Source organism: Stegodyphus dumicola, chromosome X2, assembly GCF_044657685.1.
Source record: "Stegodyphus dumicola isolate Sdum_Otavi_A_Nest chromosome X2, ASM4465768v1".
NCBI classification, from domain to species: Eukaryota; Metazoa; Arthropoda; class Arachnida; order Araneae; family Eresidae; genus Stegodyphus; species Stegodyphus dumicola.
Window position 1 is genome coordinate 150034109 of NC_140781.1, and position 72089 is coordinate 150106197.

Here is a 72089-nt window from a genome sequence, read left to right on the forward strand (position 1 = left end):
TTTCAGAAATATTAACTTGTATTGCTATACACGGTAAATCAGACTAATAAGATGTAGTTAATTATTCCAAAACTGCTGCAGGGGGGTGAAATAAAATTTCCTCCTGCAGATCGTACTGATAAAGCTTCTCGAGTTAAACTCAACAGCAATTTCCATCCAAAGCGAATTATAGACGCAAATTTTTATATTTATCGAAGCTCATTTTAGTAAGAAGTATATTTGTACTTTAAAAAGCTATAATAAGATTTAATATAATAAGAAATAATAGAATTATAATTAATTTGATTCTAATTAGACAGAGTAGATGTCAAAAAATGCTTAATTTTATTGTGAGGTAACTAAACAGTTTTAAATGTAAGTATTGTAAATCACAAACATACTGAGTGGGCAATTCAATATTTTTGGTTTTAAATTATTTAGAAATTATTAAAATATTAACATAATTTTGAAATTCATCTTTCTTTGTTTCATAATACAACTTTAAAGGTAAATAAATACATAAAATTCATATTTATGTTGTATATAATAAAGATATTGAATTAAATGCATAAAAGCTGTAAATACATAATTTATTTTGGACATGAAATTAAACTGCAAATTTTTTTTTTTTTTTTTTCATTTTTCTGGCCCTTCATTTTTGTTCGGCAATTAAAATATTCCCAAATTCCATTTTCCGTGGCTGTAAATTGGCAAATATATCAATAATTTTGTCAATTGCTATTTCTTTGGTATAATGAATGTGCATTAATGCCAAAGAATTTCTGTGCTCTTCCGTTATAGTAGTTCTATTATAATTTTCTAACCTTTTCAAAGCACTTGCAGAACGTTCACATTCGCAAGATGTTATCGGCAGTGTAGCTTCTATGTGCAAAAGCACATCAATATTTGGTAAAAATATTTTATTTGAAGCTTTTAAAGCCAAAACTGGCGTGTTTGGGAGCTTTGCTTTGGGAATAGACATAAAATGCTGTTGCCAACGTTTCGTCTCTTCGATTAGAAATTCCGGAGAGGGTAAATCACCTTTATATATCACCTTCAACTTATTTACCACAATTTCATGTACACGATCAGCACAAACTGATGGCTGTATGCCAAACAGGGAAGATGCAGTCTTTTCTAAATTTGAAAATTGAGATTTTAAATGGAAAATGAGACGGTCAAGTAAAGGGATTGCTAAAGTAGTTTTATAATAATGAAACACAGAATCACAACGAGCATTATTTCGATAGACTTGTTTTCGAATGATGCGTAGCAGTTTTCTACATCTAATTTTTTACATATTTGCCCATCATGATCAAATATACTCTCAAAACTCCAGGTCATCCCTGAAGTTTAACTGTAATTCCTTGTAAATGAGATAGATAATTATATGCTGTGGTGTATATTGCAATGAAAGTAAATGAAATGATTGAATACAGCAGAACCATAGCGTCTGGCTTACATTGCGCACGCCATTGATTATACACATAAGCATCTAGTTTGGATGAGCACACAATGTGCTCTAGGGCTTCAGTTACATCGGAAAAAAACTTTAATAAAAATGCTGGTACGCCTTATACTGCATGATCCATCTTAATCGGCAAAGGTCTAATATTATTTTCGCCGACCTAAATCATATGAGGAAACTCGACTATATGGGTTTAATGTAACCAAAAATGAAAATTTATTAGCCACCAAAACGTAAGACACTATACGGTAATAGACTTATATTAAAACTTAGCCATTTAATAATGTAACACAGAAGAACAAATATATTCATAACAGAATAAGAATAATACTGAAAACACCGTTCAAAACTTAGCGTATGATAGATTGAATTCACAATTTTTTCTCAACATAAGTAAGAATATTTTTAATTTAAAACAAAAATTTGAATTTAAATAAAGATGGGTTTCAGGCAGTGCTTTATCTGCGAGATAAGAGTTAACGACCGCTAAGCTACAAGAAAGCGATTTTGGGCTTTTTATATTACTGAGGGATTTACAGTTTTTCTGTTATCATTCTTCATTTAAACGGTTTATTGGAATTTATTATTTGAATATAAAATTTAATTATTCAACTATTTTATCTGTGTGAAATTTGAACGCGTTAAATATCGTGAGCCTTTTTTTAAACGACAATCTTTTATTGCAGACAATTTTGAACTGCTAAGCAAATAGTCGCCGTTCTCAGATTTCTGAGATTCAGATCGGTATTTACCGATCACTTTTATAGATGGTCTTCTAAGGAAGATGGTCATCATAAGAGGATTCCTTGTATTTAATTTGTTTCTAAAACAGAAAAGGGAACATATATTTTCCCCTTGATAAATAATATTCGAATATGTGGATATAGAGCTGGAAATAATAATATCTCACAAAAAATGATTGCCTTTTGTTACTTTTTATTAATTTACTTTTATGTCATTGGGATTATCATTTAAGTATAAAATTACTTTTAAACTTTTATTTTAATTCTGAGTTTATGGATTAGAATTTTATGAAAGCTTCACGAAAACTTTAGATATGATCGATCACATTCAAACCTTTTCATAATTTCATAAGCAATAAGGCAAACTGCATATCGATTCGGTCTTTTTAATTGACAGAAGTACAGGTTAACTTATTTAAAGCTGATTCTTCAATGTAAAAAAGAGTTAGAAAGAGGCCTTTGTACTTTTTCTCCTGTCACTAATTCAATGATTCTCACATTTCTTACAATTTTTAATAGAACATAAGAGATTAAACAATTCAGTTCTTGGATATAGGATCAAGGAATATGTCACAGCATATGGATAAGTACCTTTAGGATAAAAAAGGACATTTTCTTTTTACATTTCTATAAAATCGGTGAAGTTGAGATATTATTAGCAAATTTTAATCTAGTCATTCCTTTGTGATTAGTGTTGCTCTTCGAAGAAAAACTTCAAATGAGAATTAAAATAACTGTCCCCTCATTAATATCATACATTAAAGAGATAATTTTGTTATGAAAATTATTTCTTCTAACTGTGCAGCTTGGAAGCATTAACTATCGATATGATATCTCTGAATAGTATAGTTAAATAAAATTAAGATTATTCCAAATGAAACTAATGTTTCTGGTACCATTCATAAATGCAAGTAATTAAAAATTGAAAAATTTTACTACTTAACAAAATTTTCAGTTTAGATAAATACATTTAAATACACAATAGCACATACCGCATGAATTTTGAATGCATTAAAAATTATTTTATTTATTATAATTATACCTATTATTATAATGGCTATAATTATGTAATAATCAGAATTTTCAAATGAGAGGGAAAAATTGGTTGCCTTTTTTCACGAAAGAAATGCTTCCGGTAGAGTCCACTTCGTTAGAAAATGTACATGTTTTTGGAGAAAAGAACCTCATTTTTTTTTTTTACACCTTTTTCTAATTCATGCTTCCTTTTTTCAAAGGCATCCCATATTAAGTGATTTATATTAACCCAATACAAGTTAAAGGATTATTTCTAGTAACACAACACATAGCAAAATTTGTAAGAAAAACAAACAGTAACTTTCGAAGACTTTAGATCAAATCCGTTACTTTTCACTTTATCATGATCAAATCGACCGGATCCCTCATAGTTTATCCCAAAGGGCTAATTAAACCTTCTTTAGTGATTTCCGCAATTAAGTAAAATGCCTCGGTTTATTCGTCGATACACCTTTGTTCTTAAACAGAGGAAGAGAAAAAAAAAGCAGCTTTAAGAATTTTGCAAAAGTAGATGTTCTACACTATAGAATTATAAAATTAATAAATATCATTTAAAAATTTTAGACCATGAATCTAAATTATTATGTGATGTAAATCAGGGTTTCTTAAACTTTTTTCAGTTGCGACCCCTTCTTATCACTGAGATTTTTTCTCGATCTCCAGGACCCCATAATATTTACGAAAATTTTGTGCGACCCCATAAGCAAATCCGCTTATCCGCAAATCCGACACACGCGTGTGTGAAAGTGTCATTTTTTTTTTTTTTTCATTTGTACTGTAATATACGAATGCAGTTTTAGGTCATTAACTTTAATTTCTAATTTTAAGACATAGAACAGTGTGAAAGTTTTAAATAAGTAACAGACGAAATGACAGCGTCACGTGCAAAGCAAGTAAAATGAACGTTTCTGTTATAAAAAGAATGAGTCAAAACGTTTTCCTTTTTTCTTTGTCTGTATTGCCTTATCTTTATTTATTTTCAGATACATTACGTAAAAATATTTGGTAATTGTAAAATTATTATAATAAGTTAAAGAAATATCAAAACTGCTAAATTGTTTAGCCACCCCCTGCTGCAGGTCCCGCGACCTCCATGGGGGGTAGCGGCGCACAGTTTAAGAAACGCTAATGTAAATGAACCAGGAATAAATGAACAATATTTTCGCATTTCCTGGCGAGGATAACGATGATACCCTTTAATATTAATATTGATTTTTTTTTAAATTTTTCTGTTTTGCATTATGATCAAAAAGTAAGATGCTTTTTTTTTTTTTTTCTTTTTTTTTTCTTTTTTTTTCTTTTTTTTTTTATATAAACATGTTAAAACTATAGTGTAAAACATCGATTTTTGAAAAAAAAAAAAAAAAAAAAAAAAAAAACCATTTCAATAAAGTTATTTCCCTCGGAAAGGGATGTAGTCGATTCGTGGTTTCGGCATGATGTCGATCTTACAATTACATCAAATTTTTATCATTATAATTAGTATTTCATATATGCTGGCTACTGCTTGTTTAAATCAGTACGGAAAAAGCATACAAAGGTTATCTGTCTATGGAAAGGGATGCCATTACATTCATGGAGGACTTTCAAAGGGAAACTTGTTTGTTTACCTTACACACAAGGAAAACCATAAACACTCGTCCAGCTAGTTCCCTGATATTATAACCTATGTCGAACTAACACCGTTCATCAATCTTATATGTTCTGCCCACTAATGGGCTATATGCTTTTTTAATTCCATTTAAATTCTCTTAAATTCGCTCTCTTCCTTCCCTCTTTTGTGCAATATTTAGATAATAAGTAGCAAATCTCAAAGTTAAATACCCCAACTAATTTTTTTAAATACTTATTTCCTTTTAAATATTATGCTAGGATGATTTTTCCTGATCTTACTTCTAAATGGAAAATCTTAGACTTTCCGTTCATTTTTTGTCAATCACATGAAATTTTGGGAAGCTGGAAAGCAATATTTTAAACACTTGAGTCTTATCTATTGAAGATTAATTAGGACTTTTTTAAAATATAGGTAGCGAGGGGGGCAAGGGGGTGTGATGCCCCGGGCGCCTCTCGCAAGGGGATGCCAAATGGTGTCCTAACAAGATTTTCTGGAAAATTTAAGTTTTTATTTTGATCGATTTCTGGAAAATGTATTTAAAATCAATAATCATTGTAATATAATTAATTATTTATTTCCTTGCATTGCCTGATAAAATGTGTAATAAAATGTTTGCAGTACATCAACAAATATCTCCGTATACAAAACATTCTTTCTGACCACTTTATTTCTCTAAAATAGAGATATATTTTTACTTTTTTAAACGAAATGCACGTATAGCTCCCGCTTTTTATTTTAAAGCGATAACACGACCTTGTTCCGAATTTTCCAAACATATCCATTTTCCCAAAACCGATTCCATAGTCTGGAAATCGGCATTTTGGAAAATGCTACAATGGATTGCGTTTGACTCTCCGGTAAACGACTGATGGCCTTCCTAGCTACCGATTCAACTAAGTCATTTTATTGAAACATCGTATATTCATTGCTACAAAGCATTCGACACGTGTCAATTGTTTTTAATCTCCTACTACAAAAGGAATGCTGCAGGTTATCTAAAACGCATAGTTTTCGAGGTCACAGGCTAAATTTGCATATTCCCAACTTTGTAAGCATTATAATTTTCCTTTATAATCTCTTCTATTTCCTTTTCTTAAAAAGGTTGTCGATTATATGGTTATTTCATACCGAACCACAATATCCCCTAATTGTTTTGAGCAGTGAATATGTCAGTAAGATGTTCTAAAACTCCATTACAGATCTATAGAGAAAACGTTTTTCCAAACCTAAGAGTCGCACTTCAAATACTCCTATTTCATTATCAAATGCTAGCTATGAACGTTCGTTCAGCAAATTAAAATAAATTTTGACATATTTACAATCAACGATGGGACAAGATCCCCTAAGTCATCTGGCACTTTTAAATGTGGAAAGAGAAGAATTTAAAAGGATCGACTTTGATGAAGTAATTGATAAATTTGCTTCATCCAAGGCAAGAAAAATGTATACATAGTAATTAATTGTATTAATGTATTATAATATTATATTATTATTAATAAATATATCTACTTATCTATAATATAAACTTTTAATTGTTTAAAAATTGTACTTTTATAAAAGCAATTATATGTAATTGTATTTTTAAAAACAATATGTAAAATAAATAATACTTTTTAACTAATTCTAGATCATCGTATGTCTGATTTTTCCGCCCACACAGATACATTTCCGAATCCAATGCTAGTGTAGTTAGGTAGTGATTATTCTTAATATATTTTAGAGTATTTTATGGCAGATTCAGCATTTCAACATTGTTTGCATTATTTTTTTTATTACGAATATATTCTATACATTATATTACTATAAGTGTTTTTTTCTGGGGGGGGAAGCACCAAAAAGGTATTTTGCTCCGGGCGCCAGTTATGCTTGCTACGCCACTGATAGGTAGTGGTGAAGTGGGAAGGTGCCCGGGCGCCCAGGGGACCCCCCTGGCTACGCGCCTGGTACGGTTTTTCATTCAGGACAACACACAGGTTTTAAACACTTTGAATGGAATATTCAGAACTACGGTTTTAAATCTTTTATTAAAAATCCACATATATCTACAAATCATAGCTCGGAAGAAAGTTGCGCTAAAGTAACATTGCGTTACAGTCATTTCCAGATGCTGTTCAAGCTTTCTTCAGTAATCTAAGTAAGACCTTCTCTTAATGATAATATTAATGTTGTGAGTAACAACATGAGGTTTGAAAATAAAAGTAAAAAATAGGAATTTGAAATACTTGATTTAAATTCCGATTGCGGTGTTGAGAATATCATCATATAGTGAACAGTTAATTATGATGTTTCCAAATTATTGGATATATAGAGATGGAAATACCTTTTGAGTATTGCCATCGTAGAGCGAAGGCAATACTCAATATCAGTATCGTTCACAACGCTTAATTTTCTATCCAGATTAATTCCACTTTCCAAACGCAGAGCGTTTGTGAGAGACATTTCTCAGGTCGCAATGCCATGAAACGAATAAGCGATTATCTTCATATGGGAAGAATATTTTAATGCTCATAGAGCCAAGCAAATAACCTTGTTCATTGTGCTGTTTCAAAGAGTTTAAAATTGTAAGTTGTTTGAGAACAGTGTTTTCCATCTAAAATATTTCCGAACATTAGATGCTGGTTTTCAGAAATGTACGGTATCCATGCAGCATGGATGATTGGTTTATTTGATAATGGCAAAGCACACTAGGGCTATCTGTCTAAGGAGAGGGATCTCCTTAGACAGACACTAAGGGATCCTTCGTGGAGGAAAAAGTAAAGTGCCGCATGGAACACATTTGTTCAACTAAATAATAAGTCTAATGGACTACAGATCAGTGCCTAAATTGCTCCGGTACTCAATTTTTAAGATAATTTACAATTCTAGCCGGAGCGCACCGGAGCCCTAAATAAGAAAGCTGCGGCACTTCATTTATGTAATTGAATAATAATTTCAGTAGAAATTTTATCTCGAAAATTTTATTATTTATTTAAAATTATATTTATTATTTTTAGCAATAAAATTATATTAGCAAATGAAAAAGAGAAAAGACCCCCCAAAAAATGAACAAATAAAAAAAAAAAAAAAAAAAAAAAAAAATCTGAAAGGTTTCAGATTTTAAATTACGTCCAAAGGGGCTTTTTTTAACGTTTTGTGTGTTACCTTTATTTATTAAATATCATGTTCTTTGCACTTAAACCATAAAATTCAGTTCAATAGCAATGTCGCAAAATAATTTTAAAATGAGCATACCTTTAGAATTTCCGATACACAGTTTCGCGCGCTGGAGATAAAAAGGTTCCCCCCCCCCCTCCGTAAAGTGTTGCCATTGCTCGCTTTGAAATCCTTGAGTTTGTTAATCAAAAATTCGTTAAAGTTTTACAAATATGAAATCGATAATAAAACAGATTTCAAATTTGGTCTTCCACATGCCCATATTCGTAGGAGGATTACCTCAGTCAAAATTCGATGGCTCTATGTACCGTTGTTTTATTACAATGCGAGAAATATACATACATTTATGCAGATTTTTCATTATTCAATTTCTTCAAATATAATGCAGGACTCTAACATTTGGTGGCAACAGTTTGAAAAGCGAAACGTACATTTATAGTGATTCAACGCAAAATCGCAAAACGAAAACAATAGTCCTTCGGGGAGAAAGCTCCTTTGGACTAAAAATCGCTTATTAAATTTTAATTTATCCCTTTACATTTAATTTAATTTTAATTATTTAATTACTTTAATCTTTAATTAGTTGATTATTTCGATAAATTATAATTAATTAATTATATAATAATTATTGATTAAATAACAATTTGTAACATTAATTAAACAGCTATTAATTAATTTGATGATTATCAACTATTTAATTTAAAAATTATTAATGAGTTTAATAGTCATTTTATTTATTTATTTACTCTAGTTCCTCTTTGCTGATGGTTTTCTACAGGGCTCCGACACTTCTAATTTTAGAAATTAAACCTTGCTACAGATGCTAGGTTTCATGCAATGTCTCAGAATAAGCAATGCATTTTGCTTTTGTATAGCAGGTGTTTGAAACAAATCGCAAAATATACTGGTGGGCATCGCAGTTCCTACATCGCGAAGGAAAGTAGTTTATAGAATCATATTTGTTTTAAAAAGTATATCATAATCGAAGGATGAAATGATTAAAATTTCAGGTAATTTGGAGATGCAGAATTCAGTGCCCTAATTAGCGGCTTTCTTCAGTAATATCAGCTGTTACACGATTGGACATGGGTACAGGTGTAGGTAGAAGTAGGCGGGATACCAAAAATTCATCATTGGTGGTACATGTCTAGTTCCACCGTACTAAATGCGCAATTCTATCCAATTTTCAGAATGAACACCTCAGGAGTGTTCCGAGGATCTCTCGCCCCTTTTCCGTTACTATCAACCTCTCGAGAGGGTTTTCGGCTTGCAGTGCATTTTGAATCCCCTTTGCCGCACAGACACTATACTCTTACGAACATCCACGTCCTCTCCGGGATTTGAACTACGATGCCGTACCGATGGGGGTCCATCGGTACAGCAGTCAGTGTTACTAACCACTGTACCGGATGGGCGGCGGGCATGGGAACAAAAAGATTTTGGATGGTAGATTTGAGTATTGCAGATCATGCTGGCTTCAATTCTCTATCAGAGTCCATATGTTGTACTGTTGGTGGGTGCTGTGCTGCTAGTCTTTCTGTAACAAATGTCCAGACGTTTTCGGTTGTTAAAATGAAGTGGTGAACTCCCCGGCTAGGTTAGGAATCGAACATTTTGTGTCTTTATGAAACATAAGATAACGATATATGCGGTCCTACGCTGTACTTCTTGAGAGCACGGGAGACCAAGGTTATAGCCCAAGGTATAGCACAGCCATGATGGTTAAACCAGAACGATGGTTGGTCAAAGTGTCGGATATGCGGACTGATGTTAGCGAAATGGCACCCCATACTATTAATTTAGATACTCGGCCGTTATTGCTATGAAGAATGCAAGCTTACAATGTGCATTGGTCTCAGTGCTTCAAAAAAGAATATAGTCGTCATGATGCTGGAAGCATAAACGGGATTCATCAGAAAAACGACGTCGTGCCATTAATGCGTCCATGTACTATGTCACTGAATGTACCATAGACACTAAATCCTCTACTATAGCATCAACGGAAGCCGAAGCAATGGTCACCTTTTTGACAATCTGTATCGCAGACGTACCGTACATGCACATACGGTGGCGCTGTGCAGTACACTCAGTGTCCTATCCCGGGTGTGTGATGTGGCTGTGCAATCGCTAAGAAAGATGAGAACAAGATATCTTTCGTGCAACGCTTCTAAACCAAACAACAAACAAATTCTCATTATAATTTTGAATCTCAACTAACGCGAGCAGCATTTGCACAGTGGAGTCTCAGAAAGCTACAGTTCTCTGATGATCGAATTCTGAGACATGCTAGTATGAGTTCCTTTTTCTTACACACCTTCCACCAGTGGTCGAGCGTTAAAGTAGCTGAACACAAGGAGTTCGATCCCAGGTGAACGATCTGTCTGTATGGTTGGTTTTCAAGGTTTTATCCATGTATAATCCTAAACTGAACAAGTTAGAAAATGACAGCAAATTATAAGATATTCATACGGCGGCTCTTTTGGTTTAACTTATAGAACACTTCATTAATATTTATGTCTATGTTATAATATACTATATTCATAAGTGCAGAACGGTAGGTCGGTTTTTTCCTAAAATATGTCTCGAGTCTTTTTAAAATACTGTAGTTCCTTTCTGGAATTGCTGTTGTCACTGGTATTATTGCAATTATTCTAAAAAGCTAGGGTTGCTAGATTTCTCGGTCGTCAAACAGGAATATAATGAGGAGGAAATCTCAAATTGTAATATAAAACACGTTTATTAAGAACAAAAACGAAAAACATAAACAAAACGTATACATATGCATATATGTCCGTATGTATAAATTATATTTGTACCTTTGTAAGAAATATATATATATGTGATGTACCAGCTTTTGTTCGGAATAAATAGAATGCTGAAGAATCATAAATGTAGTCGTAGTTTAAATTATCAGACGATAAGTTTAAAAAACAGGATCCATTTATTATTGGTCAGGAGAAATAGCAGTTACAAAATCATATTTCCGGAGTAAATAAAAAAGAATTACTAATAACTTTTTGTATGAAGTTTACTGCATCGTTATATTTAAGAAAAAGCCCCCGATATTCTTTTGCGAGTCCTTTTATTGTCTCTGGAAAGGCGGAGCTTCCAAGAAATGACGTCAGCCTCGTCAGCCATTAAAAATGAAAAGAACATACAGTTAGAACTTTAAGTGTATTCTGACTATGAAATTTTATTATTACATATATATATATTTAGGAACAAAAATCACAGAAATAAGCTCATAAATATTACAACTAACTAAAATATCAGAAATAAAACTAAATTTTTATTCTTTTTCTATGTACCTTGCATCTGATTTGGCCTTTTTCAACAGATCCTTATTATTTAGTAAATAATCGTACATTTCGCAACAATTAATATCAGGATTTTCTAAGCATCGACAAATACTTTTAACAGTATTGATTGGAAATTTATTCCTCTTGTCCGCCTACTATTCTTCCATCAAAGAAAATGTTTTATCTGCGGTACCGTTGTGACCACAAAAAACAGAAAAAAAAAAAAAAAAAAAAAAAAATTCGCGTATGCAATATAAATCTTTACATTGCTCCAGAAATTCCGTTTCTAATTTGGAAAATATAACTACTCATTTTTCAAAAGCTATTTTGTTTTTCGAGTAGTTGATTTGTTAAAGTAGATTTGCCTGTAGTTGATTTGTTAAAGTGTTTTTTACTGCAGTGATTTGATTAAATAAAAATGTGTCATTTACATTAATATTTTTTGTTTTCAAATATTCCACTGATTTTTCTACACCTTTCCATTCGGGTACTTTTTCCGGAAGTCAACCAACAAAACACTAAGTATTTTTTAATGGTGTTGCCCCTCAGTTTCAAATATTCGGTCTAGTTTTATAAAATTTTACTGCTTCTTCCTGAAAGTCATAATTTGTTTTTTAATTACTCCATTTTCTTAGTATTTACTTAAATTAATTTAACCTGAAAGGGCAAAAACTGAATTTTCAACTTTTGCATAGCAGTGTTTGTTCTCTGTTGAAACTTCTATAACTGATTTTTTTCTTCCTTCAATTTTTAATATTTGGAAATGAAAAGTGCTACGTTGGCTATGAAGAAACCAAAGGTAGACTTCATTGAGTAGACTGCTAAAAAAGTCAAGTAGAATTTTAGAAAATTTTTCTTCCGGAAAAAAAAAAAAAAAAAAAAAAAAAAAAAAAAAAATAATAATAATAATAAAATAAAATAAAATAAAATAAAATAAATAAAGTATTTATAGGATATTTTGAAATTTATTGGTATTGAATTTCACTTCTTTTGGGTCTTTGTGTAAAATTGTCACTAAATTTCTTACTTTGTGTCTCTCTTTCTATGATTTCTCAAGTTTAGAGAATATTTGTAAAGATTTTTAAGCATATTTGTGAATATATCAAATACCATAAACTGTTCTATACGACCGAATCTGAGATTGAATAATAAAAGCTGTAAATATTAAATTTATTTAATTTTTAAATAGAAAAATTAATTATTTAAAAGGTATTCTTTTGTTTAGAATTAAAATAAATATTGTAATTAATTCCTGGTTTATTAGATAAACTCTTTAAATAACACTCTGTGTTTAAATTATTGCTGATAAGTGACTGTTATTACGTAGTAATAATTTTGATACGTTCATTAAGTACTGACATTTTCCCTTTTAAGCATGTTTATTTACGCATACATATTACATTACTTGACAGAACACCCATCCGAGGATTAACCGTTGGAGCTTACATACTGCTGGGGGGGGGCAATAGTATGAAAAACAATTTGAATGTACGGGAGAAATACCTTAAAACTTATAAAGTTTAGTAATATGTGAGTCCTATAGATGGCGCCACATTCCGAGAACTAATGATTAGTTTCTGGGGAATTATTGTGAATGTTAATTACGTCACACGGTAGGCTTCTTTTTCCCGATTAACTAATTGCTTACTCATAAAATAAAAACCACAGTACATAATCCCATCATTCGCATACCTTTCCTGCTACATGACTTTGATTGAAAATTTGAGCGAAAATTGAAGACACATCTAAAAAGATAGATGGCTTTCTGTTGAATACATAATTTCATTTCGTAAAACTGATGGAATGAAACCTGGATGCCAACGGTGCAAAAAACTCCTCAGAAGTTTTTTGACCAAGGGCACCGAGACTGGATGCCTAATAGATGGGAGAAACGATGCAATTCCCCTCAACCAAAGAACTAGTAATGAGAAAAAGGAAAGCTTCTCCAAAGCAAGAGTGATTTCATCACACCGAAGAGAAACAGTTGTACTATACGAGATGTTTTTTTCTTGTAAGTTCTTTGGCTCAGCTTCTTGACAAGCTCACCGATCTGAGCTGTATTATAACTTCTGCAGGGCCCCTGGTTCTCCGTTTAGAATTTTATTTGAGCATCCTTTACTTTTTCAATATAGCTAATTTTTTAATATAGTTTATTATATGAATATTTCATAAAACACAGAGGCTTCTGTTGGTTTACGAAACCTTACCATTGTATAATACATTCGGAAATCACTTGTATCGTAAACGAAATAATAATTTTACCATTACTTTACATGGGAAAGTTGTTTGAGTGTTTCCATGCATCATCTTCCAAAATGAAACCCTATCAAATCATAATGTACAACGCATGAAATCCAAGATACCGTTAAACGATAAACACCCAAAATAAATAGAAACTGCAGTTTGATTATTACTTTCTAATGCTTCAAAAAAGAACTTACCATATAGAATTTATAAAATTTAAAAGATTGCAAAACTTAAAAACGCCATGATTCTGTACCAAATGCACAAAGCAATTTAAAAACATGAACCAATATTCAACTTACACGATTCTTTCTACCTAATTCGATTTTTCGCTCTTCGGGCCTAAAGACGTGGCTCTTGCACCAAAGAGTTTCTGTTTAGAATTTGTAGAAGGTACGTAACTATTTTTCGTAATTGCATTCTGCATTTTCTGTGCATTAAGTAGGTTTAAAACTGAATAAAATGTTCGTTGATTCTGCACTTTAGCCCGTAATTATAACTTCTATTATTCTGGATTTCTTTAAAATTAGGTTATCTGTAATATGTGTTAACAGTTATCTATTCAAAATTAAGTTTTTGAACTAAAAATAGAAGTGAATAGTGTCTCATTCCTTGTAAAGTCAGATATTTGTATTCTTTAGCTGATAACAACCAAGATTATTTGATCCTTTGAATTTTTTATTAATTTTGAAAATATTTGAATAAATAAACAAAAGTTAGCTGTCTATTAGGTGAGACTAAGTCGGAAATCTTGCAGTTTCCTGCAAACAAAAGTGATGATAACCTAAGGTAGTGCGTTACTGAAAACTGTTTCACCTGTGTAATGTTTCAAGTGAATGTGAAGTAAATGATAGCAATAGAATGCTTTCTATGTGGTCCTTTGTTCTGTTCGGAAATCTGTAAGTAGTGTCTCTAAAATATTTCTATTTTATTAAGTATTTGTGAATTGATTCACATTAGAAACCTCGGAATAACATTGTTCTCAAGATACTTTGTATGCTGTATTGTAGTAAGTAAATACAAATGCTAAAATATTGCATGAAATAACGTTTTTATTTATAGTTATTTTCGTAGATTTTCACTTAAATTCTTAGAAATTGCTGCACAAATCAATAATCAGAATGCTGCAACAAACTACACGTAGCTTGGAAATTTCTAAAAAAATCACGTGGAAATGTCCACAAATACCGATATTATGCGATTAAAATTTTTTCTTTGGCTTAAAAATTTTTTTCACCTAATTTTTAGAAATTCTGAAATTATGCGTTCTGAAAAACTGATAATGAACATTTCACTATTATCTTCTTTGTGTGTATTTCAGTGTAATTTGAAACATGGTACTTCTGTATATGAGCTGTAGAAGTGTAGGGTCATTTTGTATAAATGTGTAATTTAAAAATATTGTTTAGGTTGATCTTTACAATATGGTAACTGGTAGTTTGGTGACATTTTGGAGGCGATAAAGGTTACTTACCTGGCACTTTGGCAATAATGTGAGCAGTACTCAGTTCCGATTACGCATTATTTTGTGTGAGGGAAATGAGAGATCATGGGATATGTCATGTGATATTAATGGACAAATTACGGTTCTTTAATCGGAAAAGGGGGGAAATCGGGAAAAAATCTGGAAATTTTGTATTTGGCTTTATTCTGTGTTGTGTGAAACAGTGTTCGTGAATTTTTGGATCCCATGGCCGTTACTAAAGTGAATTCGAAATGGGTATTTATGTATGTATTAATTTAATGTATGTGCTCATTTATATTTTAAGTAGTGTTTTTAAATTTAATTATATTTTAATTAAATGATAGTTATTTTGTGAATTTTACGTTTGTAGGAATTTGGTATACGTTTTAGTTGAAGTAAACGTGCATGGAAATAATTTAAATATCTGACAATAAGTATTTGTAATGGTTGCGGTATGAATTCATTGGTGACGTGTATAATGTAATAGATGATTTAGAGGTAAAAGTTTTTGGATATTTTATTTATTTTATATGTGGAAATGTTCATTACTTTTTCGCGATCAGGTAATTTCATATATGTTCTTTTTACCGGGTTTAAAGATTGAGAAAATTGTCATGTATTTTCGTGAAATTTTTCTAATTTATGAGAAAAAAGCAGTGTACATGGATATAGTAAAGGGTGTGCGCAATGCGATTTTTGTGCAATTCTGGGATGTTTTTTTAAGTAAAAATAAGTCAGAGTGTACATGGTTTAGTGATATTTTAATTAAATGATAGTTATTTTGTGAATTTTATGTTTGTAGGAATTTGGTAGTATACGTTTAAGTTGAAGTAAACGTGCATGGAAATAATTTAAATATTTGATACTAAGTATTTGTAATGCTTGCGGTATGAATTCGTTGGTGACGTGTATAATGTAATAGATGATTTAGAGGTAAAAGTTTTTGGATATTTTATTTATTTTATATGTGGAAATGTTCATATTTGGAAAGATAAATACTTTTTCGCGATCAGGTAATTTCATATATGTTCTTTTTACCGGGTTTAAAGATTGAGAAAATTGTCATGTATTTTTGTGAAATTTTTCTAATTTATGAGAAAAAAGCAATGTACATGGATATAGTGAAGAGTGTGCCCAATGCCATTTTTGTGCAATTCTGGGATGTTTTTTTAAGTAAAAATAAGTCGGCGTGTACATGATTTATGTGTATGTGTTATTTTGAAAAACGCGTAAGGAGTATGGTATTGTGCACTTTCTCCCAATTTTGCAGTGAATATTTGTCATGATTAAGCAGTTTTGTTAGATAAAATTTCTAGCATAAGTGTAATTCGGCTAGTAGATTGTTGGAAGAAGTGTTCAATAGATAAAAAGAAAAGAAACATGTCTTTACTTCGTGAAGACAAAATGGCGGCGGGGAAAAAAAAATAGAGGGTTGCTGTAGGAGAGTTGGTCGCCAAATTTTCGCCAAAAAAACGCCAAGTTACCATAATGTAAAGATCAACCACTGTTTATTTATCTAGTAGATTAGTTTGCATTTTGATTTGATTTTCTGCAAATTCTAAACCATGGATTAAATTGAGCACAATAAATTGTAATAATGCATACTAATTTGTCTACTAGGATTGTATAAGTTGGCAGTTGAGTTATTTTAAATAAATTTTTCGTTAGTGCTTTGATGCTGATCTGTAAGCTTGTAAAATCAGTAAGCTTATTATACATTGAAAGAATTTAGAACAACCAAAACTTTGGATCAGTGTTTCATTTTTACTTTTTATTTATTTATTTATTTTCGTGTGTATTATTTGCAGGAAGTTAAGATACTTAATATTACAGGCCCCATTATTTAAATGGCACCAAACTTTCATTAAAAAAATTAAGACTATATATATCGATAAACATATCGAAAACATGTTTATCGCTTGTGTACATCTTGTGGCTATCATATTTTAATGATTGATCTGAATGAAATTTCCATGATTTTCCATCTGGAATAAAGTTCCATATTTCAGTACATTTTTTTTTAATCCTGGTAGTTTCTAATCACCTTTTTTTTGGGGGGGGAAAGGACAGAAAATGTGATAGGAGTATAATGATAGTATGCGACAAACTCAGAACTCTTCTTGTAGGATTGCAGAGGTAAAAATATATTTAAGAGTGCCCCTTGGGCAAAAATTGGTGATATTGCCAGCAAAGCACAATTTCAAATATAGCCGTTACACAAACAAGTCAAAGAATTTAACAAACTAAGTGTCCATGCACACTTAGTTTGTTCAATTCTTTGACTATTTTCATCGATCTATTTTCACTTAAAAGAACATCAGAGAATTGTGCAAACTTGGCATTGTGCACTGATTTGACTTTGTCCATGTACACATTGATCTATTTTCACTAAAAAAAAAATCAGAGAATTGCACAAACTCACCATTCCTCACTGACTTGACTATGTCCATATACACATACACATCAATCTATTTTCACTTAAAAATCGAAGGAGCACCCAATTCTAAACTAGAGCCAAACAAAAAATACAGTGGCTCCCAAAAGTGTTCGTACACTTATGATTTTCATTGAAATAGGGCTTTATCCATTAATTTAAAGTAAACTTTCTGAATTAGATTTTAATAATAAGACCTATAATCTTTTTGTAACAAAATTACATGAAATATTTTTTAAATATAGCCAAACTTTATTTTAAAGAAATTAATAATCAAAAAATGATAAAACATTTTATCTCACAAAAGTCTTCGTACACTGAAATATTTCTGAATAAAGTCAAAATTAGAATTATCGTTTGCCGCTTTTTTAATTTTTGCGTTATAATGGCATTTAAAAAATTGTTTGCTTTAATTTTTATTGTTTACTTCATAATATTCTCTTTATTATTGAAAAATGGGTCACACAGTCGTAAAGAAATTACAAACAGCATTCGAAAATTGATAATTTTTCACCATAGTAGTGGTAAATCAATTCGAAATATTGCTAAATTAGTTAATTTATCCCATTCTACACTGCAGTATGTGATAAAACACTTTAAAGAAGAAAATCGAATTGAAAATAAGGTAAGAAAAGGTCGACCAAGAAAGTTAACTAAACGTGATGAGAGATTTATTATTGGAAAATTTGTGAAAAACCCATGTTTGAGTGCTGTAAAAGTTTCTACAGAATTTAATGCAAAGTTTTCTACTTCAATTTCACCTTAAACTGTTCGACGAGTTCTCAGAGAAGCTGGATTACATGAGCGTTCTGCCCGTAAAAAAAATTTTGTTAGTGAGAAAAACAGAAAGCTTAGGCTTTCATTCGCAAAAATCAATGATAAATACATCTGAAACATACTGGAATAATGTCTTATTTGCTGACAAATTTGAATTTAACATTTTTGGTTCTGATGGTCGAATAACTGTATGGAGAAGAAAAAACGAAGAACTTCATTATAAGAACTTAGTTGGAACAGTTAAGCATGGCAGTGGAGGTGTTCTTGTGTGGGAGTGCATGGCAGCATCAGGACTAGGTAATTTGGTATTTATTGATGGCATAATGAACCATTCTCTTTATTTAAATATTTTAAAAGTCAATTTAAAATTATCAGCCCAAAATTTGGGTATTGGAAACAACTTTATTTTTAATCATGATAACAATCCTAAGTATACAGCTCTCAACATTCGCTTGTAGTGTCTCTATAATTGTCCACAGGTTTTGCGCAACCTCAGTCGCCAGATTTAAACCCCATAGAACACATTTGGAAAGAGCTGGAGGTTAGAGTACGAAAACACAACATCAAAATGAAAAGCGAACTCAAAACAGCCATGATGGAAGAATGAATGAACATTGATACAGAAATTACAAAAAAAAAAAAAAAAAAAAAAAAACTAGTAAAATCTTTTCTCAGACGTTTAAAAGCTGTTGTGGATGCTAAAGGATATCCTACTAATATTAATTTAATGAAAAATGAAAATGTTTACTAATATGTCAAGATTTTTTTGAAGTATACGAAGACTTTTGTGAGATAAAATGTTTGTCATTTTTTGGTTATTAATTTCTTAAAAATAAAGTTTAGCTATATTTTAAAAATATTTCATGTAATTTTGTTACGAATAGATTATAGATTTTATTATTAAAATCTTATTCAGAAAGTTTACTTTTAATTAATGGATAGAGCCATACTTTTAATTAATGGATAGAGATTTAATGAAAATTATAAGTGTACGAACACTTTTGGGAGCCACTGTATATAATCTTGATAAATGGCATTTTAAATCAAGCAATGAAATAACATAAAAAAGAAAATACATCTTATCGTATATTCACACTACACAAAGGAAATGCCCACTTACCTTATTTAGTAATTTCTGTGTCTTCAGTCTGTGGCACACAAAATTCCTTAACACCATCTAAAAACTTTCCTCAAATCATGTTCGCTTTCTAACGGAATGCTTTATATGATGAGCATTTGAACCTTTTTTAGGACAAAGCCATCTGAACAGTCTTTACGTTCGACCATTACGCATTTCCTTCGTACAAACAGGACACTTATAATTCCACTGAATTACATCCAATAAAGTTTTTCTTCTTTCCTCAACCACTTAAAAAAAAAAAAAAAAAAAAAAAAAAAAAAAAAAAACCACCTTCCGCTCTCTTGTTCTAAAGTGGGTGTCCACGAAACACCCACTTTAGCACACAATACGCAACATACTTAATAACTGGCATCTAACAAATATTTTCCCATCAGACAAATTCACCGCAATCATGTCACAATAGGGTTTCCATAACATTCAACTACTCAGGTTACCATAAATGAAACAACAACTTGGCGATAATCCAAGGACCACCCTAAAATATAGGCTAACCGATTGCAAATTATTCAGTGACTGTTGGCAGGCCTGCTGGCCATTTGATTATAACCACTGTTTATGACATACATTGGTGATTTATTGATAATCTTCATGCTATTTAAATAATGGGAGTTGTAATAATAAGTAAGTATCAAAATCACCCTTATCAACTACTAAATGGTGGCCATATTATAAAACTTAGCTGTATATAATGCTTGAGAATGGATTCTCTAATTCTTAAAATTTTGTGTAAGATATTTTCAATAATTCTTAGAAAAGTTTCACAGGAACATAATATTGTAACAGTTTAAAATATAATACAGTACAGAGTCCGAAATCCGGACTCGTCAGGGCTTAGGCGATTCCGGATTTGGGATTTTTCCGGATATTAGATCATCAGTTTAAATCTTGTAAGATGGCATGTAGAAATTATAAAATAAAAAATATGAAATAGTGATTTATGAAATAATAAAGTATTTATTATCTAAAAAGTACATTCACCAAAAAAAAAAAGCTTAATATTTATTTATTTACCTCATTAAACATTTCTTTCAACGCAAGTTGTTTAGGTTGCTTCGTTTTTTGTGATAATACAGTGAAAAGTCTTTAATCCGGACTCGTCGGGACTTCGGCGATTCTGGATTATTTGTTTTTTCGGATTATACATCATCAATTTAAATCTGGTAAGATGGCATGCAGAAATTATAAAATTAAAAATATGAAACCGTAATTTATGAAATAAAGAGCAATTATGATCTAAAGAGTATCAAAATTTACAAAAAAAAAGCTTAGTATTTATTTGTTTACTTTATTAAACATTTCTTTCAATGCTCGCATGCGTAAAGCATACATTACGCATAGTCGAAATTAGAAAATTGCAACCAGAAAACTATTTGATGTGTATTCATGATATTTATAATGACGAGGAATTTGATTTAAATCATATCAAAGACGGAGTACATCGAGATGAAATACTACATTTAGTAAGGAATTATAAGCCGAATAAAAATAAAAACATCTGCCCTGAAGATGAGGATAGTGCTGACAGATCAACTTCCAGTTCATTGCGTGCCGCGTCGACCCCCCCCTCCCGCAGAGCAGCGTGAAATTGATAAACAGATTTCGGAATGGTTAGAGAAACAAAGGATGTGCCTTTATACATTTTTTGCAGCAATTCCACTTTTTGTGTGATGGACATCGAAACATGCTTTCGCTTTGTAGATTCCTTTGGCAGCTCCAGAATCGGAAATTCTATTTAACATAATCGAAAGTTCCAACTTACTTTTATAAAATTGCTCTAACAGTCTGCAAAAAATAATAAGCCGGATCCAATTCGAAGATTAAGGAATAACGGAATCTGCAACATTAACTGAAATAGATAATTTTAGCTTAGCTTATACCGTCCGTTATACATTAAATGCGCATGCGTAAAGGTATTACGCGCATGCGCAGAAAGTTTGCAGCTTTGAGGTCCGAATTATAGATCATTCCGGATTATGGACTTTTGACTGTATAACTAAAAACATCTAAAGTTAAGTTTAAATTGGAATTAAAATAAGGCAATTCCCCAATAATATAAAATTGCAGCCGTGAATAAGAAGTTAAATATTGTATCTAAACAAATCAAAATTAATATAAGAATTCATGAGTAGAATAAACTCGAAAAATTAATAAACTGCAAAAAGGAAAAAAAAAAATTGTTAAAATTATAAAAATATTAATCTCCTTTTTCTGAAACCCCAATTTAGAACACACCAGGGAAGAGTGAATTAAAGTTTCATAAAAGTCGATTAATATGTTTCGAATACATGTTTTGTTCTTCTGAATCATTTAAGATCAAGAACTGAAAAAAGGTTCAATTAAATTTTCATTTAAAACTTTAAAATTCAGTTAAAACTGAAAGGTCGAATCTCAAATAGATCCAGAATTTTCCCTATACGCATTTGAAACACTTGGTAAAAAGAGAGGAAAATGAATAAAACATTATGCAAATTTGACTGCTCAAAAAAAAAAAAAAAAAAATCATATATACGTTAAATGTAAATCCGACATTCTAAAGCAATTACAAATTAATGAGCAACAAAAACACTTTTAAATCAAATTGACATTTAAACAACATTAAAAAAATTGGGTGGTCCATGATTATGCATTTCTAAACTTTTAATACCCAGAAAACGAAAAACTTTTCAGAATAATATAAAATTCTAATGAGCTTTAATCAGCTAATAACTGAAAACCTATTAGAAACAAAAAAAAAATTATATGTAATGACATATATACATGCATACATGTCTGAATCCAGTCCTGATAAGAGAACAATATCCTCTTTTGTATATAACTTCCTTCTCTTTTATTATTCGTAATTTTGAAGTATTATACATATATGTATGCTTCTTTGAGTTACCAAATTAAGTTCTGTTGCATTTTTTTCAGCCTCGATTACTTATTATAAATCATTTTATTTTGTTACTTCTGAAATATGCTGTGCCTGAAATTTTACATGTTTTGTTGTTGTTTCTTTCTTCCTTGTACTTTCTCCTTAATTTCTGTTCTGAATAGAATTACCAGTCACATGGCGTTAGTGATCAAAGAAATTGCACCAGAGAAGCTGTTGCTTTCTGTCATGCTAATCAACATTTCACATGCTGAATGTCAGATATTCACATTTATTCTATTTGGTGGCTTTCACTCTAATAGATAAGCAGATGGTTCTGACAACAGGTCACACCTGTTATGATACCTTTCCTTAATTTAAACTACAGTGCTTGAATATATGGCAAAGAGGTGCATAAAGGAAACTATTAACATAAGCTTTAATTGTTAGTAAAACTTAAATATCACAACCTGTGTATGAAAATTTAAAAACAAAATATTTCTTATTTCATTAACTAATAATTATAATTTTTAACAATGGATAATGCTAAAGCAATAAAAATATTATTATTTAAACATTTTTAAGATCATAGTAGTGCAACTTACTTTTTTAAAAATTGAAAGCATAGCAAATTAGTCATCAATGTTTGTTGAAACTGTCCTGATGAAAATGTATCTTAGAGTTATCTAAGACTTTCAATCCTAACTCCAAAAGGAAAATTTTGACAGCCACTAAAGTAGTACATATTTTACATTTCATCAATAAACAGCTTTTAAAGCAAGTAAAATGCACCATTTCTTTCAGAAATATTCTGGATATGAGGGTATATTTACTTATACAGTCAAAAGTCGTTCGGACTCGTCAGGACTTCGGCGATTCGGGATTATCGATTTTTCCGGATTATAGATCATAAGTTTAAATCTCGTAAGATGCCATGCAGAAATTCTAAAATTAAAAATATGAAACTGTAATTTATGAAATAAAGAACAATTATGATCTAAAGGGTAACAAAATTTACAAAAAAAAAAAAAAAAACTTAATATTTATTTGTTTACTTTATTAAACATTTCTATCAATGTAAGTTGTTTAAGTTGTTTTGTTTTATGTGAGAATAGAATACTTTCTCTTTCTATAAACAGACATAATTTCTTGTTCAGTTACAAAGTTCCGCTGTTCAAGTCCTATAATTGTGGTGTCGAAAATATCGACTAATTTGTCAATCAAAATTGTTTCGTTTTCGATAACGTCTGTGTCACTTTCTTCACTATCGGAAGCGATATTTTCTGGATCTAGAACCATACTACAGATTTCACTGTGCATTAATTGATTGATGATTGGGGCATTATCATCGCAATGAAAAACTTCTCTTATATCATCTTCATTTATTACCGCTTCTCCACATTTCTTTACAAAATCCAATAACTGAAAAATTTCACCTATAGTTTGCGATGCCCGAAAACCTTCAAATTCTCGGCTATCATCTTCATCATCCTCACCATGAAAGATGGTAGATGGCCATAAATAATGCCAAGCATTTTTTAACGTACTTGGAGACACATCCTCCAACAATCTTGCGATGCTCCACACGGCAGATTTTATGCTAAAAAATTTCAAAAATTCTTGAATAGTCTTGCCACTGTTTAAGAAATTTAACATAGATTTTAAAAATGCTGCTTTATATTTGCATTTCAGCGCGTGCACTATTCCCATATCCATAGGCTGAATGATAGATGTACAATTTGGAGGGAAGAATAACACGGATACATTATCTTTCACTAAAACTTTAAGTGAAGTATGCACCGAACAGTTATCAACAATCAGAACTATTTTTGAGTCATCAGGTAAACCAACCGAATTCAAATGTCGCCGAGCCTCGGGTATAAAATGATTTTCAAACCAATCATTCATCAACACTTGTGTCATTCATGCTCTTTTATTTGCGCGATATATAACAGGGAAAATCGTTACTCCTTTAAACGGTCGAGGTCGTGAATGTTTTCCGATTACGAAAAGTTTGCACTTGTGCGTTCCTGCAGCATTTGCGCACGCTAAAATTGTTAGTCTCGCTTTGGAATCTTTGACACCAGTTGGAGCCTTTTCTGTAGAGGTTGCCAAGGTATTTCGCGGTACATATTGCCAGAAAAGACCAGTTTCATCAGCATTGTAAAATGTTCTGCAGATAATTGTTCAATAGTAATGAATTCAATGAATTCATCTGCAAATTGTTCAGCAGCTTCAGTATATCAGCTGAAGATTTTTCACCAGAAATTTTTAATTGTCTTATACCATGGCGATTTTTAAATTTTGTTAACCAACCTGTCGAATATGTGCACTCTCCGTTTAAGTTCATTTCTTCATGAAATATTTTGGCTTGAGCCATTACCATTGGACCCGTCAATGGTATGCCCTCGCTGCGATGCTGTCTGACCCATTCAATCATCACTCTGTCATGATCGTCACTTTTAGCATAACGAACCCTTTTTCCGTTATTCATTGCAAGTGGGGTGTCGGAATCCACAAAAAAATCAAAAAGTTCCTTTTTCTTTTTCTTATGTCATATACAGTTTAACTTTCCAATGTTATATTCCTTGCATAACTTTGAGACGGGTATGCCTTTATCCATTTTTTGAAGCAAAACCGCTTTTTGTTTGATGGACATCGAAACATACTTTCGTTACATTACATACATTAACTGAAATAGATAATTAGATAATTTTAGCTTAAACCGTCCATTATACATTAAACGCGCAGGCGTAAACGTATTCTGAACTTGCGCACACGCATATGCGCAGTCGTCAAGGTCTTACGCGCACGTGTAAAACGCCTGTGCATATGTGCCAACACGGCGCATGCACAGAAAGTTTTTAGCTTTGAGGTCCGGATTATAGATCATTCCGGATTATGGGTGTCCGAATTAACGACTTTTGACTGTATATGTATAAGGTTATATGTGTATATATATATAATACATATATATATATAATAATTTTCGGGAACATAGAAGAGTAATCAGCTTGCAGTCATCGTGGCTGGGTGTGAAAGCTTACAGATGAAGATAGTAAAATATGAACTTGAAGAATTTCTAGTCTTCATTTTCACGCATATAAAAACATCTTGATAGATGTTTATCCAATCATAATGAAATCAGAGACATTTCTATGATTCAATCATAATGAAATACGATAAATTGATATGTACATTGACTCTTGAAATGACAACACAGACAGTTTAGACGGGGAAGCAAAGCCAGGAAAAGAGTGACGCAGTTTATTTCCGAGCGGTATTTATACAAAGTACATGCATAGAGTACTCTAAGCTGTGATTGGTTAGTTTGAGGTTGTTATATAATCATTGAAGATTCTCGAATTTGGGAGAAAAGAATGAATGTAGGAGAAGAGCACCAAATTTAGAATGTTAAGTTTGAGATCACCAATTATATTTTAAAGCAGCTATCATATTTTTTATATTTTACATGTATATGTATATTTAACCATACACATATGATGAAGCATATGTTTGCATATACAGATGACATACAGAAATAAAAATATTCTTTATTAATATTTTTTTAAGAAAGAATATTTTGCATAAAAAATTTCTTTTTGAATCAGTTGACTCAAAGCCAAAATGATTATATTTTCTGGATTTAATGCCACAGTATTGATATTTACTGTTCTGTTCATTGATTGATGACTGAGGCACTGTCATTGCAATGTAAGACATCAGTTATATAATTTGTATTTAGCTTTCTTCGGATGTTCCATTAATTAAAAATTTTCACCTTTCTTGTGATATTAAAAAACTTTAAGGTTTGCAGTTCTTATCATCATCATAAAATTTTGCAACCTACTGTAGATCATGACAAGCAATTTTAAAAATATCTGCAGATACCCTCTCATGATCTTGCAATGACCTACATATCAGATTTTTATATTGAAATATTTCTAGAACTCTTGGATGATCTTATTTCAGCACTGCTTTTTAAAGTTGCTTTATATGTGCATTTCATTGTGTGGAAAATTCCGAAATTTATTGGCTGATTAATGGATGTACTGTTTGGAGAAGAGATTAAAATGGGGACATTAATCTAACTAACTGTTATTTTGACTAATTGTTTTGACTAAAACTCTTATTTTGATAAGATTAATAATAGACAGAACAAAATAATAAGCTACTTAAAATCAAAGTTAAGGGAAGAGCAGAATTTGTGATGGTAACTGATGCTTCTTGGAATACAAGTCTTTTTCCCTTTCCCAATGTTAGGTCAACAGAAGAAAAACAATGTGAGCAACATCCCACTCCAAATAAATATGTCCTGGGCCTTTACTTATTGTTTAGCTCCTACGTAAAACATTGTTAACCACAGCTTTCAGTTCATTCATTGGATGAATAATTCATCACTTCAAAGGCCTCATTTTCTTCTCATTTTGCCCTGCGTGGAAACAGTATGTTTTACATATGACAGGCCTATGTGGCAGTATTTTTATCGAGTTTACCAAGGCCAAATATTTGGCCAATTAAGCACATTCACTTAACTATTTAACTTATTGTTCAGGTCACATAGAAAAAATTTTAATCTCTCAACTCAAGGTCTTGAAAGTACGGTCGTGGCTAATATCAGACATTGGCCATGATGCAATTTCCTAGCCAACAGTAGAAAATGACATATTAGAATCTCGGTGTTGTAATTTATCAAGACAAGTAACACAGAAGATACTTATAGTCATAAATGAAATGTTTTATTTCATACAAAACACTTTTACTAAATTAGAAGTTTTAGACAAGTTACTCACAAAGCATTTTTTCTCTATATTGTAACACATCTTGTTGTTGTAGTAGATACATACAAAATAAAAACCAATTCTAAAACCAATAAAAATAAATATTGGCATACAGCACTCAATTACTTGTGAAGAAAATCACTATGCCATACTTGCCTGCTCAATTCCTATACCTTTGGCAGGGGGAAAATTTTTTTTTTTTTTTTTTTTTTTTTTTTTTTTTTTGTCTAATGTTGCTGAGGTCTGAATGTTAGGTCATTCTAAATGTTGGTTTGGACTTTGTACTGTTCATGTACAGTAGTACCTTAGGGTACATCTGCTACTACTTGGTATTTGTCCTGTTTGTATGTGAAAATGTATGTTTGGTATACAATACTTGTTTTGGAATACAACTCAGGTTTGATGAGTCATGATTGTGTGTACTGCACTTGTTTACTTCTTTTCAGATTGGTGCTATGACTGTCCACCTGTTATACTCTTCAACAAACAGCATGTGGTGTAATTCTGAGTTTTCAAATGATTTTTTCTTATAAAGTTCTTGTAAATTCATTAATAATGAGTTTTAGAAAAGTTAAGGAAAAGAGTTAAGCAATGAAGAAAATTGTTATGATCACCATAGAGGTAAAAAAGGAATTGTTGAAAAATATGAAAATGCATGCATACTGAGATCTAGCTATTGTATACCATATGCATATAAAAGGTGTTTACCAGTGGTGCCATGATGTTGGTAATGTCTATGATTGTGAAAAGTGAAGACACTATTAAATTGACTAATGTTGTGAAGGGGGATGAATCTGATTACCAAACAAAGATCAGAATCATTAAAAAATTTTGAAAACTTGCTTTTGATGTGGATAGCAGAAAAACTTTTATATGCAGTATCACGGGCAGTTCCACGGGCTGCATGCGGCCTTGAAGCAGTTTTATGCAGTCCATAAAGACATTCCAGTTATGAATTTGTTGCAATGTTAAAAAGACTTCAGGATTTTAATTATTTTAAGTCCAAGTTTACGTTATTTCCATTACTGTTTAAAACTAACATGCATAATGCATCAGAAAATCTATAAATGAAGCTAACTCATTTACAATCCAATATAAATCTTATTCAAAGATTTGAAGATTCAAATTTTATTAACTTTTATTCATACTTGTTAAAAAGCAAATAAATTCACTTAGAAATTTTTGAACTGAGAATAATTGCTATGTTCTTTGTTATATTTATATGTGAGTGGCCTTTTTTCATAGTTGATAGTTAATAAGAAAGAAACCCAATTGACCAATGAACATCTGTAATGCATGATGAAGATAATTTCTCTTAAATCTCTCCAAGGCTACAAACTTTATCAGAACGGAAATGCCATGAAGTATCAAGCTGTAATGAGAAATAAAAGTTCATAATACATACAAAAATATGTATTTTTGTTCATGCTTAAAAAAATTAATAAGTAAGAGAAGGAAACTAAGTTGTCATTATTCATTCTCAAGTTTTGTCCCACTTGGAAAATTTTAGCTGGAAAGTTAACATTTTCACAGTTTCTTTCAGTTTAAATTAAATTATTTATTGATTTAATCTGATTTATCTTAGAACTATTTTAAACAAACATCAGTCTGAAAATTTAATATTTAGCTGTCATTATATTTGTATCACAAAGTGTAACCAACAAAAATGTCTTACAAGTACCAAACTTTGGACTTTAGATAAAAATAAATATGTTTGCATTTTTTCTTTGCAATACTATTATTATTGTTTACCTACATTTTGAAAAATACTTAGTGAATGAACTTTAATTTTTTCATTTGAAAATTCTGTTAAAAAGGTTCTGGCTTGTGAACTTTTTTCAGATCGTGCATATGGTCGATAGGCAATTTGAGTTTGAGACCACTGATGTACAATGTGTATATTTTGCCCATTGCATTTGTATTTTAGTAATAAACAGTGTTATAATAGTAATAATAGGATTTTTTTATGAGAATAGATTAATTATTTCCCTTTTATTTTTTACTAGGAAAGGTCATGTGGTCAGGGGCGTAGCTAGAGTTTTCAGCGCCCGGGGACAACTGAAGAATTTGTGCCCCTTTCTGTGTGCCAAAAATGGAAAATATTTCATTAAAAATTTCGTAGCATCAATTTGGCGCCCCTTGGATGCTGTGCCCGGGGACAGATGTCCCCCCTTGCCCCACCCTAGCTACGCCACTGCATGTGGTATACGTTCAAGGACCTGGAATGGAGATTAATGATGTCTATTGAGGTACCACTGTATATGCATGCATGTCTGTTTGATTAAATAAAAATTGTGGCTTTAATTATAAAAGAGTACACATGTTAAAGCAGTTTTGCAAATAAGTTTGATTCTTGTGAAGAACGAGGAAAAATGTGTCAATCTAAGCAGAGTAGCAATTTGTCATGCCTCAAACCTTTCACATCAGGCTGAGCAAGCATCATTATTTGTATAGTTTGTGATATCAGTAGTAGACATCAGTAAACCATTGGCTAGGCAAATATAGTGACTGTAGACTGCTACTGATGAATGCAATTGATGATCTCTCTCTTGCAGCCTAACAGGAGAGAAGATCATTGATTGTATTTGTCATATTTTTCTGTTCCTTAATTTTCAACAGTTCAGCTTAATTCATCATTACCACTGTCACCACCACCAAGCATCAAGCTCACCACAACATTAGTAATGTAACCGGGACTCAAATTTTGGCAGACAACCTGCTGTGTAATAGCTTTTCATGGTTTTCCACATTTGTAACATAAGGGCAAGTTTCTGTTAAGCTGACCTCTACAAAAGTATCTTTCCCTAAGGCAGATAGATGGCCCTCAAATGCTTTGTTGTAATCTAAATAATCTAATCCACTAAGCTTCAGAACTAGACAGAAACTTGCTGTCTTCAAAGTTAGAAAGGTGAAAGTTTAATACTTATATTATTTCTATTTATTTGCATTGTACATTCATCATACCATTCTTAATTTTAGTGTTATTTTAGGTATTAAGTGTTATTTACTATGAGGCCCACGAGCGGTAAGACACTGAACACTGGTAGTTCGGTCCGAGGTTCGAATCCTGCGAACGGGCTGCCTGCATGGGTGTTTTTGTGCTTTTCCCCATGTGTAACATGTATAAGAGCCAGTTTCCCTTAGAAAGTCCTCCACGAAGGCATCCCTCCCTTTAGGCAGATAGCCCTTGTGTGCTTTGCCATAATTAAATTATCCAATCCAATGTTATTTACTATGATGTGATAGTCATTTTCCTGTAAATTTAATGGGCAAGAAATTCATTGGAGAAGTTGCTTTAGATTAACTTAAAAGAATTTCTCAAATATATATATTTGAAGTAATAATGTGGCTTTGTATTTATTCTTTGTAATTTATTAAAAATATTTATGGATAACTTTCAGTATTAACAACATATTTGAATGTTTTACTGGATATATGACCTTTGGAGTAAATAAATTTTCTAAACATTTTATTCTGTTAATGGAATACATGTACAAAAAAACTTTTACTTAAACTATCACTTACTTGCATGCAGTCGAATGTAATAAAATAATGCCAGAATACTATTTCCTTTAAGAAAAGTATTTCTGAGAAGATGGTTAACTGCTAAAAGGGGCTCAGGTGAGTAATTTAGGTAAAAGCAAATACAAAATAATATTTACTCTAATTCTTGGTTCATTTGGTGTCAAAACAATGTGAATGACATCATTAATGAATGTTTATAAAATGGCATGCATGCTCTGCATGCTAAATATGGTATTCAAAATTAGCAGTTTATTAATAGTTAATGGCATCATTAATTTATTCAGCAGGTTAGGAACTTTATCTGAGATTGTCAAAGTTCAAAATCAGTCTTTTTTTTTCAACTTACAGATGAATGTTTTGGCTGACAAAAACATACATTTGGAATATATATGTTATTAGTGTTTTTATTATTTGGGAATATAATGCAGAAGCTGAAAATACATCTATGCACAGAGAATAAGACAAGGCAGAAGTACAGAAAAATGATCAATCTTAACATTTAAATATTTTATATAATTGGTGAGAATAGTTTACATTTAAGTATTTTGAACCTTTCATATATTGATGAATAAGATGCTTGAATGCTTGAATAATGGCAGTTCATTGAAAAAAAATCGTCAAAAGGAGAACGTTAATTTAACCAATAAGGAGGAAAAAAATTACACATATTTAACAGAGAACTCCAATGTGTGGAGTAAGGACTGCAAAACTTCAGTGATACTGGTGGTATGAGAGCTAATTTCAAAGCAATATACATTTCCCATGGTTTTAGCTCTTATTGTCTGTAGTTTCAAAAGACATTTTGGTATGAAGGAATAAAAATTAACTTTTGAGACAATGTAGAGCCTGAGACTATGATATTAATAAGCATTGGAAGGCCTTCGTACCAGCTGGAATTGAAGGGAATAGTAGCTTAACAGTCACTACATACATTTTGCAATTATCTTCATTAAAAATAGTGTAATTGCTTCATTGAGCGGCATTGCTTCATTTCGAGTCATTAGATTACCTTTGATTATGTGAATTGTTTCCTGTAAGACTGCCAAGCAATCCAGCATTTGGAATAAAAGTAGTCTCAGTTTGATTCTGTAATTTTGAATTAAATCATAATATTATTGAACAGAATGTGAGCATATTGCTGTTCATATATATAAACCAATGAAATTCTAGAAAGAAATTCAGCACCATTACTTTATATCAAGATTACCATTTAATTAGATGGTATTTTCATTCATTACACTGTATATTCGCAGATTTTCATTCAGTAGCACATTTTTAAAGGAAGCTTGTTTGTCAGCAGTGAGAGACAAATGGAAGGCAACTTTATCTGATATTCTAGTTTTCAAGCAAAACTTAAGGTAATTTTGTCTTCTAGTTTGGATTTTGGAGTAAGATTACTTTGTGGTATATTTTTTGAGAAAAGTTTGTCTTATTTGGAGCTTAAATGTATTCTGGAAGCCGTACAAAATCCTGTTTCATTTTTAATCATGCTTCAGATTTCTAAAACGAATGCATCACCCAGCATCACTGGTGTAATATATTATGATAGGCAACTTTGAAAAAGGCCCAGAAGTAAGAATAAGCCAATTTTCAACTAAATGCGCCATTAATTTTAACTTCAAAGCAGAAAATTGCCTTTCCTTTAAAAAATTGTGCCATTTCAGTGGTAAAGAACAAACATTTACTTCTTGCAGCTGCATGCAGATATGGAGAAATTCGTTGACTCAGGCATGTTGTGGGAGGAAAGGAGGAAAAAAGAAGAAATATCCTTTTCTTGTATAATATACATATTTTATTACTGTTGCTGGTACTTGAAAAGCATCCAGGGTTAAGTCAGAGAAGATACAATACAATTAATTTTGTTTTAAATATCTGATTCTAAATAAAATTGATGATTCAATGTAAAGCTGTAATTTAAAGCAATTAATAATAAATCCATTATACATTTGAGTTTAAAATAATAATTTCGTTTTCACAATTTTAAATTTATAGACATCCTGGACATGTATTGCTTGCCCTAAGATATGCCTCATCATCGGGGACATCTCCAAGCCAGCAGTGGTAGCTATATCTGCTTACAGATGTAAACTGCAAAGGAACTGTGGCTGCATGAATCATAGAAGCCACAGCATGAGAGGAAATGAAGGCATCCTCTCTAATAGAACTTGAATAAGAAACTGAATAAAACTGGAATGAGTGCTGGAATGAATGTCACATTCTGCTTGGAATCGGCGGGTAAGCCTAGCCAGGTTTTCATCTTTACTAAACTAAAGTGCCTTTGTTTGTTTACTGACAATGTATTGAAATTTGTTTCTGTTGGTTGTCATTTCATATATCCACATTTAGAATTTTTCCATAACTTTTTTCGTCCAGCTTCTGAAGAATGCTAGTATTTGTTCCTTAGAGAGTGTAGAAATGTACACTTAAATCAGTACAGCCAGGTAGTATTTATTAATACCTGGCTTGAGCACGTGCAAGTAATAGCTTATGCAGATTATCCTTGTATGGTTCTATGACTCCACTCTTATCAGCTTCTTTGGAAATTGTGAGAGCTGGAGGATGACATATGAAGCCATCATCATTAATGGTTTTGCCATCACGTTTCTGGTCGACATGTCGCTGCCTTAACTGACCATCCACCTTTATATTGTAATGTAGCTGTCCATCCTTGGTTTGGATGGTGCTATTTCTCCATCGCCTGTCAGGCAGGCAATAATTTCTTATTGCCACTTTATTGCTAGTCCTAAACATCTGGTGTGCAAACTCATAGTTTCCTTTTCAAACTCTCTTTTTGAAACCCCCTTTTTTGAGATCTGGTCTTAGTAAGTCAATTCTTGTTCGAATTTCCTTTTTTAGCAATAACATCGCAGAGCTCTGTAGAGTAGTTAAGTTCTGAGCCTTTTTGTTTTGCATTAGAAATATACCGAGTTTTTGGTCTCAGAGCTGCCGTATAATTTTACATGGCTCTTAAGGATTATTTTACTGTAAACACATATTGTTCAGCCAGCCCATTACTAGATGGCTTAAATAGTGCAGTTTTTTTTGTTTGTTTGTTTGCTTTTGTTATTCGGCAGGAATATCTTAAATTCATATGAAATAAACTGTAGCCCATTATCACGCATTAACAATATTAGTAATCCAAATAATGCAAAAAGTTCTGCATCCATTTTTTTCCTCTTTTTTAAAGCCGAGTTTGATTTTGTTGGGTAGGCTTCTAGCCATTTTGACTGAGCATCGATGATTATCAAAAACATATACTCAAAAACGGGTCCTGCATAATCCATGTGAAAACGTTCCATTGGAGCACTCGTGTGCATTTAGTGATGGACCTTTACCTTCGAAGGATCTGATTTATGTTTTGCACATTCAGAACAGCTTTTGAAAGTATTTTCGATATCCTTATCTATACCATTCCAGAACACATGATTTCTACAATTGCTTTCATCTTTACAATCTTTAAGTGTCCGTGGTGCAACTCTTTTTAACACACTCTCATGGCGTCATTTTGTAATACAAATGTGTTCGCCATACTTTATACAGCCATCTTGGAGACTGTACTCCATCTCCCTTCCTTTCAGTTCACTACCACTTTCAAGTATTTGTAGTCGAGGACTGAGTTCTGCATCAATTTAAGTTTCATTAGCCAAATCTCTGGCAGTGACTGGAAACGTTTCAGTCTGCTGTAATTGAAAAATATTTACATCAATCTGAATGCAGATTTGGTCTGAGTTTGTTGGTAGTCATGAAAGAAAGTCAGTATTGCCATGCTCGCTTGTTTTATGGTAGAAATGACTGTAAGATCAAAATGTAGTGCAGGCATCGTGTTACTGCCAAGACTAGCATGCCTCTCTTTGAGTGGAAAATTGGTAGAGGTTTTATGATTTGTAAGTAACGTAAATTTCCTGCCATTTAAGAAAAACTTTTTTTTTTCTCCAGATGATTGACAAGGCTTCTTTATCCAGTTTGAGAACACTTTTTTACCATTTTAGTAAATGTTCTAGAGGCATATGCAATTAGCCTTTCAGTTCTGTCAAATAAAGTGTGTGGGAAAGTACTGCATATAACCCCACTCATTCAGTTCCCAATGTTAAAGGTAATTTTGGATCATAATGCGTCAAAATCTTGTGAACATGGTTCTTTTTATATGTTTAGAAAAGCCTTCTGAAAAGCCCTGTCCAATCCCATTTTGAATCTTTCTTAGTTAAATATTACAAGGGGTTTGCGATTGTTGCTAAATTTGGGCAAAATTTACCATAAAAATAAACTAATTCCAAGCAACTTTAAATTTCTTGGACTTTTCTGGGTCTCAGTGCTTTGACAGTTGCTGATATTTTTACATTGGTTTTATGTAAACCATTAGCATCAATTTTGTGATCTAAAAATCGATGCTAATAGTGTTTTTAAGTCACAAAATCGATACTAATGATGTATCTACTTTTCTCAAAATTTAATTTTAATGCATGAGCTTTACATTATTGGAAGACATTTTTTAAAATAATATAAATGATCATGATCATCAGACCCTGTTACTCAAGTATCATCCATGAAGACTTCACCCTTCCATACCTTGGAATAGTTGGGCCAATGTAATGTTGCCAGATTGTCGGTGCTGTGTTTAACTTAAACATTAATCTCTTAGGCCCATATTGCACACTTATTTCTTTCACTCGATCAACTGTTTCAGACAATTTTTCTGCCTGCTTTACTATTGAAAGGAACACGTGGATCATGATCATCAGACCCTGTTACTCAAGTATCATCCATGAAGACTTCACCCTTCCATACCTTGGAATAGTTGGGCCAATGTAATGTTGCCAGATTGTCGGTGCTGTGTTTAGCTTAAACATTAATCTCTTAGGCCCATATCGCACACTTATTTGTTTCACTCGATCAACTGTTTCAGACAATTTTTCTGCCTGCTTTACTATTGAAAGGAACACGTGCAATTTTTTTTCTTCCTTTCCAAAAAAATTGCAAATTGTTCGTTTTCAACCAATCAGCTATCAGTTTCGAATGCTATCAGTGTGTTTGTAATGAAGGACCAGTTTTCCCTGTGTTAACCCCAAAGTGATCTGTGGTGATTGGCTGTTGTAACAAAGCAGAAAAATTGTTCCAAACAGTTGTTATTCCGAAACAAACAGATATGTGATAGCAGCCTTACACATATATAAGCTCTTGTGTATGGTTATTGTTAACAATTTTTGAGTCTCTGTGTGTACTTTCATTTATTAGTAAGCATGTTTAAAATCAATTTTTGAAAAATGCTTTCCCTCACTCAAACGTGAAAATGTTTCCTCAGTAGTCGGCAAAGGGTGTTACAATTGGGTTTACTGTCAGCAAATACACACAGTTGAATAGCACCGTCTGGCTTAACAATGGGTACTGCTGGAGTAGCCCATTCTGATGTTTTAGTTTTTTTTATTATACCCTCCATTTCCAAATGATCAATTTCTTCATCTATACAGCCTAGCTCTTCAAACTTTTGGGGAAACCTTTGGTTTTAATTCTAGTTGAACCTCATAATTTTTTATCTCTCCTAATTTTTTGTAAAAATTCTCTTTATATTGCTCTAATAATTTATTTAAACTACTTTTTTGAGAGATAGAAATTGACTTTATTGAGATCAAATCTAAATTTATCTCCGAGAGCCATTCACAGCCAAATATTGTATCAAGGTTTCCTTTAACAGTATAATGATTTAAGTTTTTATTTTGTCCTTTATATTCTACATTACCTGTAGTAAATCCTAAAATCAGTTTTCTGCATTATATGTTTTAAATACTAGACTTGTAGTTTGAATTTTGTTTTTCAAAATTAGCCGGAAATTCTTTTAAACCTTTTTGGCACGGTGTGTTCGGTGTGAACACTCCAAAAATATTCCCTCTTTAGATGGCAGGACCACAGAAGCAAATCCTTAACGTTGAGATATACAGCGTAATGCGTTTACGCATGTGGGTTTGATGCAGGCGTCCGCTACGCATGTGCGTAAAGCCAGTAAAGCGTTTACCCATGCGCGCTTTCGATAGTGAAGAAAGTAACAGAGAACGTTATTGAAAACGAAAAAATTTCGATTGACAACTTAGTCGGTATTCTCGACACAGCAATTACAGGACTTGAACAGTGAAACTTTGTAACTGAACAAGAAATTATGTCTGTTTATAGAATTAAAGAGAAAGTATTAGCACAAAAAAATGAAGCAACTTAAACAACTTACATTGATAGAAATGTTTGCTAAAGTAAACAAATAAATATTAAGCTTTTTTTTTTTTTTTTTTTTTTTGTAAATTTTTATACCCTTTAGATCATAATTGCTCTTGATTTCATAAATTACAGTTTCAAATTTTTAATTGTATTATTTCTACATGCCATCTTACCAGATTTAAACTGATGATCTATAATCCGGAAAAACCCCTAATCCGGAACCGCCAAAATCCCGATGAGTCTGGATTACAGACTTTGTACTCTATTCTGTTTTTAAAGATACTAATTTTTCAAAGAAATGTTTCAGCTTTTTTTTAACTATAAAGAATATCAATGAAAAAAATCTTTATATAATTTTGTTGTTTGTATGCTAATCTGCCTATTCTGTATTACTTTTAATTTTTATCTTTGAAGTATTGCATATAGTGAAGCCTTCAGTGTATGGTGTCTTCGGACTGAACACACGGTAGTGCCTGTTATGTGGAGCAAGTCATAGAATCTGGTCTCGTGCTTCAAATATGGGGGAGGCTGAGAGTGCAGATTTATTTATATTTGTTTTTATTCTCTTCTGTTTTGGGTTTCGAAGACCCTGGTGCTTTGTTTTCACTTAGCTATTTGATTTTCAGTGAGAGCAGACCCTTTTTTTCTCTTGCTTTCATCGTGCATAATTTGCTTAGTTTTGATTTCTGTAGATTTTTATTTGTATATATATTTAATAATTATTTTTTTCTAGTCAATAATTAATTGTAAATATTATAGTATTTTAATTATTTTTCTTATAAATATTAAAATTGTGTAAATGGCTCGGAGAGGCCTCAGCATTGTCGAAGCAATGAGAGTTCCCCCCCCCCCGGTTTTTATTTGGGGGGTGTAGAGTAGCAGGCCTCCCCATGGTGCACCCTGGGTTATGCTAAATCTGCTACAGAGATCAGATTCTACTATTTTTAAATCATAGACAAAGTAGTTTACTGTAATATGTGCTTCACAACAATGCTCGCCTATCGCAGCTCGTGTGGCTCAGTGTGTTCGCTTCGGACATACTCACAAAATGGAAATGGTTTGTGCAATCTTTGTAAAAGTATACCTGCATACTCGCCTAGGCCTAAATAGACTGCCTACAATTTTTTTTCGTAAAATTTCAACTTTAAAGAGTAGCGTGCTGGAAAGGGTCAGTTCATTACTGATACTGCACACCATGTCCAGTTCCATTGCTAGCGGTTTTCATTCTATGTTCACTTGGACCATTATGGGTTGGTTTCCCTTTTCTTTTATCTCACTGGAATTGATGCTATGTATAGGAATTGTGTTTTTGTTTCTTACATCAATATATTTTTGTCTTGCTTTCTTACTTTCAGCAATTTTAACATTATAGCTCGCTCTTTCAATATGCCCAATTTTCTTACAAAATTGGCAGGTATTTGCTTTAAGTTTATAAGAATTTCTATCATGGTCCACTCCCTGTGCATCATGAGTACATTTTATCTCTAACACTCTTAGCTGAAAAGTTTTGTTTTTTAAACTTTTGTTTTGGAGCAACTGACTTACATTTACCTTTATTCTTGACACTAAACTCCTTAATTTCTACTGGTTTACCCGTTATTTTGTTTGTACCTTTTAACACTTTCTCCATTGCCAGAAGTATCATCTAAACTGATATTATCCTGCTGAAAAATTCTATCTAGAATAGCCCTATCTCTTAGCCCACTAACAAACACATCCCACAACATCATATTTATCATATTCTGATCGAAAGCACACAGTATGGGGGGTATCATAACTGTGCCATATACACATTAATTAGTTTCCCTTTATGCTGCTTTCAATTTAAAAATACATGCCTGGTTGTTATTATAAGTGGCTTAGGATTTAAATGGTTTTACAGTGTTGTTTTTAACACTATCTTATCAGAAGCAGTCTTATCTTATAGCTATCTTATTTTTAATTTTTATCAGAAGGATTATCAGAGGCCAGCAAGTTTTTTTTAAAGTCTATACATTTTTCAAAACAAACTAAAAATCAGTAGTTTTGAACTGAACAGAAAGGTTCAAATTATCAGTTTTGGGAGTAATAAGTGGAGTAAATGTATCTACAAAGGGGGGGCTTTATTTTGCTCTATCATTCCAGTTAACTAGCTGATTCATGTTTAGTTCCTCTGAAAAAGCAAAATGACTATAAAACTTTTACCTTGAGCTGTTTACGAGAAATTCCCTACTCGAAAATGAAAGTGAATATCTGATAGCTGAAAAGCTTTTTGTATAAGCTCTATTTTTATTACTTTATTTTTCTGCAGCCATCGACCCCAGTTTCTCATGCTATCATCATATATGTAAAGTATAGCATTGTTCATAGTAATATTATTTTCCCTTGAGTTTTGCTTTGAGTGGCAACAGTTGTAAGAAGTTATATTTTGGTAGAATAAACTCTTTTGGTTGTATTTAAAATTTTAGGTAGAAATATGAGTTTATGAATGGACAAAATGGTGAACATTACTGTTGTTTCTAACAATCTATTCATTTTACAAAACACTTTATTTTTTAAAAAAATTCTCTTCCGCATAAACGCATGCAAATCCATGACCATTTTCCATAATCTTATCCCCGGTTCACATTCGCTTGGCGCTCGCCAGTTGTGCATTTGATTATGATCAAGTCCTGTTATCTCAATACACCACAAAATTAATAAATGTTTACTTGTGATTTTTATAATTTGATATGAATATCAGATTAATAACTGTTTTCTAATGCTGTGTGTTACGTTTACTGAGTGGAAACTAGTTCTGAAACAATAATATAATTTAAAAGTCCCCCCAAAATGGTGGGCTCTTATAGTTAATAGGCATTGGCCACTGCTAAGGCCAGAAGCTGTGGTTTCTTTATTATGGAGGCACTTTAAGGTGGTCCACCATTGCCTCCTGTGAAGGAATTCACAAATTACATCCTTGCCTTCTCGTGGATTCAAACCCAGGCCTTTTCGTATGGCAGTCAGTCACACCACTTTTCTGTCTGCGTATTTAAAAGTAAAATCAGGAAAATTATAGGGTTGTTTTAAAAATTGCATACGATAATAAAGCCATTAATTCTGATATTCAGATTTATAACATCATACTTAAAGTTTGAGCATTTGAATTCGTTTGCTTCATTAATATTTGTTATGTCATTTTAAATATCATTAAGTTGTAAGAAAATGATGGAGAATCCAAAACTTAATATACATGATGTAGCCACCCAGACGGTATAGTGGTTTGGAAAGCTGACCGCGGCCTACCTATTAGCTGCCTCCATAATAAAGTGACTGCCACTTCTGGCCTTAGTAGTGGCGAAACCAAAGTCGGCTGACGGCCCGCCATTGGATTAACACACACACACACATATATATATACAAAGTATTACAGAAAATTGTTTTATAGGATTTAATTAATCTTAGAACCATTTAAAAATTTGATGGTGTTATTACTTGTATCATGTCAGGGGTAAACAATTTAATTAAATTGATCAAGAGAGTCTATAAAAAGATACATTACAAAATTTTAAACCCTGGTATTCCCATGGTTTTAGACACGACAGTTATACAAAGATACAGTGGATGGACAAAAATATGGAAACACCTTATGAAATGCATGTTTGAAAAGAAAGATTGAATTTAATGAAATACGTAGGTGGCGCTGGCGTTTTTGACTACTGACGCCACCTATACAACTTCGTAAATGTGCTAAACAGTTCAGTTGTTGTCGGAGTACTGTTGTGTGAGGTTGTCATTGCATTATGTCAGAGTTAACAGACTTCGAACGTGGGCAAATTGTTGGAGCACGTATGGTAGGTGCTTCCGTAAGCAAGGTAGCCGAGGTGTTTAGTGTTTCAAGAGGTACTGTATCGAAGATTTATTCCGCATATTTGAAAAGCGGAAAAACATCATCTGCTAAATCACAGCGTGGATGAAAGTGTGTCCTGAGTGATCGTGACAGACGATCATTAAGGGCAATTGTGACGAAAAATAAGAGGACCACAGCTGCAAAAGTTACTGCTGAAATGAATGTTGTGTTACCGAACCCTGTGAGTACCAAAACAATTAGAAGGAAGCTTCATAAACAGGGAATTGCTGGCCGTGCTGCAATTGAGAAGCCACTCATCAGTGATGCTAATGCCCGTAACAGGAAAAGGTCGTGTTTAAGTCATAAAGCCTGGACTATAGAGCAGTGGAAACGAGTAATATGGTCTGACGAGTCTTCTTTCACATTGTTTCCCACTTCTGGCCGAGTTTACGTCTGAAGAACGATATCCCAAGCCTATAATACAGACTGCTTGTTGCCAAGAGTGAAACATGGCGGGGGTTCTGTTATGGTTTGGGCAGCCATATCGTGGTTCTCTGCTAGCCCCATGATAACTGTGTCAGGGCACATGACTGCCAAGACTTAACGTGAACATTTTGGCCGATCAAGTTCATCCCATGGTACAAACTTTGTTCCCCGATGGTGATGGTGTCTTCCAAGATGACGAAGCCCCTGTTCACACAGCTCACATTGTCCAGGACTGGTTTTCTGAGCACGAGGATGAGTTGTCCCATCTCCCCTGGCCACCACAGTCACCAGACCTGAATATTATCGAACCTTTGTGGTCTACATTGGAACGGAAAGTGCATTCTCGTTATCCACCGCCAACATCGTTATCTGAACTTGCCACCGTTTTGCAGGAAGAATGGTATAATATTCCCTTGGCAAACATACAGGAACTGTATTTATCCATTCCGAGAAGACTGCAAGCTGTTTTGGATGCCAACGGGTTTCCTACACCATATTAAGCAAAGAAACATGTTTTTTTAAAGATGTTTCCATATTTTTGTCCAACCCCTGTATATATCAATTTATGTAATCATGAAAACAAACTAAAGGAATTAAATGATGAAGATAATTATAACACTTATAAAGAAAACACATGAAAATTAGTAAAAATGAAAGTTCTAGCAATCAGAATACTGATGATGGTGTATTAGGGAAAAAAAAAAAAAAAAACTGAATTTTTATAAAAAGAGGTAATTTTTCTTAATGTTTTAAAACGCGGCTAATCTTGTTGTGTTGATTACTTTTAAAAATGACTTGTATTTTTGAGAATCTAAATAAATATTAATATTGAACATCACTCTTCTAGATGATTACCTCCACTGAAAACCAAAATCGTCTGGAGATGTGATTTTTCCAGAAAGGGTTTGCTGTATTGACAAAAACAAATCAACTGTTATGTTTCAAAGGGTGCGTTGTGTATTATGTTTATTTTATGCTTCCTTCTGATTTAATGTTTCAGTATCTTCCAAGGGAAAAATAACTAAAATTAATAAAGTGTTTGCTATCAGCAATGTCAAATGAACACCTGACTGTTTTGTCAATAATATGAATAGAAAATAATATTATAGATAATAATTTATATATGAATGGTCTAGTTAAGAGGTTTTGTTACTACTAAAATTTATGAGGATCACTATATAATAAATGACATCACATATACTAATTTCAATTCTAAAATTCTGAAATTTGTTACAGGTGGTGATATATTGTGATTTTTTGCTTTACGCTCTGGGAAAATAAAAAAAAAAACTTTGTGAAAATATCTTATATTTACTTTGTGGACATATCTTTATATTTAATGTAATAAATAAGTAATAAATTTTCAAAAGTAATTTAATTTTTATTTGGAAACTTTGTGAAAACATGTAGAAATAGAATGTTGCGCAATACATTTAGAAAATTATACATTCTGGGAAATAGAAGTTTTAAAAAATCTAGGTTATTAGTCTGTTACTCATTACACAATTCTATTGGCAGCTCATTTAGTCATTTTTTTCTCATTAAAATTTGACAGCCTACTTTTTATGGGAATTTGAGTTTAGAGAGAAAGGACTGATCAGTGGGATGATTAACTAGTGTTTACATTTTAAGGCTACAAGAAATTATATTCGTACAGTATTGAAAAGTCCTTTTTTCATTATTTTAACCTTTTGTTGGTTGATTTTGTTTTCGAGTTGGGGTTAATGAATGTATGAAAAGTAATGCTGAATAAAAATTTGTAAAAAGGCTGGATATGATTATGTTTTATTAAAGGAATGATAAAATGAAATTTTTTAACAGAGTTCAGGTTAAAATGATAGCTGAATCCTGAATTTGGGGTTAAAGGATATAGAAGGGAAAGAATTGTTAATTGTGGCTTGTAATAGTGACAAAGCATTATATAATCACTCTAGAATAAGAATTGCAAATTTTCAACAATGAGTGTTGTATTTTCATTTTATCTGCTTTCAGTCAGTTGTGATAGAGTGATATACAAGAGCTGTGGTATTATTTGTTTATCTTTGCTATTAATACGCACGCTTTGAATCTAAAGTGTTTTTAAAGCGACTGTCTTAAAGGTTTTAGCAGTTTCATGATATTTAATATGTCTGCATCTTTTCTGTAATTCATTGTCACTTCTGTATTTTCTTGCCTGGATTAAAAAACAATGGAATATAAATTATTGATTATAAAAGTACCATATGTTAATCTTTTGTTAATTTTGCATAGTAATATTGTTCGCCAATGAATCAATGTTTTAATACCTATTTAGTTTTATTCTTAAGCAAGTAATTTCTTTCTTTGTATCCTTTTCAGGGGCGTTTGTAGGCAAGCTTCCTCTTACAGATATTTCCTTAAGGAATTTTTTACTTGATACTTTTAGAATACCATATTGCTACACGTAGAATACCATATTGCTACATGTGTACAGTGTCTCAATATTGTTAATGTATACGTAAAGAACAAGTATTAAGTGGCATGCAGTTTTGAATACATGTTGGTATCTACTGATATATAAAATAATGTACAATTTTCCTTCACATATAATTGAGTTTATGGATCCAGGTATTTGAAAAAATGTATTCTTGTTTTTTTGTTTTACTTTAAAATAGATTTTATGAAAAATATGTGTGAAATTGGTTTTAATAATTTTTGTGAAGGTATTCATGTATGATATGCCCAAATGTATACATTGGGCAAACCTATTAACTTTTCATTCACTCATCATTTGAAAAAAAGGGATATTTTATGAAATTTTGTATGTTCATTTGTTAAAGACTACTAATTATTATATATTTTCAGTTATTTATTGCACATTTTGAGCTGGGATCGTAAAATTGTAGAAAATCAAGAAAGGTTTCTGTTGTGTTTCAATGAAGGAAGAAGAATGTATTTAAAATGGCTTTAAATGGAATAATTTTTAGAGTACAATTTCATGCTTTGAAAGCACAAATCAAGGCTTTTTAGATGAAGGGGGAGTATTGAATTTATGTGGGGAACTGGAACAGTGATGTAAACTAAATAGTACACCAGATAACATAAAAGTACCAAAAATGAGAAAATTCATTATAAATAGAACTATTTTGTACTAGAAAGATGTCCAGAAAATTAGCACATAAAGACACTGTGTACAAATATACAGTACAAAGTCCATAATCCGGACTCATCGGGACTTTGGCGATTCCGGATTAGGGGTTTTTCCGGATTATAGATCATCAGTTTAAATTTGGCAAGATGGCATGCAGAAATTATACAATTAAAAATATGAAATCGTAATTTATGAAATAAAGAACAATTATGAACTAAAGGGTATCAAAATTTCCAAAAAAAGCTTAATATTTATTTGTTTACTTTATTAAACATTTCTTTCAATGTAAGTTATTTAAGATGCTTCCACGAAAAATTCAAAAAGTTCCTTTTTCTTGTGTCATATATAGTGGACTTTCCAATGCCATACTTTTCGCATAATTTTGAGAGGGATAAGCCTTTATCCATTTTTTGCAGCAATTCCACTTTTTGTTTAATGGACATCGAAACATGCTTTCGCTTTGTCCTTTGGCGTAGTCCTTTGGCAGCTCCAGAATTGGAAACTCTTTTTGACATAATTGAAAGTTCAAGCTTAATTTTTATAAAATTGTTCTAACAGTCTGCAAAAAATAATAAGGCAGACCAATTAGAAGCTTAAGGAACAGCGCAATCTGCAACATTAACTGAAATGCCTTAGATAATTTTAGCCTAGCTTATACCGTCCATTATACATTAAACGCGATGCGTTTACACATGTGCATAAAGTTTGTAGTTTGGAGGTCCGGATTACAGACTTTGTACTGTATTAGAATGCAGTAGGGTGCAGTACTTTAAGTGTTCACTCCTTAAAATTGTGCTAGTCAAAAAGTGATATGTTTCTTAGGATGTGAATCTCAGCTCAGTTGACTGTCACAGCCATTAATTGAAGCAGTTTTAAGCTATGCATAAATTCATGATGATGTCTCAATGAAAAGTAGATTGAGAAATCAAGCTACCAATCTGTGCATATCATGTATATTGCATTCACATGAGAATTAAAATTTTCTCTATTCATCTCATTTTTTTTACTCATTTGTATCAGTACTCAGATATGTCTGCATCCATTTAAAGAAAAACTACCCCATATACACTATAGGGTTTTTCTTTGATGAATATTTCTGAGATGTTGGTTACCTGATTCTCTTTATATCAATATCCACATTCCCTGTGCAAATAAATCTGGTCATATTTATGGGGAGCAGACCTCATTTGGGTTGATTGTTGGCTGTGCGTCTAAAGCCAGGAAAAATACCTGTAGGTTATGTGTGGATCTGTTCATATTGTTAGAAGAGCTATGTTTTGACTGTTTTTCTTATGTGTAAGGGCCGAGCAGTAAAGTCACTGAACACTGGTAGTTTGGCTTGACTTCCATGTGGAGAGGCTGGCTGCATGGTCACTTTTGGGTTTTCCCCCATGTTTAAAGGGGATGCAGTCAAAAGTCGTTAATTCGGACACCCATAATCCGGACCTCAAAGCTAAAAACCTTTTGCGCATGCGCCGCGTTGGCACATGCACACAGGCGTTTTACGCGTGCACGTAAGACCTTGACGACTGCGCAAATGCGTGTGCGCAAGTGCAGAATACGTTTTCGCCTGCGCGTTTAATGTATAACGGACGGTGTAAGCTAAAATTATCTAATTATCTATTTCAGTTAATGTTAATGATTGTGTTGTTCCTTAATCTTCGAATTGGATCCCGCTTATTATTTTTTGCAGACTTTAAGAGCAATTTTATAAAAGTAAACTTGAAATTTCAATTATGTCAAATAGAATTTCCGATGTTGAAACTTCCAAAGGATATACAAAACGAAAGTATGTTTCGATGTCCATCAAACAAAAAGTGGAATTGCTTCAAAAAATGGATAAAGGCATACCCGTCTCAAAGTTATGCAAGGAATATAACATTGGAAAGTTAAACTGTATATGACATAAGAAAAAGAAAAAGGAACTTTTTGATTTTTTTTGTGGATTCCGACACCCCACTTGCAATGAATAACAGAAAAAGGGTTCGTTATGCTAAAAGTGATGATTGAATGGGTCAGACAGTGTCGCAGCGATGGCGTGCCATTGACGGGTCCAATGGTAATGGCTCAAGCCAAAATATTTCATGAAGAAATGAACTTAAACGGAGAGTGCACATATTCGACAGGTTGGTTAACAAAATTTAAAAATCGCCATGGTATAAGACATTTAAAAATTTCTGGTGAAAAATCTTCAGCTGATACTGAAGCTGCTGAACAATTTGCAGATGAATTCATTGAATTCATTACTATTGAACAATTATCTGCAGAACATTTTACAATGCTGATGAAACTGGTCTTTTCTGGCAATATGTACCGCGAAATACCTTGGCAACCTCTACAGAAAAGGCTCCAACTGGTGTCAAAGATTCCAAAGCGAGACTAACAATTTTAGCGTGCGCAAATGCTGCAGGAACGCACAAGTGCAAACTTTTCGTAATCAGAAAACATTCACGACCTCGACCGTTTAAAGGAGTAACGATTTTCCCTGTTATATATCGCGCAAATAAAAGAGCATGGATGACACAAGTGTTGATGAATGATTGGTTTGAAAATCATTTTATACCCAAGGCTCGGCGACATTTGAATTCGGTTGGTTTACCTGATGACTCAAAAATAGTTCTGATTGTTGATAACTGTTCGGCGCATACTTCACTTAAAGTTTTAGTGAAAGATAATGTATCCGTGTTATTCTTCCCTCCAAATTGTACGTCACCATATGGGGCATTCTTTGTTTACATTCAGAAGCTCGCTTGACAAGATTCTGATAGTATTTCGACACACGACAGTTCCATAGAAATCGAAAAAAGGGACACTTTCGCATGAAAGAAACATTCATAGTGTGATTGATAATAGCAATTTGTAAAGTTTAGTGACATTTACGCAAAAATCACATCTTGGTTATTTTTCGATAACTAACAACAGCGATTTTGATTATGAATTTGTTTTATAAAATTATAAGCTGTTGCACTACAAAAATATAGATTTTAAGAAAAATGTTATGCTTAAAGAATGAAAAATACCTTACGGTACATTTAAAATTGTATACGTCTTTCGATACCCTTGATAGAGTATTCGCTACTTTTATTTTATTTTCCAAACGTCAAAATGTTTTAAATAAAACAATTTTTTTTCACATCCATATATTATTATAACATGTACCTTTTAAAATTTTTTAGAGGAGAGGCTTTACTGCTGCTCATTTTAAACCCATCGTTTTAATTTTATATATATGAAAAATAATCACTTTGGGCTTACACGTTTTATAAATATAAAATTATGTATGTTAAAATATTTGTAATTAGGCACATAGGTCAGATTAAGTTTTTATTAAATAGAGTAACGCATGCAAGGGCTATCTCCCTAAAGAGAGAGATGCCATCGTGGAGAAATTTTGAAGAAAAACTGACCTTTGAGTGGGTATTAAAAATAATACTTATAATTTTCATTCAAATTATATTCATATATATTTTTTATGTAAAACTTTCGGGTGTATGCTAAATTAGTGTAAATTACTTTACACGAAAAATATAGTGAATGCACAGAAATTAAAGATTTGCACATGCCGGAAATGATAAATAGGAAATATGAATGGGTATTTATGCATGTGCTTGCAAAAAACATGTATCTGCCTTTGACAAAATACTTAAATATTCATTAAATTTATAAATGTATTTGAAATGAAGAATTTATTCACTTATAAACAACTGTGAAAGTGCTGTGAAGAAATCTAATTATTAAATGTATCTAATTTATAATGATTATAAATGTTATCTAAATATATAATAACCTTAATATTGAATTGTAAACATAAATTGAAATCCTGTTGACAAGTACGTTATAAAACTATTTAAGCAAGAATTGTTCATATTGGAAAGCAATCTGTTAAAAGGTATTGGAAAGCAAATGCTATGGAGATGCGCACTTAAGAACGTATTAAAGAGTTTTGGAATATGTATTGTTGAAATGAAGGGTAAAAAAAAATCTGATAAGTATAATTAAAAGAATTATTCCCCTTACATTTTATAATAACTCAGTTACAAGTTTTAAATAATACTTGAAAAAAAATTTATTTTATTCCCTTTCAGAAATGTTCAGAAAAAGTCAAGTACTATTTAATATCTATTTAATTATTAGGAATTAGCGAAATACTTATTTAAAGTGTTTCTCTAATTCCTAATAATTCTCTAATTTAAAGTGAACCGTATAGAGCATTAATTATAAATTGACTTACGTTTTTTGATTCAAAAGATACCTCAGAATCCAAAAAATCATGTCATATTTAAGAAAGTATTTTAGGAAGAAGCTCTATAAATAGAAAAGAAATAATGCATAATTTTAATATTAATAATACAATAAACTTTGATCTTAATTTTTGTACCTTAACCGAATAAATCGAATTACCTTATTTTTTTTTCCTAATGTAATTAACGAAAACTTGTGAAAATATTTCATTCAAATTAAACCATTCTGAGAAAACTGTCCTGTGAAAAGTATAGCATTTAATTCCGTTCAGAATGAAATGATGTTTAAAAATATGTTGTTTTCACATACTAAGGACTCTGAAGTGTTGTAGAAAAAGAAAATATATACATTTATATGTATATTTACGATGTAATTACAAAATATTTACATCCGATCTTAATGGTAAATGACCCAATGTTTTGGTCACCACGTAGCGATCGCCAGTGCTTCAGAGCAGGGTACGGGAGAAACTGGTTTAGGGCGACTCCATCTTACTTCCTACCTCCATGCATATTTCATGGTGAGGAGGATGAAGATGATAGCCGCGAATTTGAAGGTTTTGGGGCATCGCAAACTAAAGGTGAAATTTTTCAGTTATTGGATTTTGTAAAGAAATGTGGTAATAAATGAAAGATGATATAAGAGAAGTTTTTCATTGCGACGACAGTGCCCCAATCATCAATCATTTAGCGGACAGTAAAATCCGTAGTATGGTTCTAGATCCAGAAAATATCGCTTCCGATAGTGAAGAAAGTGACACAGACGTTATCGAAAACGAAACAATTTCGATTGACAAATTAGTCGATATTCTCGACACCGCAATTATAGGACTTGAACAGCGGAACTTTGTAACTGAACAAGAAATTATGTCTGTTTATAGAATTAAAGAGAAAGTATTATCACATAAAACGAAACAACTTAAACAACTTACATTGATAGAAATGTTTAATAAAGTAAACAAATAAATATTAAGCTTTTTTTTTTTTTTTGTAAATTTTGTTACCCTTTAGATCATAATTGTTCTTTATTTCATAAATTACAGTTTCATATTTTTAATTTTTGAATTTCTTCATGCCATCTTACGAGATTTAAACTGATGATCTATAATCCGGAAAAAACGATAATCCGGAATCGCCGAAGTCCCGACGAGTCCGGATTAACGACTTTTGACTGTACAAACCAGTTTCCCTTAGAAAGTCCTTTACAAAGGCATCCCTTTCCTTAAGCAGAAAGCCATAATCAACTAAGCCAAACCAAAAATGTCCTTCAGCAAGGTAGTTTTGTAGAGACATTAGGTATATTTTTGGAAGCAGGAAAGATGAAAACTTAGCAACGGCTTCACCAGGAATCGAACCGTGGACCTCTGGAATACCAGCCCAGCGTGCAGAACCAGTACACCATGAAGGCATGCTAGGAAGGTTGGAGAAATACCCCTTTAGTTTCATAAGAAAATGTAGTGTTCTTTGCCGTTATGATCAAGTTCATTCCTTTGTGGTCATGCCATTGCAATCATTCTGTGTATAATATAAAATGAATGCACATAGAAGTTCCAAGCTGCCAAGTGTACAGAACTTGTTTGTTATCCCATTATTGTAAATGTAAACTGATCTTTTATTCCTAGTGGCTGTATCAGAACAAGAGTTATATTTGATTTGAAGAAGAGAGTCTACTCTTTCTATTATTGTTCTTATTCATAGCTTGTAACTTTGCATTATTGTTAATCAATATTGGAGATGTGGAATGCATGTTTAGAAATTGATTCCACTGTCTGAACCACTAAAGGGCTTGCATTCAGCCCTTGTGCTATGTATGACTAACTTTAGCTTACCTTGAGCTGTCGAAGGAGTAAAGCTCTTCACAGCTGTTTATATATTAAAATGACTGTCACAGATTTTTGTATTCACATTTGAGAGCTGCGTATCTTTCAGGGATGTTCTGTAAGTGCTGTTCTATCACTTCGTACTTAATCACGAGCGCTTTCCCTCCAGAAGGTTATGCAGATTTTGAGAAAAGGGTATGCAAAATGATTCTCTGTTCAAAGCATTAATCAAGCTATGTTGTAGTTCTAGCTATATTGTAGTTCTGGTGAGGAGAAGATTCAGTTCTTGTTCACATTTAGAAATCGACGCTGCAGAAGAGAATATGTGGTAGAGGTGTCATGATGCATAAAAGATCTTAGCAGTCATGACCATTCCTGCACTTTTATCTCTTAAGAAGCAGTTTTTAACATGAATTGTGCAGTACAGTCTTTGTGCTTATTCTTGATCACATTTGTGCCCTTTTGGTTAAAGCATTGTGTAAATATGTGTTTCATTAGTGTTTTGCATGAATTATGTGACATGGACTAATTTTGAAAATTAAAAATGGAATTTTGATTTACTTTTTTTTTTATCTTACATATGTACTGTTGTATACTATATATGTTTTATGCCATTCCCATGTATTGTAAATTAATAATGCCTGTTTTTCTTTCTATAGAATTATGCTGAGGATTACTTTCTTTGAGGTTATGCAAGCTACAGCTACATAAATCCATGAATATTTACACATCTGGAGTCAGCTAATGGTAAATCGTGAAAACATGCTGTAGTTTCTTTCTTAGAAATATATCCTTTTTTGCTTTCTTCTAGAATATAATATTTATATAGGAGTTTACTAATTTTAAAACTTTTAATTTTGTTGATTGCAAGGTAATTGTTTGGCATGTGTGATGATTTGATTGTCATATTCTTTCGTATATTAATCTTTATTCAGATGTGATTTTGAAAAAGGTATTTATGGATTTAAAGTTGGCAGAAATTTTACCAAAGTTGCTTCAGTTATTTTGGTGGAAGTTTGAAGGAACAGATCACTCTTTAATTAGATAACCAACAAGTCATGAATATAGCATATGAACGCGCAGTTTTTCACATTGCACCATTGTTATCCATTTTTAAATAAAATCCTATATCATATTCATTAACACGCGTATTTTTTTATGCCAGTATATCAAATTTTAACCATTTTTTTAAAACTACAAGGGGAAACTGATGAAATAGCACTTAATTTATAACCATCTTTACAAAAACTAAACTGGTTTACTAAGGATTAATTTGGATTACATTAATCAGAGGCAAAGTTTTGAAAGCATTATAGAACTATGCTTTTCACTTTTTAGTGCGAAATCACATTTCAAAGTGTCAGTTTTTACGTGTCAAAAATGGTTGATGAGAATGTAAATAACTATCACAAAAACATAAATGTGTTGCGATACTTTTTTTCTGTAGTTTTTCACATGAAAATTTTGATTGGCTGTTTTATGTAGCTGTGTCAAGTAAATATTGTTGTTTTAATGAATAATATATTCATCTTTATGCTTGAAATGAAAACATTTTGTTCCTGAAGTTAAAACAGAGATATCCGAGTGCAAGCTTTTTGTTTGTGTAGCTTACACTCAGATATCTATAGCCTGCATATGAGGTCTTTATCTGCAGCATGCAACTAAGCTAACAAAATTTATAATTATTGACTAAATTTCTGAATATATATTTTTATAGTTCTGATAATTTCTTTGCCAACATTTCTGCACCACTCGTTTTGGTGATTCTGTGCCCAACTTTAAACAAAGTGAAACTGACTTTGTACAGGGTACAGTTATAAGCTATTTCTTCCACTTCCCTAGTGTGCCTTCGTGGTGTAGTGGTTCAGCACGCTGGGCCGGTATTCCAGAGGTCCGTGGTTTGATTCCTGGCGAAGGCGGTTGCATACTTTTCATCTTTTCTGCTTCCAATTAACCTAATGACTCTACAAGTGGTGCCCGAACTGAAAGGGTTGTGGATGATGATTCTCCGCACCCAGGATTTGGCGACTAGGTCCCCTAAAACCCTAGTCGCTCTTTCAAAAGGGGAGTATATAAGGTATTTCTCCCACTCCCCTAGCATGCCTTCATGGTGTAGTGGTTCCGCACGCTGGGCCGGTATTCCAGAGGTCCGTGGTTCGATTCCTGGTGAAGACGGTTGCATATTTTTCATCTCTCTGGCTTCCAAAAAATCCTAATGTCTCTACACAGTGATCAGCCCTATTTTATTTAATATGTTTATTAATGACCTATCGAGTATCTTGACTTCTGACGGCTTGGCCAACGCTGCTCTTTTTGCAGATGATCTTGCTATATGGTGCTGTGCAACTTAAAGATAATCAATCCAAGCTGAACACTGTCCTGAATAAGTCTTTTGAGAGGCTGGAGAGTTGGAGTTTGGTGAATAATATGACTATAAACTTGGAGAAGACTACCAGTCGGTATTTTATTTTAGACAGCTTTCATTTCTGATCTTGTTTATACAGGTTCTCCCTTGCAGCATAATGATGTTTCAACTTATTTAGGTTGCATCTTTGATAACAAATTGTTGCCTAAGCATGTTGATTATGTCATCTAAAAAGTCAGGAAGAGACACCCCTTCTTAAGAGACTAGCTGGTGCTAAATGGGGATGTGGAGAGTTATTCTTAACACTACTTTTAAGACTTATGTCCAGCAGGTTTTAAATTATTGCAATGAAGTCTGGTTTCTGCCTCAGATAGAGTCTTGAGTATGCATGATATTTTCTGAAACCAAGCTTTATGCTTGATCACTGGAGGTGTTAAAACTACTTCTGTATTTCCTATGCATTTGCTTTATGACCTGCAGCCAATGACTAACCTAGTTCAGAGGAATGCATCTATACTTTATAGTAGACTTCCTAGACTTTGAAATATTTCTATTTGGCAGGAATGCTATTGTAACAGAGTATGTAATCTAAAGACTCAGAAGGGCTTCATTCAATGTACCCAAAAGAATGCTCAATATAATGCCATTAACAATATGAACTGTTAACTCTCATAAATGTACTGGTGTTTATGGTTCTCGATGTCAGATTGGATTTGAGAATGGGAGAAAAAATGACCTATTCACAACTGCTCTTTGTGCCATAGCTTTGGAAACCATTATACTCACTATTCTCCTGGTGAATGGCTTCATATTTACACTGAGGTTCCCTTTTAGATTTCACCCCGGGCAGTGGTGCTGGTGTCTTCTGTGATCTGTTTTCCTTTTACCTTCATGTTGGCTCTCATACAACCCATTTTGACGGTAAGGTCGAGGCTATCTATTTGGCCCGTCAACAGCTTTTTGCCCGTCTCTCTTCTCTTGATAGGGTTTTAATTTTATCGGACTCAAGTTCTGTTCTTCAGGCAGGCCTTAGCAAGTAACCTAATAAAACAAAGTGCTCGTTACCAGAGCTACAGGGAGTTGTTGAGCAGAATTCAGACAAAAGTTGCTTTCCAGTGGGTACCATCACATTGTGGCCTTTGGGGAAATGAGATGGCGGACCTTTTGGCAAAAAATGGTACCGATATCCTCCAAAAGTCTTTCAGAGACCTATCTCTTCACTGTGCTAAACTTGAAATAAATAGGATTTATAAAAAAAATCATTTTGTAATGCTGCTGTTAGTGCTACTGAAAATAAGTCATGGAGGGTGCTATTAAAAACCTACTGCGTCTCGGACTCTGCTTGTGCTACTGCTGTGTCTGAGTTTATACTATTGAGGATATGACTGCCTTTGCTCATTTGTTTCGTTTTAATCTGACTGTCTAACCTTTATGTGCTTTGTGTGATTCTGGACAAATCATGGATGCTATGTGCTTTGTGTGATTCTGGACAAGTCATTGATGCTGCTCATCTGGACATGTGCTCTGCACTTAAGAGTTTGGACTGTATTGTAAAGAAGTATTGGAGAGCCCGTTGCCTAATGACCTTGATGATGAATGGCGAGGCATTTGATAAGTAAAATAGTTCTGATCATTTCATCACTGTCTTCATACAAATATTATTTGAAATTAAAAGCACAAGTATTTTTAAATAAATGGTTTTTTTTCCAATGGCAGGCACTTGCTTATGCCAGAATCAGCCTCTCCTAAGGCCAGATATGGTGACCTCTTTATTAGGGAGGCACCTAATATTATTCCAGGACATCATTCCAAATACTTGCTAACCATAGCATATTGTGTAGCCTCAAAACACAAATTATTTTTTAAGTGTACAGTACTTGGCTGCTACTGGTATATTTTATTAGTATTTTTATTCTGCATTGAGATAACTTACACTCACTTCCAAAAGTTAAACATGCAATGGTAAAATCAACAAAAATCAAAAAGTAACACCAAATTGTACATGAAGGTAGCAAATGTATTTATGCATTAAAAAAACAAGTGTTACATGCAAAGATGAATACAATATTTAATTTTCATAAATTATATGATGATTGTGCATATGGATCATTAAAGGAACTGAAGCTAAAGACAAGATAGCAAAATTTACTTTAATAAGGTACACAACCATCCTGGACTTTCACACTAGTATTACAGCTATTGCCTTTGCTTTCAATGAGATAATCAACCATTGCAGATGCTATAAATGGCCATTTCTCCATTAGGGCAGCTTCCATCTGAGATTGGCTGGAGGAGGTAAACATGTAGAGAAGGCAGACCCGAAGCATCTCAAAGATTTTCAGTGTTATTAAAGTTGGGGGGATTACAGTGACTACTCCATATGAGAAATGCTCTCACTCTCCTGATACTCATTAATGATGTTGGCTTGATGGGAATGGCATTATCATCCATAAGGAGGATATCAGAATCAAATAAGTACTGCAGCAGAGTTTCATAATAGGGTATAGAGCTCTATTCTGACACTGTGCAGTAATCACAGAACCATCTCTTTAAAGATGTGCGACTGGCTGCGATATTCCATTGAAATTCCAACCTGCAATGATGCTGCCATCTTTGAATGTGTGACATTCAATGATATTCTGGATCTGATTCCATGTGCTGCTTTTTGTCCTGACCCTTACATGCATATCTGATTCCAGGACAAAGTGGATCTTATCCATGAACAGAAAGCTGTGCCAATCCGAGATAATTTGATTGAGATATTGAGGACACCATTTTTATCTTGAGCCAAGATTAGGCAGTTAGTTGAATATGGTCTTACCAAGTGACAGTACAGCTGTGAATGTAACAGTTGTGGAGGTCATTCTTCGATTCTGCTTGGCTGTTATAGCAATATACAAATCTTCAGAAGAAGTGGTTTGGTAGACTGGGCCCAGGTGTCTAGATGACTTATTTGGAATTGCTTCGACACTGGGCAGATAACAATGAGTTGAGGAAAAAAACATTTGATTTACTGTCCTGCTTCAATATGTCCGACAGCATGCCAGCACTTTCTGTTTGTCATTCATCTTCTTTCATAGAAACACATATATTGTGAAAAATTATTCTGTAAAAGTTATAAACACTTTGTATCAGCATTTAAATGAACCTTCTCCAACCCTTCAGAGTGCTGGCAACGACTGTCTAGTTAGCATGTGTTGGGATAGTTAATCATGATTGGCTGTTTAACCACTTGCGCTAAAAAGACACGTCGAGATGCTTTTGTCTCAAACCGCGAGAGATGTGAACACCACGTCGATAGGCATTTATCGTAAAAATGAAAATAACATGGTGCACACGTTGCCTAACAACGAGATTGTTTATTTCTCGAGTTACAGCTATGGATTGCACTCACAGACGCGGAGCGGCGTAAATGAGACACTTTACCGTTTCTTATATTGTAGCGCACGGCACCGCAACCGTGAAGTTTAGTCATAGCGCAAGTGGTTAACATTCAGTATCTGTGTACTGACATATACATCCATAGCAATTTTCAGCCACTGAAATTCAACTATGCTTTTGAAAATTGCTGAATTGCCAGGATAAAATAGCACATTCAAACATTAGAGGTATGTTTTGACAATATTTGCAAGATTTTTAGACATTTCTTGAATATTTAATTAATTGTGTTGATTTATTTTTTGAAGATAATCATTACAATAAAATATTGGGTGGTCCTGAGGCATGAGGCTTGTCTATGCTTCTCACTCTGTTGTTGCTGGCTCATGTTGCCATATATTTTTAGCACTGGTGAGAAGTACTGTGTCCTGATGTTATTGGTGACATTATATGACCTTGAAATTTGATCCTGAATCTGTTACATCGTAGTCGGATATTTACCATTATTGCAAAAGAGCTGTTGTGCAGTAGATTTTGATATTTGAAATGCTTCGTGGTACAAACATCTGTTTAGTTGTCATGATCGCTATAGTATTAAACATTTTCATAATCATTGTATTTGTAACTGCTCATAAAATATATATATTCTCTAAGTTTTCAGTAATTATAACTTATCTTTAGTGATGTCTATTATCCTTTCATGTAGTCTTTATCTCTTTTATATGGTTTGTGTACATAATCTAGTTCTGTTTTATATTTTGCTGCCTTATTTTCTTTAACGATCTTAGAATCACTTTCATGATCTGAAGGGTATGAAAATGAGCAGAGAATAAAGTAAATGATTGCTAAAGACAGAGTAATAAATGTTATGGAAATATTGCTTACTGCATGTGACTTAGGTTTGATAGTACGAAGGTTCTGTTTTAAATATGAAAGTTAGGAAGAAATACCATGTTCTGTAGAAGTTTACTAAGTATATAGCGAAGTAGCTATATTCTGGAATTCTGTCTTGTGGTTTTTTTTTTTTTTTTTTTTTTCAGCTATCGCAGAGCAGTGTTTTAATCTATGTAAAGAGAAGAAAGAATTAGACAGCTAGAGTTTTGAAACAGTTCTGTTATTGAGTGAAAGAAAAATGAAAAGTAAAGCAAAGAAAAGTGAAAAGTAAAGCGGTCATCTATTTTTGAGTGAAAAACTGTGAAAATACAGAAGAATTGAATCAAATATTTTGGTAGAAATTAAAAATTTATGCTGTGTCAGTGTAGAACAGAAGATTATTTAAAAAATGTGTATTTTGAGAATTTGAATTCCTCTTGATTTAACTACTTATTCCTATATGAAGCATAACAGGCTTAGTTTAAACAAAGATTGTGTCATTAGAAACAGTTTTAAATATTAAACTAATAATAGTGATCAGCAATAACCCTAATCATTGGCCAGTGCATGAGCAGCAGCAAATGAGTTATGTGGGAATATTTATTTGGAATTCAGGTAAGCTTAGAATGTGAGGAAAGTAGCTGAAAGTATAATATATAAATAAAATAATTCAGGTTTAATTTTGTCAATATTCTATAGAAGCAAAGCACAGTTTACGGTTGTGTCGTTAGAAACAGTTTTAAATATTAAACTGATATTAATGATAATAAGCAATTCAGCTTTAGATTTTCAAGTGGTCTTTAAAACAAAATCTTATGTATCTTTATAATCTGCTGTGAAAAAAGGAAATCATCAGCTATTAACATATTTGTCTTTTTAAATCTGTTGAGCCTTAAAAGTTGTTGAAAACTTTTATAAGTCTGAAGTAATCTAAAAGGGATAAAATTTCATTAAAAATACATAAAAGTCAGTATTAATGCAGCTGGCAGTTATCAAGGGATATTAAAAAGGTGTTAATGCAGTATAGCTTGGACGAAAGTTGATTTTAATTTATTGAAAAGAAATCCAATTGTCATGTTTTAATCTGCTTAACATGTACAAGAAGTTTCCATTTAGGAATTTTATTGAAAATTATATTGTTTAATGAAAATCCTTTTTGGAGCTCAGTATGCCAATATTTTATAAATAGTTCTAAGACAGATAGATAGCTGCAATATCTTCCATACCATTCAAGGCTGCCTCCAGAGACAATGCAACCGATGGGGCAACTCTAGGCGGCAGAATTTAGGGATGGCAAAATTTTTAGAATTTAGGAGAAGCTGGAAGCAGCTACATTTTTAGAATTTAGGAAGATCACTGGATAGTAGAAATTAGGATCTGCCAAGATTGCACTGGGCAACAAAATATTTAGCTCCATCCCTGGTACCACTACCCCGTTTTAGCCTTTTGATATAAGAGGAAAGACACTGCTGCAGTAACTTTAACACTGTAAAGTAATATTTCTGCTAAAATGCTTGGGATATGATGCAATGATATATTATTTTTAAGAAATGAGAGTATTAATGTTTGTAATGATTATTTATAGCAGGATATGAGAATTATAAAATAAACTGATTTCATACATAATATCTAATTTTTATATTGTTACAATTTCATCTGGGAAAACTTTTTCCAGATTGTAGTCTTCCATTTCTCTTCTGTTTTTGCATTGATCTGCTCTAGAATTTTGATTTGGGCATTCATTCGCCCCTCCTTTAAATCCTAATATACTTTTAATAGAATTTATGGTATTGTGCAAGAAATATGTTCTTCAAAGAATTCTATTGCTTTTCCATTGCCATTCATATTACCTCATAGTAAAGGATATAGCAGAATTTCCCACATTGTGGGCATAAAAACTTTGAAGTTTTTGCTTTGCTGTATAACTATAAATATTTGTTTATAGTTAATTTATGGGTATTAACTGATCATTAATAATTACTGTATTGCATTTTCCCTCACTTCCAGTTTTACTTAATTTGTCTCTTGACTACTGAGAGGGGAAAATTATGTGTATTTTATTTCTGAGGAAAGGAGTTAAATTCATCGGGTTAAAATGTGCATATGACTAGCTGAGCTATTGTATTTTATATTTTGAAGAATTTGATTATAGTTATTGAAATTATTCTTTTTTACTTCAACCTTATACTTTGCTTTCCATCCTTGCTTTACATGCTGCTGCCATGAATTGAAAATTTCCAAATTGTACATTGAAAAAGCTAGAGGAAAAGTACGTGAGTAGGTATTGTGCATGTGTGTATGTTATTGTTTCATTTATTACATTATTTTCTTATAAGTTTTCCTTTTCTCACTGTTTTCTTTTCCTTCAGGGCAACAAGTGTATGCAGGTGGACTGTGATACTTTACAGCTATGTGCAAATGTCTAGAGGTATTCTTCGATATCCAGGGCAGTGCACATCTGAAATTTATCTCTGAAGAACGCACTGTGAACAAAGAACTCTGCATCAAAATCCTGCATCGTTTGCATGAGTCATTCCGGAAGAAGAGACAAAAAATTTGGGCTGAGCAGTCATGGGTGTTATTGCATGACAATGCTCCTGTTCAATGATCCCTACTCGTCAATGTCTTTCTTGGGAAAACAACTGTTTTGCTTCATCCTCCTTACTCACCTGATCCCGCACCCTGCGATTTCTTCCTATTTCCTGAACTGGCAAAACGCCGATTTCAATCTTCAGGTGAAATTAAATGTGCATTAATGAAAGAAAGTGCATTAAATGTTAATTCTAATCTTTTTTGGGATTTTGCTTTTGCTATTGGAGTAGTGTTTGAAATTGACTATCACAGTATCTGATATTAAACCTTGATTTTTTCCATCCTGTAGTGATATCCCCAGGATTCTGTCATGTACCATAACTACGTCTAGATCTGCCAGAATCAGGATAGTGTATTTAAGCACTATTTAACCATCCACATAGGCTTACTGCAGTATATATCAAAAGAACTTGATTGTCATCTGAACATAAGTTGTCTGGCTAGTTTGCACATAAAAAATTTCTGAATTTTTCTATTGTGTTGAAAGCTTATATTTGTGCTATTTAAAAGGTAATCTAGACATCTGCAATATAAAATAGGGATTGCTGTTTCAATACTCAGTTAAGATGACATCTGAGTTAACTTTTAAGATCTTATTTATTCTAATATTACTCTAATATAACTGGAGGAAACCGTGTAGCTCAACTCTTGTCAAAAGAATGTTAGTGTTAAGTCAGTGTAAATTCTTCTCTCGAACAAAAAACTGTTCCATCTTTTTTGCCTAGATTTTAAGGCATTATCAGAATAAAAAGGTATGGGCTAAAAAAGGGTATATTATTAGCTATTTCTGCGATTGCTAATCGTGTACTCTAAATCTTGCAATTGTTCTTTGATCACAGTAATTTCTTCATTCTTTTCATAGCCCGTGGCTTTCTGTTGGCAGGTGTCAATTTGGGTAGATAACCTTTGTTTTTGTACTTAAAGATCCTTTATACTTAATTTCTCTATACCAGTGTCTTGAAGTAGCTTCATATATATTAAAAAAAAAAAAAAAAAAAAAAAAAAAAAAAAACTGTTTCAGGTTTGGAGATCTGGATGGCAATCCTGAAAGTAATGGGTTATCAGTCCATTTTTACCAAAGATTTGGAAGTTTGAAGCAGTGTAGCATGAGGCTTCATCCTTCATAAATGACACAAAATCCAATACTTGCCTCTCTTCTAGTTTAAGAATATTGCTTTGTAATGGTCATAATAGCTGGATTAACATAATTCTTAACTGTGAGAGGATCGAATCAAATCTAGTTAAAATGTAGGAACTTATGATCAGGATTTCAAGGTACAGCAACATATAAGATATAATAAAAAAACTAGAATAGTTATTATTTTGAAAATATTCCCTTATATATTTCAAATCAAAACTCCATCACAAATTTGCAAATTTGTTCTTTGCAAATTCACTGGAATGCAAATGTTTTAAGCATTTATAACTTTTGGATCACTTTTGATGTGTGTTAAGCATCAAAATGTGTGAAATCAAATAAGACAGCATGGACAAACTAAGGCCTACAGATGGCATGCAGCCTGTTGCATACTTTTATGTGGTTTACAAGCAGTTTTTCTTAGAAAAGGTTACACTTTTCCATCTTTTAGTGTGTGTGTCTTTAAGTGAAAAAAAAATTGAATTTAAAATACATTTTGAATTTGTCAGCTTGTGAACTATTTTGTAACTTCTAGTTTTCTTCAAATCAAAGTGGATTATGGTAGAACATACATAGCTATTCATGAGTAAAATTTGGCAATTTTTGAAAATTGAAACAAGTTTGTGGGTAATTTTTGATCCATTTTTGATAGAAATTCATAGTGTAATGAGTGTGCTACAACTTTAGATCATAGATCTACAGTGTGATACTGATTTAAGAGAAATGACACATGAAGAATCTGAAGATTTTACAACACACTTAATGCTTTGAAATTTGATAGAAATGATTTTGCTTGAGAAGTGTTTGTTATTTTTGGATCAACCTACATATTTGAACAAACATTTTTTTATTATGAATTTCAGTAAAAAGCATTTTTATGATCCAAACATCACTAATGATCATTTAGAAACAATTTTAAGATCTTCCACTACAAAATTAAAATATGGAATTTAAAAAAAGAGTGGTGAGAGACATAAAATAGTATCATTCTTCCCATTAAATTGTGGGATGTTAGAAATCGATTTATTTTTGTTATAATATAGTTTTTTGTTTATAACAGTTTACACACAGAAATAAATGTTTAACTTGAAACTGATGTGAAAATGTAGTTGAACTTTACATATTTTATAGTGCTTAATTGTTTGAAATAAAGTTAGTATTATGGATACGTTAAAAAGTACTCATTCATTTATGGCCCAATATTTTTATCCGAATTATGACCCTTCAGCCAAAAAGTGTTCTAGGCCTGTTGTAGAAAATAAATGTTTGGAAACTTATTGAAGCTTCATCCATTTGAAAATATTTATTAAGGAGGTTATGCTAATATTGTTGAGCCACAATTTGCTAGTCTGTTGTGTGTTATAATTTTCTTTATTTTAGCGTGGGGGACGTATTACATTCAATCTGGTCATGAGTTTACTATATCATGTATTTATTACCATATACTGTAAAAATTTTCCTCTGTTATTTTCTTAACCTATCTAAAATTCCTTTCTGATGCTTTATGAATAAACCAAATAAACAGTAGTGCCTGGTTATATTAGTTTTTTTTTCTTTTTTTCATCTTTTATTTGTAATACAGTATTTTATGGCAACTACACTTTTAGTTTTTTCATCACTAGATATATGCTTTACTTCATTGTATTGTATGTGAAACTGAATGACAGTTAATAATGTTTTATGTAAAATAGTTTTTGATTAATGTCTTAGGAAATAAAATCTTCTAAATAGTACTTTAGTTGGTATTTATTTACAGTACTTAAACTATGCATTTATCTGTGTGTAGAAAAATTCAATGACATTCATGATAAATTGTAGAATAAAATGGAATTCTTATGATATAAATATACTGTATTAAAACACAGAAATATATGTTTGTAAGCATGCACACATGTGCAGAGGCACATTTGTTATTCCCTTGTTTATTAAGCAGAATCTAAATAGATATAAGATAAAAATGCTGATATGAAATTTTAAAAAATAAATAAAATTTAGCTGTGATGTTGATTTAAAGTAAAGGCTTTATGCATTTTAAGAAACAGTCTGATATAGGGGTCTCCCCCTTGATAAACATCAGGATTAAGTAATTTGCATTAAAGAAAACTGCTTGATGCATATTTGTTTTCATTGGGAATATTTTGGTTTTCAAGAGGCTGCTTTATGAAGACTTCTTGAAGTGCACAGAAATAAATGTTTAACTTGAAACTGATGTGAAAATGTAGTTGAACTTTACATATTTTATACTGCTTAATTGTTTGAAATAAAGTTAGTATTATGGATACGTTAAAAAAAGTATTTTTTAAATAAATTAGTTTTTTAATTATTATAATGTTAATGAAGACTGCACTGTTAATATGAGAAGTGTCTATGCAATAAACTAAAAACAGGCTCTTATTTATATTATACATGTGGGAAATCATTAAAGCATTCATGCAGAGAGCCTGCTGCACTGTTGGGAATCAAAGAAGTGTAAGTAATTGTCTTTTATGATAAAACTAATTCACAGTTTGTTTACTTTTGCTAAGAATACAAAGTATTTTATTAATTGTAAACTGCTCTTGTAGACCCCCATTTCTATAAACTAAAAGTTAATTTTTCAGTATTAAAGTGTATACTTGTAATGGGCAAACCTCTTCTGAATCATAAATGAAGTATTGTTTTGTAATGTAAAGTGCTGTTTAAAAAGCACAATTTTTGAAAAGTATTATAATAATCTTTTTTTCCTTCTTTAAAGTTTATAAAGTTTTAAGTTAATAAATTTTAATTCTTTATTTAAAGCAAGTTGAGATGTTTAGATGTTTATAAATGTCAAATTATTAAAGAAATCGGACAGAACACTTTTTTATTCTATTTAATATGGGAACTGTAGGTTGTAATATAGTCATTTATTATTATTAAATCCTGTCAGTGGCTTAATAGGTTCTGTTGAATCAAGAGTACTCTCATTTCTCATGTATTTGCCATAATATTTTACTGTTTTTCATTACATGTGTGCATTTCTTTACCTATAACTTAAATATAAACCATTTTTAATGGAAAGTTCTCAGTAGATGCATTTCCTGTCTTTTGTAAATAGTCCTTGAATGTTAAATTACAAAGTGAAGTATTATATAAAGCAATTAAATAAATATTATAATACCACACTGCATATGTTTCTAAAAGACACTTGCCATAAAAATAATTAGGCTCATTTTAACACGAGAATGCATTTTCTATGCCATTCTGCAACCTGATTTAACAACACATTTAATATGCTGCCAGTCGAACATAGCATTTGTGAGATAAAGTTTCATCTATTGTACATCAAATTATAAATTGGATCCCATATATTATATATGAGAGGAAGTATAAAATATATCTGCAATTTTTAAATAAATGTTTGATGTCAATTTTCTTTGCAGTTTAAAGGCACACTTACTCTTAGGCATATAGCCCTCATGTGCTTTACTGTATTTGATTAAACAAGCCATGTGAGAGTTAGATTTCCATTTTTAAGGTGGTAAAAGTTGCTGTACATCACAAATTACAATATCACGTGCATAATACTGGTTGTTTCTGAATGGCTAAAATCACTAAGCATTGGTAGTTACATCAGGTTTTGTTCCCAGTGGTGAAAAAAGCTAGCTGCATAAATTTTTATGGAACTTTCTTAATGTATAAAATGAACACTTGTCAGTTTCCCTTTAAATCTCTTATACAAATGCATCTCTACATTAGGCAAATACCACACAATATGCTTTGCTTAGTCTTCATGATTAGTTGCATTTACTGGCAGTAATGGGTATCTGGGAAATGCCTTCACAATAAATTCTTATTCATTCACCATTATTACCACCAAATTATACCACCATTGTGACAAATCATTTGAATCAGACCCAGGAGGAAAAAGACGATACAGTCAAATCAGCTGTTACTCCAGCAGCATAGTAAAGCAGTAGAGCTCAAAACTGTTAACATCTTACTAATGATATTACAAAAAACTGTGTCTGGATCACATTTGGAGAATCGAATAGTATGTTAGAAAGCTAGTAGTTTTCATTCCTTTTATACTGCTACAGTAAATATTTATTTTAGGTATAGCATACAAGAGCAGTTTATCTAAGTTTCAGCTCAGTTTAGCCAAGAGTCCGTCATTAAGTAGAATGAAATAATCTTGTACTACTCTCTGCCAATGTTTTGAGAGGATATTTGGCTCGCTCAGTTTTAAAGGCTTATGTGAAGAAAATAGCTATATCTTATCAAAAATTTGAACCTAAACTCAATACCATTGGAATCTGTGTATTGACTAGCATACTCCGATGCGTTACAGCAAAGAATTTAAAGAGTGCATTTGCTATTCACTCAAAGACTCATTTTGGTTTGGCAACTTATTTATAGTTGTTCGTATTTGGAAAAAACATTGAGCTCACAACCATACTTCATACCATTAGGAAGCAGATCCACTGTTAATGAATGGAGCTAAAAATACTGAATGGACAGCTCATATTGTTTAAGATTCCATGCCACATTGAAGGAAAGAAATAAGATACTTTATAAATTGATATGACTTATTTTAGTTTTGAGCACTTCATGTAAAATTTTTAAGTTATTACAACGTAAGAGATTAACACGTTGAGCGTGGCGCCGAATTTGCTGTCCTTTCCGTTCAGCTGGCAGCGAGCTAAGCCGTATTTTTGTTTAGAATGTTTCAATACATTTCATTAAAACTAAATTTGATCACATTTCATTGAGACTATATTTATTTTTTAACTTTAATACTGTCGGGCCTACGGACCGACGGTAGCCAAACGAAAATTCCAGTGCCGGTCCCCAGGGACCGACGCCGGCCACACAGAAAGTTCAGGGGGACCGGCGCCGAGCTCAACGTGTTAAAATGTGAAATTAATTGGACTTTGAATTTCGGAGATAGCTAAAACAACTGGATTATATTTAATTACAGAATTCTTCAGCTTAGTAATCAGAATAATAAATAAATGATTTCAACTAAAAATTTTAATATTAAGTATTTATAATAGTTATAGAATATTCTGTGAAAAAAGGCTAAGAGCACCAAGAAAGAGTGTTATGGAAGGTTATGTCCTGCTTCAGGCTTTCTCATATGAGGCTTTTTTTGAAAACCGTCCTGTTTTAACATCTTTCTATAGAATAGATAAAAAGGGTTCTTATTTCAACCTTTCCATTCAGGATCCACATTAAAGCAAGAATGCGATGGGATGTGACTGTGAAGTATAAATGATGTAATGTGATAAGTGATGTCATAATGACTGCCCTTTAAAATTCATATTCAGACACTGTTTAAATACACTGACTACTAATAAGTATTTGGACACCTATGCAAATAACGATATCTGCGGTCCTAAGGTACGTCTAGGACTCCGCCGGTATATATCGTGTAGGAAACAGCATCGGCTTTAGTCGCATGCAAGATGCCTAGCAGTTCGGAACTCTCTGATTTCGAGAAAGTTATAATTATCGGGTATAACAAATGTGGCCGATCCTTAAGGGGCATATCTAGCGATCTGAAGTACCCAAAATCGACAGTGGCCAATGTGATTAAGAAGTGGAAGGTGAGCGGTGATTGTCGGAATGTGCACCGAGTCGTCTGACCAACGAAACTGGGAGATAGAGACCGACGAGTGCTGCCCAGAGAAATTCGGAAGAACCGCACCCAACCGATGGCCCTCATCCGCGAGGAGTTTCAACTGGCATCCGGGAGTATTGTTTCAATGAATACCATCCGTAAGGAAGTACATCTGCTTGGATTTCATGGTCGTGCTGCTGCCCATAAGCCTTGTATCACAAAGTCCAACCGCGCTGCTCGGTTAATGTGGTGCAAAGATCATCGAAATTGGACCGTAGACCAGTGGAAACGGGTTCTTTGGAGTGACGAATCAAGGTTCACCCTGTACCGTTTGGATGGCAGGGTCTGGGTCTGGCGTCTACCTGGAGAACGTCTCCTGCCAGAATGCATTGTGTCAACAGTCAAGTTCGGCGGAGGTGGAATTATGATCTGGGGGTGCTTCTCCTAGTATGGGCTGAGACCCTTGGTCCCCATTCATGGTAAGCTCAACGCCGATGCCTACGGCACTATTTTGGATGACAATGTGCTTCCTACGTTGTGGCAGTTTTACGGGTTGGACCCCTGTCCTTTTCAGGACGACAGTGCCAGTTGTCATGTTTCGACGTTAACCAAGGCTTGGTACGGTGCCAATGGAGTTCATCGAATGGACTGGCCTGCCCAAAGTCCAGACCTGAACCCTATCGAGAACCTCTGGGACGAGTTGCGTCGCCGAATTCAGGGATGCACTACCCATGCAAAATCGGTGAAGGAACTTCTATGTCTTCTCCAAGCTGAGTGGAAGCTCATAGCTAGCTGTCATACAAAGACTTGTGGAAAGTATGCCCCGGATGGTCCACGCTGTAATTACCTCTCGTGGAGGCTCTACCAACTATTGATTTTGAATAAAGTTAGTTTTTCTTTTCTATCACAGGTATCCAAATACTTATTGGTAGTCAGTGTACAACATTAATGTGACTGGTGTTAATAACTAATATTAGTAACATGAAAATGTTTTATGAAATAACATGTATAGCATGTGTCATTGTTTCATCCAGCCTCTTTAATTGAGCATTTTCACCCTCCCCTCTTAACTATAAGGAAGGGTTTTTGCGGGTGTTTGGAAAGAAAGCCTAAAAGGGCACGCAAAAGTAAAGGAAGGACCTTGTAGTACGTATTTTGTGCCATCTCCAGAAAGTCTGAAAGAGAATATGTTTCAAAAATCGTTGAATAACTGAGGGAACACTCTTTTCACGATTGGAGCAGTTGATTACGTTGGAAAGTATTAAATAATTACGGTAAAAAGGTTGATTAAGTATCTAAATTACTTCTGTGAAATTAAATGAAAACTTTGAAAATTAATATGGATTCGAACTTCATTATTATGAAAACAGCATTTCATTGGTATTAGCAAAATTATTGCCCATAGTTACCCTTGTTTTACATGGTTTTGTTCAAAGTGGAATCTTGTGCCAAATTTATTGCGACAATCCCTTACGTACGCAGCAAGAGTTTTAATTAATGCTTCTCTGTATATACAGAGGCTCACATTTGTTTTCGTACTCTTATCTTTTTTAAGTTTATTTACGTCACGGAGGTACGAAGTAAGAAGAGAGGACTTAACTAGTATTCCCCATATACTGTTTTGAAGCACTGGCGATCCCTTCATGGAGACCAAAACATTGAGTGACTTACCATTAAAATCAATGGGTTGTGACACGATCGGATGTAAACATTTTATAATTACTTCCTAAACATACATATAAATGTATATATTTTCTTTTTCTACAATATTTCAGAATCCTAAGTATGTGAAAAGAGTATATTTTTAATCAACATTTCATTCTGAACGGAATTAAATGCTATACTTTTCACAGAACAGTTTAATTTGAATGAAATATTTTCACAAGTTTTCGTTACTTACATTAAAAAAAGAATTTATGGTAATTCGATTTTATTCGGTTAAGGATTACGAAAATTAAGATCAAAGTTTATTGTATTATTCATATTAAAATTACACATTATTAATTTTCCAAAGCTTCTTCCTAAAATACTTTCTCATATATGACATAATAATAATTAAAATCTGAGTCAATTTATAATTAATGCTCTATTCGGTCCATTTCAAATTAGAGAACCTTTTATTTTAATAGTGAAATACGTTAAATATTGGTACTAATTTCCAGGTAACTCTGAGTATTTCTGAAAAGGAATAAAAAAAAATCGAATTAAAAAAAATATTATTTAAAACTTGTGACAGAGTTATAAAAATGTAAGGGAATAATTCTTTTAATTAGTTATCGGATTTTTACCCTTAATTTCAACAATACATATTCTAAAACTCTTCTTTACTACTTCCTTAAGTACTCATCTCATAGAATTTGCTTTGCAATACCTTTTAACAGATTGCTCTTCAGTACGAACAATTCTTGCTTAAATAGTTTTATAAACGTATTTGTCAACATAAGGTTATTATATATTTAGATAATATTTCATATTTTTCCTTTTCGGCGTGTGCAAATCTTTAATTTCTGTGCGTTCACTATATTTTTCGAGTAAAGTAAGTTGAAAACATTTGTGGAAAATTCTTGTTACGGGCGTGAAACATAGTTGAATTTGTTAGGAGGCATTAACATACTCTCTATAGATATATGAGGTGACATCGTTCTGAACAGAGGAGTTCTTGTTATGGTGCAAAGTTAAAATGACTTTTGACTATTGATAGCGGTGATTATTTTGGATAAAGAAGTTTCAGCTTCTTTGATCAGAAACAGATTCCTATCATGGTATAATCATCTTATTTGTCAGATTTCTTGCTCTTTGACTGTGCATGTCATCATGGTTCTACGGGGTCAATGTTTTCAGACAATTCAAGATATCCAAAACAATGTGGCGGCCAGCCTAAGATAGTTACCAAAAGAGGCATTCTTCCATTGTTTACTGGAATATTATAAAGCAAATATGTCTGCTCTGACTAAGAAAGTGACTAGATACTACCCGACATTGAAAATGCAATACCAAGAAGAAGTTGCCAGAAAGTGATGAAACTCCGCAAACAGAGAGAGACAGCAACGAACAATAAATGACCTTTATTTCAAAATGATATGTATAATACAGAGCGAGAACAGCGTCGGCTGAGTAGGTTACAGTTGTGCCATTCCGTTGTCTGCATTGCTCGAGCCCGGTACCATTGCAGACGTTGACGTCTGTGATGTGGGGTCAATAGAAGTCTTCTTAATTGACGCCACAAGTGCAGATCTCTAGCCACTAATCGACGGCAAATGGTTATAGTCGATATGGCAACATCCAGGTTGTCTTGCACATGCAGCGGAATTTAGAGGTAAAAGTGGCTTGCGTGTGCGATTCCGCTTGTTGGCGGATACGTCTATTCACGTGTGCTGACGTCACTTTGGCTGCACCGGCACCAATCGTACTTGCCACATTTTCTTGTACAGCCTGTGGACTGTGGACGCGTCTAGGTGTGTGTCAGCCGTCTAGGTGTGTGAATTTTGCCGTATAGACCAACCTGCCCTTCTCACTTTGATCACCATGCTCGTCGTAAAATTGCCTGTCTGCTGGAACTGCATCCGTTGACGACACCCTGGCATTCTCTGCTATTAAAACTCGTCCTCTGAAACAAAAACAAATTTTCTACGATGATTTTATTAGCTGAAGTAACGGCACGAAAAATTGAACATTCTGCAGGTTCCTTCCCTTATATTTTATTCAACGTGCGCTGGATAGCTGCGCATTTCGCATCATCTGCATAACTCTGTGACGTGCGTCTCCCCTGAAATTTGCATAATTTTCGGGCCACCTCTTTCTTGGTATTGCATTTTCAATGTCGGGTAATGTATTTTCATTTCGAATAGAACTTTCGAACAAGCATTTTCCGCGGGATTTTTGAATATAGGAATGACCTTTTTCGTTATAAATTTAAATATTTATTGTTTTGTTTTTAAAGATAATTATTAGAATAAAAATGCGAAATTAAACAGTGTCATTGATTAACTTTGCTCAAAACGTGGAAAATTAACTGCCTAAATAAAATCTTCACGAAAGATAATGGTCGAAGCAAAAAAACCAATTTTTATTTAGTTTGGTAATGTCTTTAAATAATTCAAAGACTGCTTGAGCATCGGAGAGAAAGAATGCATAGTACATCGGCTGAAGCATCGTACAGTGTAGGAATCCTTTGGACGTGGGATGGCTGCTATGGTTAATGGCTTAAAAGTTGGTATTTAAAATGGCGGCTATGACCGGTGTATTGGCTATGCCATTTTATTGCTTTTCGTAATGAAGATGGCAGGGTAAACGGCGAGGGTAAGATGGCTTTGATGTCTCTGGAGACTGCATCTCACTTCCTTCAAAAAGCTTTAAGTGTTAATTTCCCTTAATTCCACCTTTTCTTCGTTGTTAGTTGACATATACACCATTTCAGAAATGAGTTCCTTAGCACATAGAGACTTCTATGCAAACAGAAAGTAATCTACGAAAAGAGGGTTTGCAGGAGATATAAAAAAGTCTGTCTTTTTTGATTTAGGTCTGTTTCCGCGATTCCTGTTTGCGCGTTTTTAAAAAATCTTCCTGTTTGCGGGAAATCGGAGAGTACAGTCCCCCCCCCCAAAGTTCCTCAGGAGATGTCAGGATGAGTTATTAAGAAGAGCTGGGCAGTTCCTTTGTGAATAAGTTAGTCATCGTCTTGACATTGTTAGACTGAAGACGTGTCTTATTTTAGGCTCCTCTCGAAATCTTTAGTTTCATTCCACTTTAAAATCTTTAGTATTAGCTGTTATTTTTCGTATCTAAATCAGTATGGATGTTTTAGAGATTATTGAAACTAAAAGAAAAAGCCTTTAGCCCTTTATAAAGGTTATCAATATTGAATTCGGAATAGAAATAAGGAAAATGTAGTTTATTGGATTTGCATAAATGAAAAAACTAAAAGCTGCAAAGGCTCAATTAAGACCAAGGAAGAAGTTGTTTTAGAAGAAAAAATTCATTTATGTCAACCTGATACAGCACATTCTTTAGTAAAAAAAACAAATATTTGTTGCAAAAATGAGAGCGAAAGAAGAAAATGTTCCACTTTCTCAAATTTACAATGAAGAAGTTGGAAAACTATACAATCAAGCTTTGACATATTAACCAATATTCCGCAGTTTTCAAGTGTTAAAACAGCTCTATACAAATCTAGGCAAAGTGCCGAAGGATACGATCGAGAAGCTACATGTATGAAAGATTTAGAAATTCCTAATGAATTATTAGCAATGGATGATAACTTTAGTTTCTTGTTGTTCGATTATTTAAAAGATAGCCGAATTTTGGTATTTTCAAGTAAGAAGGGGAGGGAAGCAATGAAAAGCGGAAAAACTTTCTTTATGGATCGAACTTTTAAAAGTTGCTCAAAGCTTTTTTCTCAAATTTATACTATCCATGTTGATATTGGAAGTACATCTAACGAGATTAATGTTATTCCTGTGTTGTTTTGCTTACTTCCCGATAAGCGAAAGCAGACTTATGAGAGATTATTTCGTTTAATTAAAAATCATATTTCTGATTGGGATCCTAAAGAAATTGTGATGGATTTTGAAAATGCAGTTATAATTTCGCTGAAAAATATTTTTCCTTCCTTAAATATAAGAGGTTGCAATTTCCACTTAAATCAGTGTCTGTGGAGAAAAATTCAAGACTTGTTAACGAATATAGGCATAAAGAAGAAATTAGAGCCCATCTCAGAATGTGCTCGTCCCTTGCATACATACCCGCGGAATGTGTCGATGATGGTTGGCTGTGCATACAAGAAAGTTCACCTCGTAATGCAAGATTAGGGGCATTTTATGATTACTTTGTTGAGCAGTGGCTTGAAAATGACGTCGTAAGTATACAGATGTGGAACTGCAATGAAAAATTGCACAGGACAAATAATATTGTTGAAGGATGGCATCATAAATTAAATTCTGTTATTAGGAAAATCCATCCTAAAACTCTAAAACTGATAAAATTTTTGA

At 32.7% G+C, this 72089-nt stretch overlaps 1 long non-coding RNA gene across 5 annotated transcripts; it reads left to right on the forward strand.

The window, feature by feature from the left end:
• Positions 1-13827: 13827 nt before the first annotated feature.
• Positions 13828-60395, forward strand: LOC118184569 (uncharacterized). 5 transcript variants are annotated; one of them, XR_015039151.1, is made up of 7 exons: positions 13889-13929; positions 28992-29234; positions 32503-32745; positions 41853-41953; positions 43343-43591; positions 50835-50922; positions 59161-60395. It is a non-coding gene; the product is annotated as an uncharacterized LOC118184569 (long non-coding RNA). The 5 variants fall into 5 exon arrangements; XR_015039149.1 differs by lacking the exon at positions 43343-43591; XR_015039150.1 differs by lacking the exons at positions 13889-13929; positions 43343-43591 and adding an exon at positions 13951-14025.
• The last annotated feature ends 11694 nt before the right edge of the window (positions 60396-72089 follow it).